Source organism: Notamacropus eugenii, chromosome 7 (genome assembly GCF_028372415.1).
Source record: "Notamacropus eugenii isolate mMacEug1 chromosome 7, mMacEug1.pri_v2, whole genome shotgun sequence".
NCBI lineage: Eukaryota > Metazoa > Chordata > Mammalia > Diprotodontia > Macropodidae > Notamacropus > Notamacropus eugenii.
Genome location: NC_092878.1, coordinates 5,891,658 through 5,963,746, shown reverse-complemented (window position 1 = coordinate 5,963,746; position 72,089 = coordinate 5,891,658). Strand labels below are relative to the sequence as shown.

At 38.8% G+C, this 72,089-nt stretch overlaps 1 long non-coding RNA gene across 1 annotated transcript; it reads right to left on the bottom strand.

Annotated features, from left to right (window-relative positions):
* Positions 1–20,087: 20,087 nt before the first annotated feature.
* Positions 20,088–61,676, bottom strand: LOC140513098 (uncharacterized). Its single transcript, XR_011970072.1, has 5 exons — positions 61,493–61,676; positions 48,653–48,818; positions 38,229–39,297; positions 22,270–22,731; positions 20,088–21,069 (listed from the first exon to the last, which is right to left on the bottom strand). It is a non-coding gene; the product is annotated as an uncharacterized lncRNA (long non-coding RNA).
* Between the last annotated feature and the right edge of the window lie 10,413 nt (positions 61,677–72,089).

Here is a 72,089-nt window from a genome sequence, read left to right as displayed (position 1 = left end):
TTGATGTTATTGTGGTTTACGGTATAAGATTTTGGTTCAAAATTAATTTCTGCTAGACCACTTTCCAATTTCCCCAGCAATTCTTGTCAAATAAAGAGTTCTTCCTTAGATAATTCATCATTGAAGGTAGATCCTACAATGGATTATTGAGTTCAGTTATTTCTGATATTTCCTTGTCTGTTCCACTGATCTATATTTCAGTCATTCCGCTTGATATTCTTTTGTTCTTCCAAATGAATTTTATTAGTTTATCATTTATTTTTATTTATCACTAGCTTACTATTTATCTAGCTCTATAAAGTATACACTTGGGAGTTTGACTTGTGTAGTACCAAATCTATAAACTAATTTTGGTAGTAACATCATTTATTATATTGGTATAATCTAACCACAAGTAATGACTATCTAATTACATGATAGGGTTTTTTAAAATTACTTCTTTAAGGATTATTTTGTAAGTCTTGAGTGAATCTTGGTAGCTTTACTCTTAGATGATTTATGCATTTTCTAGTTACTTTGAATGTGATTACTTTTCTAATATTTCTTATTTCCTGTAGGGAAATTCTGCTGATTTTTGTAGATTGATTTTGTATTTTGTTATTTTACTTGAAGCTATTACTTATATCAGTTTATTTCCTGATTCTCTGTGATTTCATAAGTAGGTCATGATATTATCAGAATATAAACAAAATCTTGTCTTCTTTTTCCTTAAGTTTAATTTCTTCCTCTCATTGGGCTTTCTAGAATTATGTCAAGTAACAATAGGAACTTGCTTTAGCTGTCATTTAATTGGGAAAGCTTCTGTTGTTTCCATATTTAAAAGTAATGCTTTTGTTGTTAGTTGGTCAACTGTGTTGGGCTCTTCACCATCCCATTTGAGATTTTCTTGGCAGAGATACTGGAGTTATTTGCCATTTTCTTCTCTCGCTCAATTTACAGATGAAGAAACCGAGGCAAAAAGGGTTACATAACTTGCCCAAGGCCACATAGCTAGTGTCTTCCTAATTCCAGGGGGGCATTCTATCCACTGTGCCACCTAGCTGCCCCAATAAACGATGCTTTGAGCTTTAGACATATACTTTTTCATATATTAAAAATGACCCATTTATGCCTAAGCTTGTGAATTATCAAAGACATTTTCCTTCACATAATCATTTATTTTAAAAAAGTGGCTTTAAAAAGTGGCTTTTCCTAAAATTGTCCTTTCATCCTTTAAGTTCAACTTGGACATAGTTAATAATTTTTTTTTTTGGATATGATGTAGTCTTTTTGTTAGGTTTCTATTTAAAATATTTGCATCAATGTTCACTAGAATTTTTTCTTTGCTTCTCCTTTCCTTAGTTTGCTTCATCCTTCCATGGTTTAATTAGCTTGGCACAGTGCTGGAATATCCTAAGAACTTAATGCTTTGTTGACTAAGTATTAGGACTCTATTAGTATCATAAAAGCAATCTGGGAAAGTGCTTTCTTTTTTATTTTTGAGAATAACTAGTTTAACATAGATATTAATTGCTTTTTAAGCATTTGATAAAACTCACCTGCAAATACATCTACACCAGAGCAGGCTTGTTTTTCCTCCTTTGTAGTTCACAGCTAGTTCAATTTTATTTTATGAAATGAAATTTTATGAGAAAAAGATCTTTTTCATGTACTATCAATTTTGATATTTTATATTTTTGTAAGTAACCTTTCTTTGCTTTGAAATTTTCACATAATTGTGTAAAGTAGGTTTGAATAAGTCATTTCTTCTTTATGATTTCACCTTGTTCATTTTTTTAACTCTGGTAATGTGATTTTCTTCCCTCATCTTTTTAATCAAATTAGCTAAAGATTTATCAGTTTTATCAGCCATTTCAAAGAACAGCTTTAATTTTGTCTCACAGTTCTTTAGTCTTTTTGCTTTCCATGTTACATTCTTCTCTTCTAACTTTCAAGTTTTCCTCTTTTTTGTTCTTTTTAGGTTTTCTACTTTTTAAAAAATTTAATTTAAAAAACTTAACCCTTTCTTTTTTGTTATATTCATGTATATTTTCAGAGATAAAATATTTCTCTGAGGATTGTTTTAGCTGCATTTCAGAAATGTTGGTTGGGATACTGTCTCATCATTATTATTCACTTTGGTTGTTTCTATTACTGATTTTTGACCCATTCATTATTTAGAGTGTCTTTATTAAGTCAGCATTGAGTCCTCCATCTTTTGTTTAAGTTCCCATCATTTAATTCTATTTTTAGAGATTTTGTCTATAAAAGATAGTTTTAATATTTCTGCTTTTTTGCATTTATTTATAATTTCTCTGTGACATAACACATGGTCTATTTCTGTGATGGCACTTTGTGAGGCTAAAAGACATAAATTTACTACATGATGAGTACTCTGTGCATCTTTGTGAATATAAATACAAAAGGAATATAGTCACTGAGCTAAAAACAGATGACATTCCAATAGAGGAGAAAAATACACATAAGAAGGATTAGATACATTACACGTAGCAAGGCCCAGAGATGTGGAGTTTTTGTTGTTGTTATAAAGAGGACCAATGACATCACGGGGTGATATCTTCACTTGTGCATTGATTGGATTTAAGTGAAGCATTGTTCTACAAAGTCATCAGACTCACTCTATTTTCCAGACTCATCCAGAGTCCAGTGGCAGGACAAAAGGCAAGATGATTGGTGATCCAGGATGCAGTGGATGGCCTTGGTGTCTCTGATGTCTGACCAACCTCTTAAGCATTCCACAGTGTCTTCAGGTGCCTTCATGGCCATTGGATCACATTACTCTCATGTGTCCATTCTGTTAGAAGAAATCTTCACATGTTCAGGGTAGACATCCCCCTAATTCATTGACCTGGTTGAGGCTTGCTGGTTACCTTCAACCTGGTTTAGCCCATCTGCCCAGATGGTCTTAACAGGGTGTGGTCACTGTGCATGCTACAGCTTCTTTGAGCCACAGGTGAGAGTTGGATGGAAGGCAGACAGCAAAGGTGGATGAGCAGCCCTGAAAAGGGCTCAGCAAGCCCTCATATTAGTCCTCACTGAACTCGTGCTACTCCTTCCTGAATACCCCATACACCCCTCAGGAGTATTCAGCAGTAGCATAAATGGCAAGGTCCAGCAATTTGCCATGATAGAAACTCCAGAAGGAAAATACAACAGCATATATGCTTTTTCTTTAATGTTCCTTGGGACCTAATATAGTACAGTAGAAGGAGTATTGCTCTGAAGTTATAGGATGCAAGTTCAAACCCTGCCTCTACCACATAATTCTTCTATTGACCTTCTTCAGCAAATCCCTTAACATCTTGGATTCTCTCTTTCCTCATTTATAATATGAAAAATTGAACTAGATGGCCTTTGAAGTCCCTTCCAGCATTGTCTGCTATCTTATCCTATTCTGAATATACTCACAAGTCTTTCAGCTTTAACTTCTCTAACATTTTGTTCAGTACTATATTTTCCTTTTTCTTGTACTTATACAGCCCTGAGAGGAACATTAAAGTCTCGATAATGACTTTTACTACGTTTTTTTTGCATTTCAGTTAATTTTTCCTTTATGAAAGTAGATGCTATGCCATTTGATGCATATGTATTTAGTAAAAATATTAGTTCTTTGCCTAGGCCTCTTTTGTGTATAGTGCAATTTCTCTAACTCTTCTGATACAGTCATTTTTATTTCATTTGATTGGATGACTGCAACTCCAGCTTTTGGGGTTCACTTGGTGGATAATATAATGTCTTCTATCCTTTCATTTTCCTTGTGTATAAATCTTCATTTTTCATATGTTTTTTGTATACAACCAACTATTGGTTTTTCTTTTCTTATCTATTCTATCAATCTTCTCCATTTTGCTGCATTCTTTAATTCATTCATTTATAAGCCATGAGTTTTGACTCGGGTTTTCTTTCATTTTTTTCTTTTATGTTAATTTTGATCCATTCCCTCTTTTAAGTCAGTACTCTGTCTCTGTTATGAGTTCTGCTTATACTATTTTGATGCTAATCTATTCCCAAAGGCTGACTACCCCTCTCCCACTTCAGTGAACATTTCTTAAATCACCTTATATATTTGAGCCACAAGGAACTAAGCTTGGGGTGACCTTTCCTAATTTTTATAGCATCTACTATTAGACAATCACAGGTCAATAATGTGGAGAAGAATCCTATAATTTCCATCTGGTCTCCATGGTGTAAAAAACCAAGATCATCTTAACATAAAACAGAATGAAAGCTTTTTACAGCTTAAGGCACAAGTCAAGACAAGAGGTCTGATTTAGTCACCAACATGGCCTATAGTTGGCCCTGAAGTCTTTTCAAAGAAGGATATATATTGGACCAAGAAAAATAGAGAGAGAGGAATTATCAAATAACACTCTTACCTTCCGTCCTCACCCCCTTCTCAGACAAGGATTGTGATCTTAGGACTTTTGTTAGAAGATTCAGGGTTTAGCCATAGAAGTATCATGGAGCATTGTTTAAGGACGTTTGATTACCTGTCAATTCCAGATCTGAGATCTCTCTCTTGAAAAAGGAAGGCATGGCTTTGTTTTGAGAAGAGACAGATATCTGATTTAGCCCTAATAAGAGGGAAGGCCAGCCTTACCAGAAAGGAAAGCAGCAAACAAGCAGTCATTAAGCATCCACTATGTGCAAAGCACTGTTATTAATGTTTTACAAATATTCTCTCATTTGATCTTTACAACAACCTTGGGAGATCAGTGCTATTATTACCCCCTTTTTACAACTGGGGAAACCACAGCAATTTCCTGAGGCCACTGGGGTTTGCGGCTGGAGTTGAATTCAGGTCTTCCAGTCCCCTATCCACTGCACCAGCTAGCTTCCTTTGTACTCAGTTTCCTGATACGACTTTCTTCTCTCCAAAAAGCATGTTTAAGTTTGTTCTCTGCTGCTTTCAAAGTTGCTCTTCCTGCTACTCCTCATGCTTGGCACTTCAATTCCCAATTCTAGGTATTTCCATTGGCTACATTCCCATGCCTGTAATTCTCTCCCTCCTCATCTCCATCTCTCAACTTCAAGTTCCAGCCAAAACCTCACCTTCCACAAGCCTTTCACTAGTGAATGCCTTCTGTTGATTATTTCTAGTTTCTCCTGTATATATCATTTGTACATACTTTGAATGTTGTATTACCATATGTAAGCAGGGACTGTTTTGTTTTTGGTCTCTCACTGTAACACTAGTCCTCAGCACAGTGCTTTGTATATAATAAGCACTTAAGAAATGCTTATTGACTGAGTGAAGAAATAAGAAGTTAGATGATAAAGGTTTGAATAAGAAAGGAGTGGAAGCAATGAGACTAAATAGCATTTTTTCAAGTATAGTGGAGAACGTGAATAAAGAATAAGATCAGTGCTGACTAAATACTAATAGATCCCTGCTCTTAAGACTCTAAAATGATCTTTTTTCAAAATTCCATGAGACTACCACCCTTTAGTTTTGTCAACATTATCTCCTAACTGACCGGTGTTGATTACATTTCTGGATTCTTATACTTTACCCACATCTTTCCAAAAACACATCTATCCACAATGTGTGCTCATCCTTCATTGCCAAAGAAGACCACGCCATCAGAGAAATGATGACATGACTTGCACTTGACTTTGTTTTGAGTAAGGGAGGGCTGTGCAGGTCACCAGCCTCACTTCTCCGCCAGAGCCATCTGAATCCAGTGACCAGATATTCACCAGGATGACTAGAGATGACCCAGGAGGAGGCAACTGGGGTTAAGTGACTTGCTCAAGATCACACAGCTAGTTGAGTGTCAAATGTCTGAGGTGAGATTTGAACTCAGGTCCTCCTGACTCCTGACTGGTGCTCTATCCACTGTATCACCTAGCTGCCCTTCTATCCACAAGAATACACCTCTGAAGGAGAGTTTATTGTTCAGATGACAGCATTAGACTGTAGCTTCCTGAACTTACTTGCTGCCAGTTTTGCCCTATTTCTAATCCTCTTCGGTTACATGATCTTGGTTGGTCACTACCAGCTTTTTCATTAAGAAGAAAAAAGAAAAAAACATGACATCAACCATCCCAATGAGTAAAAATGGCTACTCAGGCAGCTGAGTTGACCCTTCAAATAGATGATGCCCATCTCTTACTGCTTAACTGCCTTTCATTTTTTTTTCCTCCACGGGGCAGAAGTAGACTCTGTCTCTCCCTTTACAACAGGATCAGTCCTTCCAATAAGTCTCTTTGAGGCTGGGGAGAAACACTCACAAAGCTGTTAATGTCTCTGATGTCCAATCCTCCTGAACACAGAAGAGTCATTTTTGTTTGGTTCTGATTGTGTACCCCTGTACCTGGCAGAGATCTCTGCTCAGGGATGGCTAGATTGTTCACACATCTCTGAGGTCTCTCACCCTAAGCCTTGGCCCCATGGCCTCTTGGACCTTCCATTCTTCTGACATAAAGGCAAGCCTAGGAAGGTCTGACATCAGCTCTCTGGGTCTCTACATCAGGCCTGGGAGATCCCAGAGTTTCTACCCAGGAGAGTCTGGCCCTCAGACAAGGGCAAAGGATGGGAAGCACTTGAAGCTCTGGCAAGAAGTGCCCCAAGCAGCCTCAGGAGACCTGGGGATTCCTCAAGGAGTTATGGCTACAGTGGCATCTGCACATGGCTCTTGCAGAGGCAATGACCCACAGAGGAGGTATGTGTGTGTGTGTGTGTGTGTGTGTGTGTGTGTGTGTGTGTGTGCATCCATGAAAATTAAACTTACAAAATGTCATCCTGCATCCGGTGTGCTGTACCTAACTTACTCACTTTGTCCAGGTCCAAATGCAGCTTTCTAGACCTCTCCAGAATCTGGTTTCCCTGTATATTAATGTCCTAATTTAAATTTCCTCTCACCTTTCCCTTGACTCCATACTGTCCTAGTACATCCCAATGATAGCCCTTTATCAACATACTTAATTAGCTGTAAGAGGTCATTCCCCTATGTCTTGGGCTGGTTTGAGCTCTGGCTCTGCTGTTCCCTGGCTGGGTGAATTTGAGTCATTTCAACATTGTATTAGTTTCTCCATTTGTAAAATAAATAATGATATTTAAAGTATATACTGCACTGGACTGGTATGAGAATCAAACATGATGAGGCATGCGTGGACAGGACTTGACAAAGCCAAATGCACTGCAGAACTAGAGACCATTTTAATTTTGGTTCCTTCTTGTACTCCATTCCTGAGCCATCAGAAAAACAGTGACAAATTTATAACATATGTGCCTATTCAACCTTGTAACAGGCAAACCCTTGGTTTTCATCCTGAAAACTGATACAACTCCCACAGCTTTATCCTATTCTAAGCATTCTGAATCTTTTTGTGTTGTGGACCTCTTTGGCAGATTGGTTTTACCTATGAAATCCTTCTCAGAAAAATGTTTTTAAATGATTGAGAAGAAATTTTGACAAGAACATTAGAGCAGAAGACCTTGGGTTCTACCTGGGCTAAAAGCTAGCTGTGTGAGCTCGGGGAAGCTCCTTATTCACTATGAACTCAGCTTCCCCACTAACAAATCATGTAACCTTTGGAGTAAATAACCTCCAAGATCCTTTCCTGCTGATGATAAGAAGATTACTTGTCTACTGGCAGTACTGTGTAAGGGATGAGATCAAAGCTCTTTAGACTACTTGAAAATTTTTTTTCTCCTTCCAATCATAGGCCTGATCCAAGATTCTCATAGGCCATGGCCTTCCAGGGGAAACTCTGTCCCTCCCAGGGATTCCACTGTTGCTTCTTTCCCATAATCACCAGTTTTCTACTGGATATTCAACTGGATGTCCCAGAGATACATTAAACTCAATGTCTAGAACTGAACTCACAGGGATATCTTTTCCCCTAAACTCTCTCTCTGCTGTTCTTTCCTGTTTGTCAAAGGAACCACCACTCAACTGCTTACCTTCTCTCTCCTCCAGTACAGTCATTCTTTTGGTGAACTTGGTTTAGTCCAGAAGTCCATCTCTGTTTTCTTTAGTACCATTTTTACTATCTCATGAGTCAATCAAGAATGGAAATTGTTTTAGAGTCTGAATATGATAAACTCTGTCCATTCCTTCAGATATCACAGTTTTCATTATTATAGGTACAATCTTTTCCCAAAGACAGTTTACCAAATCATGCATACCTCTGAGACTACCTTGATGAGTTCCTATGACCAAAAAATAAAAATATAAAATTTAGTACCTGTACAATGAACTTCTGATAAGCTTCCATGAAAGTAATCAGGCTGGTGCTAAAATAAGAGGGGATATTGCAGAAGTGATGCTTATATTAGTACAATTTAGAAGATGTATCTCTGGAGGTCTCTTCCAACTCAGGGAATTATGTGTTTGATTAATTTACAAAAGCTTTGTATTGGAATGGGTATTTATATTTCTTTATACCATGGTTTTTGTTTCAAAAATGTCTCAGTGGTTAACTATTTACCATTGACCTTGAATATCTCAGTCCAGTGTGGTGTCTGCTGGTTATTATTACTGGCAAAAATGATGAGATCAAAAATAAAATATTCAAATGAAAAATATTCCTTCCAAACTAGGTCTATATAAAGGAAAAAAATATCTTTTCACATATCTATGTCCAGGGACTGCTATCAAGTTAGATTTTAGCTTTTACCTCTGACCTCATGTCTCCTATCAATTTTTTTTGCTATCTTTTTGTGAATTTTTGCATTAGGTAGAGAAGCTTACCTCTTTTTCTCTTAAGTTTTCTTTATTGGTTTTCCAGCAGGGATCCTTTTCTTTCTTATTTTTTTTTACAACTTATAAATAGGCCAATTGATCCTAATTATGCAGAAGGGTGGAAATCAACTGGTTATAAAATTTTGCTTAGCTCTAGAGGGCCAAAGTTATTAGAAATAAAAGATAAAATCTCAAGTCATCTTCAATCTTCAGCTTTGCTTTACTTGGCAGACTTTGCCATTGGTAAACCATCTCCTGTGCTGAGCATTGTAAGTGATTGAAGAGGAGTCATTTATGTTTTTACCTTTCTTCCATGTCCCAACTTCCCATTCAGGGAACTTCCAAAGAGCCTAAAACGCTTCCTGGGGTCAAAATATTCAACCTTCTTCCCCAAGTCCTTCACAGAAAACTGACTGAGCTGCAAATTTCGTCTAGTATGTCAAGGTACTCCTCACTAATCTATTCTCAAAGAACTGTCAAATTTTTCCATGCTCTTCCTTTTTACTCAACTACATTTCCACAGATGATCCTAGTGTTGCTTCAAAGCCTCAGACATATCAGAAATCAAAGCTTCCTTCCCCAGTGAAAGCAGATCCTGATGGTACGGTACCTTTTAGTTGAAATCTAATTCAAATCTTTTCCAGGACGTTAACAATACTCTTGCTTCTAGTAAGCCCATCTTTATCAGGAAATGTTTAGTTTTCACCAGATCACTGCTGGTGACTATAAAACTTATTTCACCTATGACCTCTAAATTTTAGAGTCATGATAACTTCAAACTCAATAATTCGCCTGTATATAATGCTTTCAATCCAATTCAATTCAACACACTGATTCAGTATTTACTGTATGTAAAGCACACTGTGCTAGTTACTAAAGATGTAAAGACAAAAATAAAATAGTCCCTATCTTCAATTCTTGTAGGCATAAGAAAATATAATGTTGTTTAGGAAGAAAGAGAGAATTAACAAATGAAGGGAAACAAAGAAGGCTTCCAAGTAAGATAGCATCTAAGTTGGACCTCAAGTGAGGATACACAAAAGAGATGAGGAAGAAGTAAACGCTTAGATAAAATGATAGCTGACAGAGGGGATCTGATTTGGCAGAGCAGAAAGAGTACTAGTCGTAAAATCAAAGGACCTAGGTCCAAATCCTGTGTCTGATGCTTATTACTTGTGTGACCTGGAGCAAGCTACTAAACATCTCTGGACCTCAGTTTCCTTATCTTTAAGATGAGGATGTGAACTAGACGGCATCTGCAGTCCCTTCCAATTCAAGATCTCCAGTCCTATTTCTGGACCTTGGGGAAAGTATATACAGTTGCTATTAAGGTAAGCTGCCATTAAGTCTCATTCCTCATTAAAAGTGGGGATTTGTCCACTCAGTACCTATTTCTTACATTCCCTCCACCTTCCTATCTCGGCAGAAGATGAAGCCACTTGCCATTTTTTGCCTCAGTTGGTTGGACCCACTATTAGGGTCCAGGGGAAAAATATGTGCCTGACTTTTGCCTGCATTACATGGGAATAAGAAGAAGGAGACATTGCTCAGTGAGGAGGACTGAGAAGTGTCAGCCTGGCCCTGACATCCTCCCTCTAATTCACACTTAGTAAGCAACAATATCCAGGTGAAATAAAGAAGGGCCCATTCATTATCTCTCTTCCCTTTTACAGTCAAACTCCAAGAAAAAACAACTAAACTTGTCTCCTTCATGCCTTGTCCTCCCATTCATGTCTTACAATCTGGCTACTCCACCAAAATACTCTTTTCAAGGTTAAACATGTTAATTTATATCATATGCATTTATATAATATCCATTATAACCTCTGTGAAGCTTTTAACATCTGACCAAGTTCTCTTTCTGGATTTGCTCTCCTTTTGCACCTTTCTTGACTCTGCTTTCTCCTGGTTCTCCTCCTATCTGTCTGACCATTCCTTCTCTGTTTCAAAAGACTATTTTAGGTCCTTTTGATTTTCTTTCTTAATAACAATATCTAACACTTACACAGTGATTTAAGGTTCTCAAAGCCCCTTAGGTTATGATCTTATTTGATCCTTCAGCAACTCTGAATGAACTAGACATTATTATTAACCCAGCTTTACAGAAGAGAAACAGAGGTTAAGAGGCGTTCAATGACTTGTCCAGGGTCACACAGTTGAGAGGTTCTCTAGTGGGATTTGAATTCACAACCTTCTGACTCCCAGTCCTGCACTCTACCCACTATACCACCTAGCTACTCCCATGGGAACAGTTATATCTTTGAAGATGAGTCCCAGGTTTAGAATTCAATCCTATTTTTCTCCTGAACTCATCTCACATTCCCACCAGTTAGATGATCTACAACTGGATATCCAGGGCTAATATGTATGCAATGGAGCTCACTGTCTTTCCCTTTCCATTATTTCCTCTACAACCCCTTTAATAGTGAAGGCAATGACCATTCTTCTTGTCACTTGACCGTACAAGTTCAGCATCATTCTTGAGTACTTGCAATATTCAATGAATCTTTAAATAAAAAGTGTCTATTTCAACATCTCTTGCTTTTGCTCTCTATACTCACGTCAGCCACCTTAGTTCATTAGGTCATGTTTGATTCCTTGCAACAGACACCTAACTGGACTCCTGGTTTCTTTCTTTTCTTTGGTTTCCCCAAGTAATTCTCCCTAGAGCTTGTCTAACCAACACAATGCTCAAGAACCATCCACATTACTCTCATGCCCTAGGTTAAAATTCATGTTTCTAAGACTATTCTACATTTCTAGTTCTCATGCACAAAATAAAAATTTATGTAAAAATATATATACATTTTAGATTCATATCTCAATTAAAGCAGCCTAACAGTTGTTTCCTAAGCTTGGCATTCCATGTCTTTCCTCTATTTTATTTGCTCAGGTTCTTTCCCATACCTAGGGTTCATGCCCTCCTCACCTGGAGCTCCTAAGAATCACTAGCTTCCTTCAAGCTGCAACTCCAACATCACCCACTAGTGAAAGCTTTTCCTGGGAGACTTAGTTCTTCCTGCAGTCTCTCCTATATACATATTAATATGTGTGTGTGTGTGTGGGGGGGTAAGTACGCAAAGCTCCTACACAGAAAAGTGTGGGTGTGGCTTTGCAAATGTGAATATTCTCCTTCCCTTCCCTGAGGGAGTGAGGGAACGCTACTAGGAGTGATGTGCAATTTCATACATTACCAGACTTCACTGGGGGATTGGCTGGTTTGCTTTATTGGTCTTTTCTTTGTTACAAGACATGATTCTCAGGCAGAAGTGAGAGAACGAAGACTGTGCACAAACGAAAAATAGCCATCGTCAGTGAACCGAGGGCCGACTTGGAAGCCAGGAAGCCCTGGGTTCAAGTCCCACTGATGACACATATTGTGGGTGTGATTCTGGGCAAGTCATTTGGGCTCTTGGGTCCCTAGCCCACTAAGACTATAATTTGCAGAAAAGCCAGTGACCTATATTGATAAAGTGTTTCCACAGCAGGGAGTTTCCTCTATGAATGAAATCACAGGCGCCATCATTTCTAGGCTACCGAGTAGTCCAAGCTACTCATTTTACATGAAAGAAATAGAGGAGAAACCAGAGGTCCTAAGAGGCTGAGACTTGTTCAGTGACACAAGAAGTAAGTGTCAAAGGCCAGGTTAGCCAGAACCCAGGACTTCTGACTCCAGAGGACCTCAGTGTGCTTAATCAGTGCACACATTCACATGCATATTCATGTTTATGCACATGTATGTATCTATATCTATATACATACACACACACGTGTGTGTATATATATACACATTCATAAAAGTTAAATGTGTACTTATGTACCTCCTATGTTGGAATATTGGAAGCTGCATTTTTAACTATTTCTAGTTCTGCCTGTTTCCACTCAGTCTTCTTCATATTCAAATGGAAATTCTGATGTCTCCAGAAGCAGCTCCCTCTGAAAATGCATCATCTGAATTGTTACTCCACTCTGCCCCCATGCAGTGCCTCAATGATGGAAATCATGAGCAGTCCAGATACTAAATTATAAAAGATTTCCTGTTTTAGGATGACTCAAAGAAATGAGAAACCTGCTTAAAATGTATATTCTTTAAATTTACTTAAAAGTGTTCATTTCGTTTTTTTACTTATTTAACTCTTTTGTCTCTTCTTTCCTATTACCCAGTTAAGTGGTTTAAAAACTTCCCTCTCCTCCATTCTGTCAGTAACTTTCTTTTATTGTGCCCTTTTCCAAAGAGTTTACTTTTCTTCATCTTCCTTATAATTCCCCCCTGCTATTATGTATTGTATTTTCTGACATGGCCAATTTATGGACAATATGCTGCATGGTTTTCAGACCTGGCTGTTCCACTCCTTGGCTATGTAATTTTGGCTATCACTTTCACTCTGGTGGTGTTCAATGCTATTTCAACTACCTACCTCATAAGGGTTTTATGAGAATCAAATAGGAAGACAAATGCATAGACAGCTTTTGGCAAACTGGAAGTGTATTACAGAAATGGAAGCTACTAGCTTCCCCATCTATAAAATGACAGGAATTGGATTACATGACTTCTGAGGTTGGATAGTTCTGGAGAGCTTGCACATCACCATTTGGAAAAGAAGTTTGGATGGAATGTCTTTCCAGGAACATTCCTTGCCTTTAGATTTCATTCTCTATCATCATTTGACTAGATTGCATTTGATTCGACTGAATTAAGAACATTCTGTCTGAAGGTTTATTTGGTCCATTTAAACAACCATGACTCAGAGAATAAGATTATAACATAAGTGGTGTTAAGGGAAAAGAGTCCCTAAATGGTCTCTTCTGGAATACCTCCAGTTTCTTTTGGACCACTACAATGAAGTCCTTTGTTCCTTTATTTTTTTCACTGCTCACAACAGAAGGGTCAGTCTTTTGGGTGCTGTGAAGGATGGTCCTGCCAACATGAGAAAAGAATATTGGAAACTGAACCTGGAGGGCACACATGGAGTGTAATATATGTCAGCAGAAGCAGTAGCCACAGCTCCTAAAAATCACCAAACCTTTGAACTATGGAAAAAGCATATGGACTAATACATATATAAAAGTATTTGAGTGGACACAAACTCATACACTGATAACCATACATGGTTTGGTATTTGTTAATCTCAGTCAACATTTTTTTATAATAATCAGGTCACAATGTTTTGCAGTTCTTTGATATTCTCAATTCTTCTGAATGACTTGAAAAATAATAATTCCATCAAAACCGAGTCACCTCTAGCATTGTTACAATTTTGGTATCCTTTGTCTAGGCCAACTACTGTTTCTATTTGCATTTTCTTTAGTGCCATTTCTTCTTCACACTGGATTAGAGAACAGTATGGCAGTTGTGAGTTATTTTGTTTTGCTGGTATATAAATGTGTAGAGTAGATTCTCAGAATTCTTTTAATTTCTTGTCTCTTATGACTTTTACCTTCATTATTTTTTATGTTAGTTGACTCTCTTCCTTCAGCCTTTTTATTAGGATAACTAGATTTTCTTAGCTTTTTCAAAGAACCAGCTTTTAGTTTTGTTTAGAAATTATGTAGCCTTTTTGTCTTCCTTTTTATATCTCCTTTCACTTTAAAAAATTCCCCATGCCTATTGTTTAAAAATTCCTTTCCTAATTTTAAAATTGTAGGTTCAGTCTATTATTTCCTTTTTTAAAAAAATTTTGGTCATGTATTTTTAGAGGTATTTTTTTTCCTCTGAGGACTTCAGATTCACTGCAGAAATTCTGATGTTGTCACAATTGTATTTTCCTATTTCATACAATTTTTGTTTCTAAGATCACTTCTTTGATCCATTTATTATTTTGGATATTCTTGTCTCCCCTTGGTTCTGCAACCTTACCTGGTTTTCCTGAGATTCAAGTACACTTTCACTGGGTAACAATCTGTGCGGGATTCATTTAGCTTTCCTATATTCAGTTTTAATTTCTCTGCGCACTAGCATAGGGTCTCTTTTTGTAAAGGTAACATTTGGGATGAAAAATACATGTATTCTTCAATATTCTTTGACAAGGAGCACAGTGCATCAGTTCTAGTCAGAGAACTTGGATTCGAGCACTACGGACGATCGCGTCATCTTTTGGGGACTGTTTTCTTACCTATAAAATGAGGAGTTTGGACTAGAATCCTCTGGGGAACCATCCAATTCGATACATTTATTTCCTTTCTATTTATTCTTATTCCCGTATTCTTTCAGGTCAGGAATGTGTCCCTGGGATGAGTTCTATTTATACTAATTTGATGCTAGTCTACTCCCAAAGGCTCACCCTACCTCTGCTGCTCCCTTTCACTGCCCTAGTCCAAATTCTTTAAATTGATTTAAATTGTTCATTTCATTCTTTTATTTATTTACCTTTCTCTCTCCCTTTTTTGGTTCCTTTTTACTACTACCTAGTGAGGCGAGTGGTTCAAAATCTTCCCTTTCCATCAGCCTGTTCCCATGAATCACTTTAATTATGCCCTTTTCTAAGTTTTACTTTCCTTAAGTCTTCTTTATGATTTTTCTTCCCTTTCTAATTTATGGCCAATACGCTTATTTCTTTTTTACTCTTTCTCCTTCATAGGAGCAAAGCTTCTAAAGTACTATGTTTGGGCTTCTTCTTCCATTCAGTTTCTTTACTGTTACCTTTGTAAATCTTTTTTCTCTGCTGTTTCTGGCTCTAAGAAATAAAATTTATAGGAGATACTGGATGGAAAGTGTTGTGTGGTAGGAGTCAGTCTGCTCCCCAGTTCTGGACTTCATTCCCTTACCTTACCTGTTCACTGCTGCTAAGCCATATTACCAAACCTCTGGCTCTACAAACTCATGGATACTCTGGGTCCTGGTTACCCAAAATAACTAAAACACCCCCATGTTCGGGTGGAATGTTTTTCAGGACAGCACATTTTCTAAGAGGTAGTCTCCTAATTTGCAATGGGTTCCCTAGATAGAACCCATGATAAAGTCTCTTCTTTTATTGCTGACATATAACTCTTCTCCCACAGAAATTATCTTTATCGGCATCTTTTCCTGTTCCATTTTGTGGAAAGGGCCTTTTCTACTCCCTCATGTCCCATTCTTTCTCATTTCTTTTACTCAATTTTCCCAGTCTCCTGATTCATCTTGTTACCTTCTTGATAAACTACAGGAATTATAATCCTTTGGGGCTTTGTATTTGGTAGGGAAATATTGCTTGCTCTTCTTAGTCACTTACCAATTCTGTCCCCAATTACACAACTTTCCATTTTTATTCTCCCTCTTTCCCCTCCCTACACAGATACTGATGTTCTAAAGGAGGTCAAAGGGTAGTTCATGGACATTAATGCTACTTTTCCCCCTAATTCTTTGAGTTTTCCCTTAAATCTTTAGCCTACATACCCTTTGATTCAACAACACCACTACTAGATATACATTCTGAAGAGTAAAGGATACAGATGTACAGAAAATATTTTTAGCATCTCCTTCTGTGGTGACAAAGAACTGGAGGCCGAGTGGGTGCCCATCAATTGAGGAATGGCTGAATGTGATAGAACATGACTATGCTTCATCATAGGAAGTGATGAAGTGGGAAGTTTCAGAGATGAACTGATCCATAATGAAATGAACAGAATCAATAGAATAATTCATATAACATGCTCAGAACTGTACTCAGAACCTGGAGAACAACTTACACAACATTGTAAGCACAAAGAGGTCAGAAGAGTGAGGACCTTTGGTCTACACAACTTCAGCCTACTCATGATAAAGCCTGCCGTCCACATCCAGACAGACAGGTGAGGACTCAAGGTGAAGAATGGAACACAGTTACTCTGAACACAGCTAATAAGAGGATTCGTTGGGCTTGACTACATGTCTGTAAGGGGTTTTGTCTTATTGTGCCTTCTCAATGATAAGTGGGGATCCTGGTCCTCATGGACTTACAGGGGAATTCTACCAAACTCTGAAAAGAGTTTGCATATTATTTTGCATAATTTGCATATTGTTACAAATGTACATATTACATATTGTTTTATTACATTAATTAGTATGATAATAATAATTGTTACATCATTACAAATTATTCTAAAAAACTTTTACAAGACAAATACTGTCCTAATACTTGTGTCAGAAAGATACAAAAAACAGAAAGAAAACTACAGGTGGATGGAATTTAATGAACACGGAATCAAAAGTTTTCAGCAAAACACTGTTAAACAGACACAGCGATTTATCCCGGAAATCACGCGGAGTGACCACACGGTATTTACACTGGGGACTCAGGGTGGGCCGAACATTAGGAAAATAACCAACATGGTCACATTAAAAACCCAAACGTCCCAAACGACATGGTTACCGCAACAGATGAAGCAAAGCCTTTGACAAAGAGCATTAATATTAAAGACCCTACAAAGCAGAGGCACAGGAGGACCTTTCCCTTACCATCACAAAGAATACCCAAAGCCAAAAGGAAACACTGTATGTACTGAGGGTACATAAGGATCATTCCCAAGAAATACAGGGGTAACTGAAGGATGCCTGTCCTCCCCACTACTGTGTAATATACTCTAAAAGAAAATCGAGGACTTCAAGACAGACAGAAAGAAAACTAGCTTTTTGAAAATCCCAGGGAATTAGCAAAGATACTGAGTAATAATTTCAGCCTACAGAATAAACTCTTAAAAATCAACAGCATTTCTTTATTAAATTATTATTTATTAATTGACATTATTATAATTAATTATTATGATGGTTATATATTATAGCATATAATATATAAATATTGTGTGCAATATATAAATAATCATAATTGATTAATTAAGATTATTATCAAAAAATCAGAGACAAAACAAAAGAGAAAACACTGAAAAAACCCAATAAATTTATTTCAGTACAGACCTAAAAAAGCACACAATACACACACATACACACACACACAATGACACACAAAAAAATAAGAAAAAAATTAATAGCTAGAGGCATATTGTGCTCATGACTGGACTGGAGCAATACAATAAAAGTGAAAAAACGACCAAAGTTATTTTACAGTTTTAATGCGAAACCAACAAAACTATCAAAGAGATACTTTAAAGAAATATGAGAAATAAAATTCACCTGGAGAAACAAACAAAAAAAAAAACCACAGTCTATTGAGGGAAAGAATTTAAAAGATAAGAATGAAAGGGGAATAACACTTCCAGATTTCAAATTATAAAGCAACAGCCATTCAAGCTACTTGAGAATTTTTTCTTTTCTTTTTTTTTAAGAGATCAATGGAACAGATCTGATATAAGGTAGAATCAGAAACAACAGAATTTAACAAGCCAGTGTTTGATAAATCTAAAAACAACTTACTTAGGAAAGAATTCCCTACTGATAAATACTACACAGAAAATGGGGAAAATGGATGGGCAGAAAGCCATTGACCCAAATGGGGTTAATGAAGAGTCAGACATAACTGAAAAATGAATGACTGAATTCAAGATATATACAACAAATATCTACCTCTCTCTTTTGCTGTTCAATTGTTTCAATCCTGCCCATTCTGGGGTTTTCTTGGCAAACATATTAGAGTCGTTTGCCATTTCTTTCAGCAACTCATTTTACTGATGGGGAAACTGAGGCAAACAAAGGTTAAGTGACTTGCCCAGGGTCACACAGCTATGTATCTGAGGCTAGATTTGAACTCATGAAGATGAGTCTTCTTAATTGGTAGTCCAGTGTCTATCTACTGTGCCACCTAGCTCTATCTTAATATAAACATAGATATGCATATATATTCACGTACACCTTTAAATATATGACCAAAAGCCATTGCCCAACAGATAAGAGGTCACAGGATATGAACAAAAAGTTCAAAGATCTGTAAAATATTATCAACTAAATGAAAGAATGCTCAGAAGTACAATAATGAGAGAAATTAAAATAAAATAACAACTCTCAGGTTTTACTTCCTATCCAACAAAATGGCAATAATGACAAAAGATAAGAATAGTCAGTATTAAAGAAGTTGTGGGAACACAGGCAAACTAATGCACTGTTGGTAGAACTGTTAATTAACACAATCATTTTGGAAATCAATTTGAAATTATGCAAATACCTATGCAAATAAGGTGACGAAAATGGCCACACTCTTTGATCCAAAGATGTCATTATTAGGCATGTACACCAACCAGATGACTGATAAGAAGAAACTGACCATGTATACTAAAATACAGAAGCAATTTTGTGATAGCAAAGAATTGGAAACAAAGTAGATGCCCACTAAATGGGAAATGCCAGCACAAATTATAGCACATGAATATATTTGAATATTATTTATGCTACCAGAGATGATGAATACGATTAATAGAAAAACACATACGATATCATGCATAATGAAGTAAGCAGAGCCAAGAAAACAACACATGCAATGACTATAATAATAAACAAATGGAAAGACCAACCACAAAATAATCGAAAGTAAATGTTACAAAATTACAAGAAATAAACATGACTCCAACGACGAGATAGGAGACAACACTTTCATTTCACTTTTTTTTGTGGTCCATGAGTTGGAACTTGGCATATGTTTTTGGACGTATTCAGTATGTTAATTGGCGTGGCTTTTTTTCTTCTTTTTCTTTCTCAAAAATATTCTTCTTATATGGGCCAGCTTTCTAGAAGAGTGATGGAATGAGAAGCTAGGATAAATGTTAGCCATGTAAAACAAAAATAACAGTAAAAGTTATTTTAAAAGATGTTTCTGTTACATTCCTTGTGTTTTGGATTGTACGTCTTCCTTCTGGGATATGTGGAAGCTCTTGATCAATATTTTGCTATACGTGTTCAGAAGTTTTGCAAAGCTATTTTTTTATTTCTTAGAGAGATTTCAGATCTTTCTGGGGTCATAGAATATCACTGCTCCAAGACTTTAAAGCCAACAGAGTTCAATGCATTTTCATTTATAAAATCTATTTAAATTTACATTTGAATGCCTAATATCTGGATCACACAAAATTGGAAGAGTTTAGAATCTTGAACGAATTAGGGGTAGTAGTGTAGAAAGAAATCATATGAAAAGCTGTGAATATTCTGGGAGCATACTCATATTACTGGAGCAGACAGAAATCTAGATTGAGGCAATAAGACAGAACCCATCTACATAAACTCAGGGAGATTGAAAGGGACTTAGGACATAGAGCTGCCAAGTCTCTATTATTTTTTGTGACTTGAACTATTAATAGTTCAATACTTTAAGTATTGTCACTATGGCTGAACCACACAAAGCACTCAAAGTTGTTACATATTCCAGAAAATATCTGAGAATCAATTTATTTTAGGCCCTTCCTTTCAAAGGTTCAGGAGCACAAATGTATTCTTCCATTTTTGGTTAATAAGGCTATATAGGAAAGTTATCCATATTAAGTAACATCTCAAGAGACCACTTAGTCAGAACATCAATTTATTATTTAACAAAGTGAGAAGACATAACAGAGAAGAGAACTAGTAGCAGTTGTCTAGACAGGAAAGAGTCTGAGTGAACATGTCCAACTAGACTTCTCTTTTTTCAGGACACCAAAGTTCAAACAAATACAAGCTTTTTTACTCAGAACAGAATTAGAAGAAAGGGTATAAGGCAGCTTTTCTGTGATATTTCCGTCAAACTAGGACATTTGTTGGGAAGATACATGATAACTATTTGAGCTAAAGCTATTTCGATTCAACAACTAGGGACCTGTCATTCAGCACTACTGATTGAATAATGGTTGACATCTGTTCTTTGGATCTCCTTTTTCAAAATTACATGCAGACTACCAACCTCCTATTTTGAAAATATTGCCATACATTTGATTCTTATAAATCATATTCTAGAGTTAAAGCCTTCTAGGCAATATCTTCTTGGGTAGTCAGAACATCTTTAGCTCTTTCATTAAAAAAAGGTCCCACTATCAATTACATTGATGCACAAAATGACTACTCAGGCAGCTGATTTAACTCCTGTAATAAATGATCCCAAATCTTTAGTTCTCCATGAGCTAGGATTTTATTTGCCTTTCATCCCTTTTCCAATTCAGGTTATATTCATCCAATTCAGGCTATTATCCCCTTTTCCAACAGGATCAGTCATTAGTCTCTCTGAGGGAGAAACACTCACAAAGCTTTCCATTTCTCTCCTGTCCATTCTCTGAGAAGCCTCCAGAAAGCACTAGAAAGAATGGAGTAGAAGGTGTAAGGTAGTTCCATCAGGAGGCCTCAACAACGGTCCTTGACTTCCATAAATACAGAATTGTGTTCAATTCAAGTTCTCCAGTTTAGGAAGCATTTAGAAACTAGCTGGAAAACATCCTGATAAGGATGTACTGAATGGTAAAGGGTCAGAAAGTAATGAAACATGGGTATCAATGGAGGTCGCTGGTGATATTTAGCCTAGAAGAGAGAAGGTTATTGAGTGACATGATCGTTGTAATTGACCATCTGAAAAGTTTTTAGGTGAAAAAGGGATTAGTCTTGCTATGCTTAGCCTTACAAGGCAGAAAAAGGGCTAAATATCAATGGCAAAAGACTAATATGTAAAATCGATGGGAAACTGATCAAAATCAATTAGATTAAAAGTTAATATGAAAATTTTCAAAGGATATGAAGTTTTCAAAAAAAGAAATGTAAATTATATCAATATTCTGGGAGAAGGATGAAAATTACTACTAATAAGCAAAATATAAGTGAAAGCATCCCCAATCATCACCTTCATTCACTCATCAGATCAGCAAAGTTTTTTCAAAACATAAGAAGTGACTGGGAAGAGTGGATAGAAAATTGTAATGTTAAAGAGATTTGTGTTAATATACGATGTTCCCTGCCCATTAATGAGCCTCAGATTAGGAGAGGTTTGTTTTGCAGGAAGGCCCACACCTTTTGTTAATTGCTAATGAGGCACTGGGTCAGGAGGGTCATGTCCTCTGGCTCTGAGGTGAGGTTTTGCTTTGGGGGCTTACTCTTTGGAAGAATGTTCCTGTCATATGAACAGTTGAAACTCTGGGTAGCCATGCCCTGTGTCCCCCCACCCCCTTTGAAAAACCAGATGGTGGTGCTTCTCTCTCTGGTAACTATGTCTGTATGTAATGGTCTGACAGTTGGATCTGTCTGTTGATCTGTGATGTATGTGTTGTTTATGGTCAGACAGTTAGAAGCCCTGTCTGTTGGTCTTTATTTCCTTGGCTTGTATTTTCTCTGCTGGTGAATGTAATTAAAGTAGATTATTGTTCCCTCCAAAATTGCTTTCTTTTTAGAAAAGCAGATCTAAGAACCTGTGCAGCAGGCCCTCCTGTGTATGCCAGGATGCCTCAGTACTAAGAATACCTAGATTCAAGTCCTGCCTTTGACACATATTGGCTGGATAACTGCAGGAAAGTCACTTAACTTTTCAGTATTCTAGGGAACTCTTTTAGACTATAAGTTACAGAAAAGCTGCAGATCATCATTGGTAGAAAAAAAATTTCCTCCCCTGGGAGTTCCCCATAATAATGAAATCACAAGTTTATTAGTCCCTATTCCTATCTTCTGTCTTTAAAAGATTAGAATATTCTCCATTAAATGGACTGTGGAAAGGCTGAGAAGCTATGATCTTACCTGTAACTTAACCTGACTCCTTGTCAGTATCTTGACACAGTCATGACGGTGATGCTGGATGCTGCAGAGATGGACCAGTCTAAATTATGTGATAGAAATATGCATCACACACAGTTTTTACAGTTGTGTGACTTCCTCTAGACAGTCAGTGACTTCTCCTCAAAGCGTTGCCTGAATATCCCAGGATTACTTTCAAAAACTTTCAAGTATCAGAATCTAGACTGAGACTTCAAATTAACTTTAATAAATTCACAATTCTGGTATAGGTGTAGTATGCACATCTGACCCATTTGTCCTCCTTTTAGTCAGTTCTGGAATTAGCAATAAGAGATGTTTTATTCCAAGTTCAGGAGGTAAGAAGACTGAAAAGAAGGGCCAGGATAAATCTGTTATTGGCATCTCTGGGTACTGATAATTCCTCTGGGCCAACTGGGTTGCAGTCTCCTTTTTAAGTTATGACTTCTGCAAAATGAATAAAAATTGCATTAGCTTATTTCCTCTTCTTCCTACTCCCTAATAATATTGGGGTCAAAGCTTAGTAGCTAAGGAAGCCCTACTATGGGAAAAATATTATATTCCCAATTTGAAACATCTGAGCAAGCCCAGACTTCTCATGTCTCCTTGCAAAAGGCAAGAAGTCTTTCAAAACTGAAGGGAATAGGGAAAGTTTTATGTTCTGCTACACATCTTATTTGAGAAGTATTCACTGAAGTAACTGAGGTAGTTGATGTTAGCTACTTATAAATAAAAACTAAAAGTAATTGCTAATAGAGAGTCTGGAGTGAAGCAAAGCATTTCTGGGAGCCTCTCCTGAAGTCCAGGCAGAGAAGATCTCAGAGAAGTTTTTCTAGGATGAGAAGGAGGCAGTTGATGAGGAAGGGGCAGCAGAGAAGGTAGAATGTGGAGATACCAGTTTGTCATTAATCTTAAATAAATACAAAATGCATGGAGAAAATATAAGGATCACTGACCTCCAAAGTACATGAGAAATTTTTAAATAATAATTTAAAAGTTTTAAAATTAAAAAAATATTAAAGAATATTAGAGAATATCAAAGAAGATTAAAGAAGATTGCATAGGACTTCTAAATACACAGAATATTTCTAATTTGAAGCAAAAAGTGGTTATAATGAACAATTCTAGTAACAACCAACAAATACAGCAGTAGAAAGATGAAAGACCTTTAAGTATAAAAAAAGAATATCCAAATAGCATAATATTATTCTATACCCACTAGAAAACACAGAAAAAACTGAAAGATTACAATCTAAAAACCAAAATGCTCAGGATTGTCCCTTTATAATCTGGACCCCATGGCCGGTGGTGAAGTCATTCAGGCACACGTATGTTCTTGCTGGAACCTGCAGGTATTGGTCCTCCCTCCCTCCCAATTCCACTCACTGCTGTTATGCCTTGGCAGACACCCTTGGTTCCTCGCCATTTTCTTCCTACGGCAGGGTCACACAATAGCAGCAGTAAGCTAAGGATGAGCACAGGGTGTGGGGCAGGGAAGTTCTCTGTTTCAAGATCCATCAATCCTGTATCCCCTCATCTTCCACGGTCCTAGGCAGCCTTGCTCGTCCTGGCCTCCTCAGACCCTGCCATCTCTTGGACCTTCCATCCTTCTGGAAGAAGGGTGAACCCTGGAAAGGGGCCATGAAGGCTGGAGAGCTGACATCAGCACCCCCTCTCCTCAAATCCCAGTCAAGGCCAGGAGGTCCCAGAGCCTCCACCTAGGATGGTCTAGCTCTCACACAAAGGCAAAAGATGAAAGCCAGCAAGTGCTGGGGAAAGCACCAACAAGAAGCACTGGAGGGCCTTCATACGGCCCCTGAACAGAAGAAGTATAGTTATGGCTTTGTCATTATGTTCATTCTCCTGCCAGAGAGACGACAGGCTCAGAGTAGGGACTGACACAAACACACACACACACACACACACACACACAAACACACAGTGGACATGGCCAATGCAAGGATTCATCTTACGTGACTATGCATATGTATTTTCCTTTTTTAATTAAATGTTTAAATTTAATTAAATGTTACCTGGGCTTGAGAAGTAAAATCCTAGCTCCTTTGTCAATCTTTTTTCTCCCCTCTCTTAGCTTCGGTAGCCAGAGTCAGAATGCAGCAGGAGTTTTAAATAAGGGAGAGAAGAACTTTAATTCAGGGGAGGTTAGGCTTGTGATGAGGGAGACATCTAGTGTGAACCTTGTCCCCCTCCTCCAAGTTTGGCCTCTTTTCACTTCTCTTTACTCCCTCCCTCTCAAATCCAGCCTTCCAGACTGAGAAAAACCCAGAAGCACCCAAGGGAGCAATTCAGTCAAGGCCAGGGACACACAGGCAAGCAGAAGTACCCTGAGGGAGGGCCAGGGCAGTGAGGGTAGGTGGTCTGTACCATCTCTGAATCAACTTCCACAAGTTCATTTGGGAAAGTGGCTGAGATATTGCCCCTTGAGGAAGAGCCAGAGATTCTGCCCAAAGGTCAACTTTGATAAGCTATGGTGTATGGTCAGCAAGTAGACAAAAGTTAATGGTGTCAAAAACAAGACAAGCAAAACTGAAAAGTCTTGGGTAGAGGGACAGACCCCCAAAAGTCCGTTATCTGAAGGTAAAGTTTTCAGCAGGAAAGCAGAAGGAAAAATTTTGGGTGTTGGGGGAAGCCTGTGTCCATGAGCCATAAAATCAAATGCTATTACAGAGAAATTCTTTAAAATGCAAACATTTATCAAAATTAAGGTAAAAGTCCCCTTCCCCTGTGCAGCTCCATAGACAGCTTTAAATTTTTTATGCACTCATGTATTCGCTCATGCTTTCTCTTAAAAACAAATGGTGATTCCTAGAATTCTCTAGAGTAATACTCTGTATGAGCATGCCATCATTTAAATTTCACCTACTATTCCCCTGACAGCATACTTTACTTGAGAATGAAGAACTGTTCCGAATCCATACACACTTCATTAACTGCAAAAGTTGAGTCCCCATGCTCTGGTAGGTCTTCCCAAGCAGACTGAAGGGCTTGCAACAGAATTCAGCTCTTCGCCCTGTAATTCCTTCCTAACACCAGGACAAATGAAAAGACAGGAGTCGTTTCTAGCTGGGACTTCAGTGTGGCCACTCTGTCCTCCCCCACAGTCTCTTCTGCTATTTATTTCTTTTTGGTTTGTCTGCTTACACTCATGATCTATAATGAAGTTTTCATCCTCCTTAGAGATTCAGGAATTTGGAGGGTTTTTTGAAGGTTTTTTCCTTATGTTCCCCTATCTTTCACTTTCTGTCTCTTTTCCCTTTGATAGCTGATACCTTAGGGTAGGAGCAGGGAACCTGTGGCCTCAAGGCCATATGTGACCCTCTAGGTCCTCACAAATCCCCTTAATAAGAGGATTTGTTCTGTAAAACTTGGGCTCAGTTAAAAGGTCAAACTCAAGGACCCAGAAGGTCACATGTGCCCTCAGGTTCCCAATCCCTGTCCTAGGGCTTGGGACTCTAAGGTATCCCAGCTTCTTTCCATACTAAGGAATCAACATTTTTGGGGGGGAAAGGGAGGGAAGAGACAGGCCATATTTAAGTCCCAGCTAGAACAGATTCCTGCCTCCCTCCAGTCTGTCCTCCCTTCTATTACCCACCCTTCTTCCATCTCCCTTCCCCTCTCTTTTCCTGTAGGAAAAAATAGATTTCTCTGCTCCACTGCCTGTATAGCTTAATTTCCAGTTGCAAGCTGAAATAATTTTTACCATTCATTATTAAAGCTTTGAGTTCCAACTACTCTCCCTTCCTCCCTCCCTTCTCACCCTCATTGAGGAAATAAGCAGTTCAACAAAGGTCACATATGTGTAATGATCCAAAGCACGTCCATAACAGTTATGTTGTAAAAGTAAAAATTGCAACAAAAAGTCAAGTGTTAGTTGTCTAAATTTCTGGCAATGAGCCTCAAGGAAGAATCTGGCTTGGTCCTAAAATGAAAAATAATCTTGTAAAAATGATTTTTACCTTAGTACTTAGGACTGCATGTCTTCTGAGGTCCCTTTCAACTCAGGATTTTGTTGACTGATTTTTTTTTAAAGAACCACTGACAGTTCCATAATAGATGAGGTTATACATACATTTCTCCATTTTGTGAAAGAAGAAGGCCAAAAAAAGGTAAGCAAAAAACATAAAAAGAATCCGACCACTGAAAGTTATTATGGTGACAGGGAAGATCAAGACACAAACTCACAAGAAGATAACAATGTCAAAGCACCTATGGGCAAACCAAGTGAGAAGTGGTCTCATGGAAGAGCTCAAAAGGGAGTTTAGAAATCGTATAAAAGAGGCAGAAGAAAAGTTGGGACTAGAAATGAGAGTGATAAAAGGAAACTATGAAAAAAGACTCAAAAGCTTGGAAAACTGTTTAAAAAGGAAAGTTGGCCAAATGGAAAAGAAAGTATAAAAGTTAACTGAGGAAAACAACATCTTAAAAAATCAGAATTGGGTAAACTGAAGAAAATGCAAAATATCTCATTGGAAAAACAACTGACCAGGAAAATATCCAGGAGAGACAATATCAGAATCATTGGACAACCTGAAAGCCATAATCAAAAGGAGGACCTGAACAGCATCTTTCAAGAAATCATCATGGAAAACTGCCCTGAAATCCTAGAACCAGAGGGCAAAATAGGTATTGAAAGAGTCCACTGATCACCTCAGAAAAGAGGTCCCAAAATAAATTGAAGAAATAGTAATTATTTATGCGTAAGCAAAGCCAACATAATAAAAATGGCAGTTTTACCTAATTAATCTATTTATTCAATGTTATCCCAAATAAATTACTAAAAAATTATTTTACTGAGTCAGAAAAAAACAAAATTCATTTGGAAGAACAGAGGATCAGAATTTAATGAAAAAAGTGTAAAGAAAGGAGGTTCAGCAGTACCAGACTTCAAATTACATTACAAGGCAGTAAATATCAAGCTATTTTATACTGGTTAGGAAATAGAAAGGTAAATCAATGGAATTGAATAGATATACAATACACAGCAGCAAAGGATTATGGTAACCCTGTGTTTGACAAATGCAAAGATTTGAGTTTTGGGAATAAGAATTCAATTATTTAAATTTGGTTTTATTTACATAAAGAGTATTTTATAATTATGTTCATATAATTCCTGTGTCTGTTTTGGAAGGCATACTCTCAGGCATTTTTATACTGTCTACAGTTATTTTAAATGGTTTAAAACAATACTGAATAATATTGGAGGCATGTAGCATAGTTTCCCTGTTTATCTTTTTTAATTAAATCTGTTTTGTCTTTAACTTTGTCTGAAGTCATGATCATTACCCCTGCTTTTTTTTTTTCATTAGCCAAAACAAAATAAAAATCCCAAGGAACATTATAATCAAATTTCAGAACTATCATGTCAAGGGAAAAAATGCTACGAGTGTCAGAAAGAAACAATTCAAATGTCAGGGAGTTACAATCAGGATCACACAGGACTTCACAGCTGTAATGTTAAAACACTGGAGGTTATGGAACATGATATTCTGAATGGCAAAAGAGCTGCAGCCAAGAATCACTTACCAGTAAAATTATGCATAATACATCAAGGGAAAAAATGATCATTCAACAAAATAGAAGGATTTCAAGACTTCATAAGTAAAAGACCAGAACTAAATCACAAACCTGACCGCCAATATCAAGACCCAAGAGAAGCACAAACAGGTAAAACGGGCAAAGAAAACATAAAGGATTCAGCAGAGCTAAACTATTTATAACCCTACCTGGGAAGAAGACACTTGTAATTCTTAAAAACTGTAACATTAATAGTACAGCTAGGGGTGGGGAACCTAATAGAAAGAATATACATAGAAGGTTCTGGTATAAGATGAACTTGAATGAATGACATAAAAAAATTAAGAGATGAGAAAGAGGAGGACAATGGTTGCAGACAGAAAGGAGACATAGAACAGGTAAATTATTTCACATGCAGAGGCATATTATGGTGGAGGAGGACTTTATCACTGAATGTCTTTTGTGTGCTTCAACAGATGATCCCTAGATATCTGATGAACGTTGTAGTGAGCCCCCATTCTGTGACTGTTTTAGTATTCAACCGCTATTGTGTTGGCTGTTTATCTTGGAGCCTGCAACTTAGCTGAAACCATTAATTTTATCAATTAATATCTTTGGTGATTTATTAGGATTTTCCAAGCAAATCAGCAGCAGCAAATAGGGAAGTTTTATCTCCTCCTTACCTATGTTTACAGTTTTAACTGCTTTATCTTGTCATATTACTACTGCCAGAATTTCCAGAACTATATAAAAAAAAAAAAACAGGAAGAGGGGCACCCAAGCTCTCTTCTTGTATTTAGTGAAGAAAGCTTTTAGTAGTGCCTAGGATACTTGTGTGTGAGGTTACATATTTTACATGATTTTTTTTTAAAAAGGTCTTTTTATGCCTGAATGTTACAGTCTGAGGTTTTCTGTTCTGTTTCACTTTTGCGTAAGCGCCGTGCTTTGTGAACAGCTTTTTTTCTGAATGTATCAAGACAATCATGTGGTTTGGGATTTTTCTTTGTTTATTTCTAATGTTATCACTTACATTGTTTTCCTAATGTTGAAGACTCCTTGCATCAACCCTGCTACAAATATCCAACTTGGTCATAACGAATGATTTCTTGGAATAATCTGTGTAGTCTGACAGGATTTCATTTAAAATTTTTAATCAATATTCATTAGTGATTTCAGTCTGTAGTGATCCTTCTATCCTTTATCTTTTCCTGACTTAGACATCAGGACAATATTTGTCTCATAAAAGGAATATACAAAGTGACTTCTTTCTCATTTTTTGAGAACGATTTACTATTATTGGTAATTGCAGCTCTTCAAAGATCAGACAGAATTCTCCCATCACTATGAAGTGTGTTTTTCTCTGATGGTTCCTTTATTTAGTTCTATACCTATTTAGCTCTAGTTTCGCTTCTTTTTCTTAGATTGCATTTTTAAAGATCTCTTTTTCATCTTCTGTTAGTCTGGATATTTTGTATTTTTAAAAGTATTCCTCTATTTCATGTTCTCACATTATATAACTACACTGTAGGTTTTGAAAATTCGTTTATTTTTTCTGGGTTTTTTGGGACTTCACTTTGTGCATTCCTCTTCTTTTAAATCAGATTGGCTAAAGGATTATTGATTTGACTAGTCTTTTTAAAGAACCACCTTTTATATTTATCATTTCTCTATTTTTTGGTTTCTAGTTTATCTGTATCTTATTTTTTAACTTATTTTTTGCTTAATTTGATAACTGCAATTTCTGTTCCCTTGGCATATTCTTTCAGGCTCCCGTTTTAATTCTATGTTTTTCTTTAGGTCACCTGGATACAAGAGATTTCTGAGTTTTGTTTTCTCCCCCATTCAAGTCACTTTCATTTTATTGTTCAATCCCTTCTCATCTGAAGCTCGAGTTCCAAGACAGTCCTTGTCTTCATTTATTCCTTTTGTATTTACATCTTTATCTTGTCTCCCTTTTAAGTCAGTACCTGGTCAGACACTAGTTTTGTTCAGTTAATTAGCACTGATGGCAGTGTATTTCCTCAGGTCTTTCCCACATTCCTATTTGTGCCCTAATCCAAAATCTTTTTATCTAAATTAATTTCCTTTCTTTGTATATGTAACATATGAGGTGGTTTTTAATTCAGATTTAAAGCTACCTTCTAAGATTTCTAGTCACTTGTTTTCAATTCTCTCTTTCCTTTTTTAGGACCATACCCCATTCCACCTTCAGAGGAAAGATAATTGCCAGTTTTCTTGGGTTAATCAATCAATCAGGTTAGGACCCAGGCCTGTGGAAACTCTAGGAAAAAAGGAGTGGCCACAGTTGAGTTTCCAATCTACTTTCCCTCTGTCAAGGAATCTTTTTCCTCTCCAATTTATTTTTCTGTCCTCCTGTTTTCTCTTCTCCACTCCTAGTAGTATGCCAAAGCAGTGCCTTTGGTTTTTACCAGGAGAATTAGAATCAAAGGTCTGTGAATTTATTTCCTTTCACAGGACGGAGATGGAAAAAGTTAAAGTGAGGTCTGCCTCAGCTAAACCTTGAAATATTTAGATTCGATTTTTTTTACATTTTATTTTCATTTCTATCTTTGTATCACAAACCTGGAATATTTAATAAATGTCTGTTGCCTGAACAATTATTTTACAATTATTTGAAAGAGCAATTATTTTGCATCTTGACAGTTATGTTGTGTCTCCTGCTTCTTTTCTGCCCCAGTCTGTCCCTGACACCCACAGCTACTCCACTCACAGCTCCAGATATTGTCTCCTCATGATAAAAGAAATGATAAAAGGTCAGTGAAATGAATTGAAATGAATCAGTAAAGAGACCCAAGAATACCACCTACCCAAGCAGAATTCTGTTTGGAGTCTATTAGACAGGTATTAACTCAGTGTTAACTCAGTGTTTCACTTTGTAGTAAAACAAATTTTCCAGCAAATAATTTTTCTAGCAGCAAACACCAATCCTCTGTCAGTGACTTAGTGTTTAGGTCAAAGTACTCTATGTGTGTTGCAAATACCATTCAATGGAATCACCATTTATTGAGCACCTATTTTGTTTAAGACTCCATCCTAATTTTCATGACTTCTCTCTTACTAAAGCAGAACAGTGACGTCTTGTGGCGGGGAATCCAGCTTCTAACTTACCTCAGTGCAGAAAAACAAGTCCCTCCACAACTGCCTTGTTTTTAACTACTTTAAAATTAATGAACCACTACGAAGTTCTGTTAGGCAAACGACTGAAACCCTCCCTTTCCCAATGCGCCCCAGTGCAGAATGTGGGGAGCCTGTCCTCTAATGGATGGGGGTGGGAAGGTGGCATTATTTTCTCACATTCAGTAAATTCTCACTCCAATACCTGAGGGACTCAGGTAGCTATAGTTTTCCTTAGACAGTGAAATAGATACAGGAACTCAATACAAAAAAATGAATCCAGAACGGGACAGCCATTTATCTCCTAAAAAAAAAAAAAAATTCTAAGACGCACATACAGTAGGCCTTGATAATATGACTGAAAAGTGGATTCAATACCTTGTAGATGCTGTTAGTCTCTCAGTAGGTTGGTACTTAGAAGTCATCAGAACATAGAGCAGTAAGTAGATCTACTAACCAGTGCGGAGAAAAGTATGTGTGATCAGTGTAACGACTATACTAATCACCTAGATTTGCTGGCGGTCCCTTACTTTCTAGGGAACCCCTCCTCGAAACCTAAGGTTGAGGCTTCACCCTTTGACATACTAATAATCTACCTTCTAATTGCCAGCTGACCCAAATCAGGTGCTCTGCTGCTGCACAAGAGTGGAAAGTCCTAGCCATGGTGACCCCAGTTCTGCACTTCACTGAAAAACCACAAAACTCAACAACTCTGTTTACCAATAACACCTACGGTTACTCAGTTCCCCACTCTTGCTGTAAACAGACACGGCCTCCTTCCTAGGGAGGGAGACTCTGCTTGAAGCCATTTCCCTCACTTTAGAAACTAAACTTGTTTGATTCCTGGCTCTCAGGTCTCTTGCCTGCTCTGTTTGACTCTGACTACCCACAGGTTAGAGACTGGCTCAGTTCAAGGAACACTAGACATTCCACTTTTCTTCTAAGCTTTGCCCTGTCCAAATCATTCCAAATACGTCTTCTGGCACAATGGGGCAGACCTACACCCATGATCGTGTCTTTCATGAGAGCAATGGAACAGATATCAGACACTCCTCACGTGAAAAGGACCCAAGACCCCCAAACCTCCTGAACTAACAAGGTCATGTGAATGGACATGTGCATCTCAGGACAGATTTTATTCAAGATCAGGGAAGAACAAAGGTGCAACCCCAAATCCAGGCTTACCTAGGGGTAAGGCACTTACATTTGCATTAGGTGCCTCATGACTCTAAGCAATCCAAAATAATTCTGGCATGATTTGTAGCGAGAAGGGAAGAACATTGAAGGTGGCGTCAATCCTTTTAAATATGCAAGAAAACAGTCCTTCCTGTTCAGTGGCCAAAAGACCATCTTGCTGTCTCAAAGCACCAAACCTCTCCAATCCTGAATCACATATACACAGTTGGCAGCAGGACAATTCTGCACATGCCTAGTAGTTTTGGCTAAACTGCCTTGCGCTTATCTGTATTTGTTTTCATAGATTCTTCAGTGTGTGCCTGCTTCTCAATTAGGGTACAGATCCCCAGGAGCAGGAGAGGGATTTTTATTATTCATATTTTTATTATTTTAATGTTTCATTATTTATATTCCAGGGCAGAGCCTACCACAGGTCCTATGTGTCTGCCAAAGAACAATTAACAAATTCTTGCTAATTGACTGGATTTAAAATAAAGGAGAGTGTCTGAACAAATTCTGATTTATCAGCGTAATACAATTTTGCTGTAAGAAATGACTGAAGATGGCTTCAGAGAAACCTGATAAGACTTGTATGGAGTGATGTAAAGTGAAAGAAGCAGAACCAAAATCACTTCTATTCTCACACCAACACTTCAAAAAATTTAAATATAAGAATTTTGATCCATGTTATGGTAGGAACAATATTCTAATCCCTTCCCCATCTAAACTGAACTAATTTTTCCTTAAAAGGTATTGAAACCATCCTTAAAATCTTAGGTGGTGCAGGGAACTAAAGGCTCAAGATACATCACGTCCTGGTCATGTGAATACAAAGGTGCACCAAGGGTTCTCTGATTCTTCTCTGGTGGATCACAAGGGAGAACTCAGGCAAGGGAGCTTCCTTCCATTGAATCAGCTGGAGGGTCTTCAATGTTTATCCTGTACTCAACTTCCTCTTGTTCTAGCTAAGTAAACCTATGTGTATTAATGCTGAATGACCTCTTATTTACTATAGTATTTCTCTTGTTTTACTACAGAACTAGAATAATCAGGGAACAACTGATCTGAGTCAAGCACAGCCCAGGACTAAGTTGGCAATCCATCATGATACCAGGGGATTGATGAACAATGTACTATCCACCTCAGGATGGAGACGTGACAGACTAATATACAGAATGAGACACATATTTTTGGCTACTGGCCCAGTGTAGGAATTTGTTTTGCTTGATTATACATGTTATAAGGCTCCTCTCCCATCCCTGAGGTAGGGAAGGTAGGAAGAAGAAAAAATACAGGCTTGATAACTGAAATTTAACAAAAAGAAATAAGGGCAAGTGGAGCCTGCATTCATATTATGGCATTTTCTAAAAGTAGGTATCATTCCTTCTTCACCAGATATCTAAGTGACCACTGTGAACCTATCTTTGGGTCTCTGTTCTACTTGGAAAGGAATGCGTATTGAACCAAGGGAATATTTAGATGCCCTACTACACAACAGATTCTTTGCTTATGAAATTCAGAGCTAGCTATACAAAAATAATTGATAATTAGTTCTTAATATTTGATTCTTTGGGAATTTCCAGGCTTATATTGTAGCATGGAACAGAACCTAGACAGGCTTGTTTCAAGATGACAGTCAACACATTTAGGTTTCAGGTCTAGGACTACCACTTGTCATAAGTAAGAAATTAATCACAGTTTTCTTAAGTAAAGTTGGGGCAAAGAGTAAGTACAGGAGGGATGAAGCATAGGGAGAGATTTAATGACAGGATTTTATCCTGTAGATTATCATCCAAAACCCATTTCTTATGCCAAGCATCCAATTCCTCATCTCCATCCCCCTCAACCCTCCTACCCCAAAGTTTCAAGCTAACTCCACCTAGCCCTTCCACTATGCTCTCTGGAGTAACTTCCTTTCATCTTAAATCTTTTCCTCTTTCACTCCTTCCATTTACGAACTCTTGCTGAGAGGTGGTTCCCTTTTGATGACATAGCTTTCCTAGCCACACTTCTCAGTATTAGCTGCATCTTTACTTCTCTTTAGATCACTGGCCAAGATGGAGGAATTAGAATATTCCTTGATCCCCATTGCTACTTTCAGGTTCTCCTCCTACTTCCATCCATCAGTAACCTCTCTCTCTGTGAGGTTTATGCTATTCTTATCTACTGCCCAATCAAAATCACAGTACTTCCTGTCTATAGACCCCCCAGGTCATTCCTCTTCCTTCTGCAATGAATTTGATACCTGGCTCACAATTTTCCTGTCCTCTCCAGACCCTGCTCTCATATTAGGGAACTTCAACATACATACTGATTCCATTTCCCTCAAATATTCTAACCACTTAGTTCTTCAACCTGTTCACTTCCCACGAGCTACCTTTTCAACTCTACCTCAGCCATTCATAAATATGATCATACCCTTGATCCTGCCATCACCACAAATGTACCATCTCTATGTTCAAGAATTCCAAAAATCTTTTTATCTGATCATAACATTAACTTTCACCTCTCCCTCTGTTTCCTTACAAAAAAAAAACAACACACTGTGGCCTCCAATCCCTTGACTCCTCAATTTTCTCCCATGTCATTTCTCCTATACTACCCATTCTCTCTTCTCATTTTTACCCCTTTGTGAACCTATTCAACTCTATACTGATATCATACCCTTCACATCCCATTGACTCTGAAGAGCTATAGAGCATCATCCCAATCCCATTCTACAGTCCTTACCATCTCATCCCTTATTCACAGCCCCTAAAACCTTACCCTCTTTCCCCTCCCTCTCTCCCCCAGCTCCTATCCCACCTGTATTGTAGAGGGTAACATCATCCTCCCAAACCCAGTAATACTATTTTGTGGTTTTCTAACTCAATATGTGGCCACAGGGATGTTTCTATTTGAGTATGACACCATTTTTCCAGTGACCAAAATTTGTTAGGTATAAAATTTTGATTGAGTAGACTTTAAAGGAGAAAGGGTTGCTGAGAGGATGAGTGAAGGGAAACTCTAGGAGTCACAGAAGGGAACTAGATGTATTCTGACTCTCTCTAGGACCAATTTGTCAGGGGATATAAGAGAAGGTATATTCACTGCTAGAAAGGAAGACTTAAAAGTACTATCAGTTAGATCTTAGTGAGGAACTACTATCAATTAAATCTTAGAGGGCTAACAGATAAAAGTAGTATCAAGGAAAGAGGATGAAGAGGTACAGGATGAAAGTGAGTTTTTTGCTATGGAATAAGAATTCCAGAAGGCACAGCTAAAAAGGTAGGGAGGGTTGAACTGGCAAATAAGTGGAGAGGGTTAAGAAGGATAGAAATGAAAGAACAGGAGAGAGGGGATGGAGATTTTCTCCAAAGTGGCCAGCGAGGGACGAGTACAAGAATGAGAAGAGAAATGGGAAAAAAACAAAGGGATGGTGACTAGCAAAGTGGAAATACTTGAAAAGATGTTTCAGAGGGAGATAGGCTCAGAGTGGGTCTGTTTCCTTGCTGAGGTAATTGGTGGAAGAGAGAGGAAAGAATGAAGAGATGAGTGTGGTTACTTCCCCTTTCTGAGCAGCAAAGACAGTGGTCACACAGGTCTGCATCTAAGTTTCTAAAGGAACAGTGGTAGCTGACTAGACAGGACATAGCCTTAGTGCAGGAAGGTTCACTCAGAAGATCAAATTAAAAAGAAAACCAAGCTTGTTTACTGAAAAGAGAATTAGGAGAAAGTCAGTAGGCCATTCTCAAAGAATATTTCTATTGAGCACCATGCCAATGATAAACTTCTGGTCCAATAATATTTCCATCCAAAGATTTCGAACTTGTCATGTAATAGCAATGCTGACTCAACAGTGAGAGATACCTGTTCTCTGCCTCTCCTTTATTAAAATTCCATGTAGATCGCCAACCTTCTGTCTCAACAACAAACTTTACAAATGGTTGATGTAAATTACATGTGTGGCTTCTTATATTTGATATTGCTTTTTTCTGGCGGAGTATCCGAAGTCACACTAATCTTCACAATAACACATGTATTCACACTATCACATCTATTAGGACAACTTGTTGTTTAGATGGCAGCATTAGGCTAGTTCCTTGGGTTTATTGGCTGCAAGCTGAGGCTGCTCCCTTAGGGAAGGCTTACTGCTTACTTAGGGAGAGACTTCTTAGGCAACATGCTCTTGGTTAATCAACACATCTTGAACTCTTCCATTTAAAAAGTCCCACTGTATCTTAATAAAAATTTACAAAATGGCTGCTCAGGCAGCTGTTTCGGCTCTTCTAATAGATGACCCCCAGTCCTTAATTGTAAGTGAATGGGTATTTAACTGCTCTTTCCTTCTTTTTTACCTTGGGGCACACAAGAAGGCTGTCATCCCTTTCCACAAGAAGATCTGTCCCTCCCAGTGAGTGTCTTTGAGATTTGGAAGAAACTCACAAAGCCTTCCATTTTACCTTCTGTCTCCATCCTGCCCCATTATGACTAGAGCACAGCCACACAGAGCTTGTCTACCCCTAACAAAAGCACCAGAAAGGCTGGAGAAGGACAGGCAAGCTGACCCCATCACTGGTATTTGTGGGAATTCCCCAAGGATCCTTGGCTTCCATACATGACAAATGGCATTTAGTTCAGGTGCCTCAGCTTAAGAAGGATCTAGAAATGAGCTGGAGCATATCCAAATCAAGATGAATTGTGTGGTATATGAACTGGTGCAATATGGGAGCCAATGGAAGCTACTAAGGATATTATGCTTTGAAGAAAGAAGTCTTATGAGGTACATTGCTGCAATATTTGATTATCTGAAAAAATGATAATACACAGAAGGTCTTGTTATGCTTGGCCTTATAAGAAAAAGCATTAAATATCAGTAATTTAAAAAAAAAAACTATCATTCAAAAACTACAGGAAAATGATACAAATCAGTGAGATTAAAATCTAATCCACATGATTTCAAAGCATACGAACAGCTTTCAAAAAAGGAACACAAACATAAACCAAAATGATAACTGTGTTAAATTGTTAAAAAAAAAAAAACTTTTGCTAATATACAGAAGCAAAATGTGAGAGAAATTATTATTTCTCTCTCATATTAGTAACCAATTAATGAATTAGGAATGAGGTTCCTCCTGCTCCTATTTCCTCATTCCCTGCAAGCTGTTCAATTAGCCTTTAAAGGACTGGGAAGATAAAGAGAGGGGCAGACACAGCCCACTGGGGAAACTCAGGTCTGTACAAAAGGTGAAGAAACTTTCCTTTAGGTGAACTGATGGATTCCAGCCCACTGTGTTTGAGTCAGATAGGTCTGGGTAAAAGTGGATTCCTCCTTTTGTCTAGATTATCCTAGACAGAGTGATATGGGTATAGAGAAGTCTCTTGATCTAAATGGAGTGATAGGAGTCATTTCCCCCAGCCCCTCATTAGAAGAAGCCCACCTTTCATTATAATATTCATTCTCTCATTAATTATTAACCAATCAGTTGATTTCCACCCTCAGGAATACCTACTCTTTCAAGGGTATGTAAGTATCAGGTGGGTTCCATGATGGATCTTTGGCATTTGAGAGCGCCACTGACCCCTTTTATTAATTAATTGTAGCATGATTAATAAAATGATTAATTACCTAGAAACTATGTCTCAAAATTTTTATGTCACAAATGACAACAGTCCTGAGTTACCACCTACACCTATCAAATTAGTGAAAAAATATTTTTTAAAGGGGGGAAAATTCATGTTCAAAGGATTGTACAAAGACGCACAAGAAATTTACTTCAAGGGGAACTGTTTTTGTTTAAAAAATTGCTTACTGGTTATAAATAACTAAGCTAGAACCAGCTTCTACTTGCCTCCGTTTTAGGCATAAGCTATGCAGTCAGAGGTATAGCATTCATATGAAAATTCTCCACTCCCATTGTGGCATCAAAGGCAGATGAAAATAGAAAATCTTGTCATATATGTGGACCCAAAGACTGTCATAATATTATTTTGTCTGAACTCTAACCTGAAGAGCCCCATGTACTGCATCTCTTCAAAGTGGGCAAGTGATATGAACATCATAGCCCATGTGAGAAAACAGAGCTATTTTTTCTAATAAAGAAGAACCAAAACCTCACCTTTGGGTTGCTGTGAGTTTAGGAGGACCCACAAGATGAAGACCCTTTAGGAAGAAGACATTATTGTTTCCTTCTCAAACATTTCTTCTTCATAAATGTGAGATGTCTTCTGGATTGACTCCAATTTGGCCTCAGATTGCTTCTTCTCTCTTCTGTTCTCTGTTGGTACTGTCCTGGGCCAACTGTACTAGGTTTTCTGATCCACTGAGATCCAGATGATATGAACGGAGAACTGGGGGGGTCCTATTAGTGTGAGTCCAGCACAGAGTTCTTGATATGCAAATCACAATGAAGTGACTGAGCCAGAGAAGTCTGATGAATGCACCACATTCCCTTTTCCCAAGGCACTCCCAGCTCAGTTCTTATTTTTGTGACTTTGAAGAATCATGGAAGGATTCCCAGTAAACAACAGGATTTGTCCTTGTTAATGTTCAGCTTCCTATCCTTGACCTCACACACAGGATGCTCTTTCTGGTGTCTGCTCTCACTTCATTCTGACCCCCAATTTAATTAGTTATTATAAAAAAATGCAGCCAAAGCCTTCTTTAACCAATTACAGAGAATGTTGCTAGAGGGCCTCTAGGGTGGTGAAATACCCAAGCAGGTCAAAACAATGACAATCACGGTTGTGAACATCTTACAGGGGAGCTTTAGGTCTTACTTTTTATTGAATCTCCTTAAAAATGTCAGTGTTTCCACTTGTCCCATTTTCCCAGAGTGCTCAGGGTAGTCTCAGTAAGCAGACCAATGGTAGATACACTTTGGGAAAGAGAATCTACTGCATATGGTGCTATCCACCTTGGACACAAACTGCATATCACAAATTATTTCTCTTCTGGACTGGCTCTGACCAAACTTCAATCTCTCAAGGAATGACCACTACTTTTAGAGTTTTCACCCCTGTATAACAGATGCTTCTGACTGGTCAGTTTTCCATGTTGGATAATAAAGAGGCATAAGAACAGGGAGAAAAGGAGATTGAAGAGAAGCAGCTTCATTTTCCTAATGGCTTTCATTAATGGTCTCCCAACTGGAGTCAAGTTGGACTGAATATTCTTTTTCACGGTCCCTAGAGAAGAGAATGAATAACATCTCAACTTTGCTTTTCACAGCAGATACACATGTATATGTGTGCATGTATAAATGTATATGTGTGTGTAAGTGTATACATACACATACCCTTAGTATTACCACCTTCGGTTCTAGGATCATAGATTTTAGAGTTGGAAGACGCCTTAAAAGGTTATCAAGCTCAAACTCCTTATTTACAGAAGAGGAAACGCAGGCACAGAGAGGTTAAATGATTTGCCTAGGATTATACTGCTATAAGAGTCTGAGGCAGGATTTCAATGTGAGCTCCAAATCCAGCGTCTTATTATTTCTACCATTCTGCCTCCACACGTGCTATGAATACCATCAGGAAGAAAGGGCAGCTTTGATCCTAACTTCTTCCTCAGCTTCCCATTCTGGGAGTTTTCTCCCACAGAGACTAGAAAACACATGTTTTAAACTTTTCACCCTCCCATCTCATTCCCCAGAGAAAACTGACACATATTCAAGTTTTCTTTTGTTGCCAGGGCAAGATATTCCATCTAGTGCTTTGAGGTTTCTTCCAATCTCCAACAATCCCATCCCAAAGATTTCTCAGCTATTCCCTTTGAATCATCCTTAATCTATAGAATTTCCTCTAAGATTATACTGGTGTTGATTCAAAGTCTTACACTTCTTTGAAATCAAAACCACCTTCTTAAAGAAATGGAAAAACTCGTAATACAGCGTACTTAGAATCTTTTCTATGTCACTGATCAGTTTCATGTTTCTTATGGAGTCTTATTTTTTCAGGAAACTTGGAGTTGCCAGATCATTAGTATTGATGGTATAAACAGATTCGCTCACTTGCTCTAAATAAGAGAATCACCATGTACACAGAGAAGTAATTCAGAGTACACAGCACACAGAGAGCTAATTCAAAAAGAAACAGAGCTGCAAGCACAAGATTCTCAGCAGCCAACCACTGTCTGATGGGAGCAGTAGGGGAATCTTACTGCCAGGCTCCCTTCAAGATCTCCCTCCCCATACCTGGTAGGGAGAAGGTAGGAAGGAAGTGAGCCAACTAAGGAAAGCATCTACTCTTTCTGGTCCCATGAGTTGATGATCTTCTGGTCACTCCTCACTGGCTTCTTTCCCTGCCACAGGGAAAGCCTGTCGCCACTCTCCACCCTGGTCACAGCTTTACCCAGCATCAGTAGGAAAAGTAAGGTGTGGACGCTTGGATTATACTTTGAAGAGGTAGCTAGTCAGGGAAGGAGAAAGGATACTGGTGAGTGGAAGTTATCGTACCATCTCTTCTCCCATCCTAAACAGATCAGGGATACCCTAATAGCTAGTTAGTAATAATACGTTAAAATAAGAAACTACCATTCTGTATCTCTACCCTTTCACAGCCAATATCTTTTAAAAAGCCATTCATATTTCTTGCCTCTACTTCTTACTCTATCTACCAATTCATTTCTCAGTCTCTTGAAAACTGGCTTTTGATCCCACTAATTCATTAAGATTGTTCTGTCCCTGGTTACCTACCTAGGATACTAAAATTGAAAAATCGAATGGTCTTTTGGCAGTGGTCATCCTTGACCTCTCCACATCTTTTTATTGTAAATCACCCCCTCCTTAAAAATAACCTTTCCTTCTTCAACTTTCTTGACACTTATCTTTTGCGTCTTCTCCTAGCCATCTGAGCATCCTTTCTTAGTCTCTGAAGTTGGACCAATATCTAAGTTTTCTTGCTAACCAGAGATTTTCTTCAACTCTGCCCTATACCTCAACCCTCTGCCTTGTTCATTTTTTCAGTTGCCATGGGATCGCTTATCTCTTTGAAAAGGATAAACAGGTCTATAAACACAGCCCTAATCCCTCAGTTCCACACAGCCAAAAGCCCACTGGACATTTCTAACTGGACAGCCTAAAGATCTTTGTATCTAACCACAAGCAAAAAGGAACACTTTCTCTTGTAGCCATTAATTGTTTCGCCACATTTCCATATTTTAAATGAACTACCTATCTTTCCAGACACTCAAGTTCACAACTTTAGTGATATCCTCCTTCTGACTAGAGGCATACAGCAGGGTAGACATCAGAGAGCTCCTACCAGATCCTCCACTATTTAAACAAAGAGCTCAAGGTATTCACTTCATAATTTCCCACCACAACCTCCAAAAACTCCACTCTGTGAGAGGATATCAGCTATACTATTCACATCTCCTTGACACACCCTACCCCTGGGGCTCCTCCATCTTTGGATGGAGAGGGTCTGGATAAATATCTGGTGGTTCTTCCCAGATCCTCCATTTAGGAAGGGCACCAAGAGTATCCACCTCATCATTTGCCACCTCGCTGCACTCCTGAACTTCATCATCTCCACAAATTCATCCTCCTGCAAGATAATATCAACTGTTTTTAGATCATTTCCCACCCTGGCTGCAGGACTTCATGAACCCAGAGTAAAGAAGCCTCAAAAATCTCTGAGGCACTCCGCACCTCCTGGCCCTATCCCAGCCTCTGCCACAATGGTGAAGATCAGCTTCCCTTTGGCTCTTCTAAGAACGTCTTCATCAAGAAAATGTCATGGAAATTATGAGGAGCCTCTAAATCAAGAAGGTGCATAGGAATGACTAGGAAGTTCCAGATCAGGGAGATCCCACAGAAAGCAGATGCTGGTTCATTGATTTTTATCTTAGATGCATTGCTTAGGGCCTTGAACATGGCAAATACTTTCAGATTGGCCATTGAAACAAATTGTGGAAGATCTGTGAGTCTGGGAAGATAGGTACTGTAGACCACTCCCCAAACCATTTTAAACCCTCCAAGACCTGAGAAAGGTCTAAAACCTAGACTGGGCAGTCAGGAGAGGCATTATGGCCCACTCTAAGCTTAATCTACCATGATGCTTTGCAATACTCTGACATAACAGACATGCCTTGTTCTCTGAGTGAACTCAAAATGCCCCTTCCTGTGTCAACACTATAAAGCCAGGTGAAGCTGACCACAGCATTCTTCTGTTAATGACTACCAAGGACAAGATGCCTTGAGCAGACATTACCCTGAATAATGGGACTTTTCTTACCTTAATATTTTATGGACAAATACTATGTTATATCATGTTAATGGTAAAGAAAACAGAGATATCCTGGGTGGTAATTTCAATCGACACTTTGTCAACTCTCCTATCTTAATGTATTTACAACCTATTCAATTAAGAAAATTTCTTTCTCATACTATAGTTACACATATATGGAGATCATAAATTTGAGTGAGACACACAACCTGAGTTGGGATTGTTCTAAAACACATTTAGGGCTTATTATTCTTTTATCAGACAGTCAAAATTTAAGTTTTGACTCCAAGTATGTACATGTAAGCTAGCTTCACCAGCTTTGAGGGAATAAACAATATGAATTTATATACCACCTAGCCTGTTTTGTCTTTAACCAAACTTTCAGGTTAACAACAGATAGACAGATAGACAGACAGACAGACAGACAGATAGATAGATATTCCTTTGAACACACTGATACCATTTTTCACATCATTTGAGAAGTCTCTGACGTACTGTTAAGAAATACTGGCAGGAAATGCATCTGTTTGGATTTGAAGGCTGGGGAGGACTTCTTTCCAAAAACATCCGTTGTATTCAGTTTTTTGGGTTTGTTAGTATTTTTTTCCTCTCCTCTTCTGATCAGTCTGCATTTCTCACTAAAAGGAATATCTTATTTTAGTTTTAACTTAAATGTGAACGTGTGAGCTGCCTAGCCTGGATTCAGAGTCTACTTGCTCTAATTGTAGGTTCATTTTTGTTGCACTGGCCCCCAAAGCAAGGGGTTTGGGGAAATTTCTGGTCATGGAAAAATAAAGAGTTCTCACATTTTCTCTCCTAAGAAATCTACAATTTTATGTTATGGGGAACATCACTGGAATCAAACCCTTGCACCACATATTTCCTAATACACCAGAGAGAGTTTTCAAATGATAGGAGAGATGACATCAGTGTGTTCAAAGGAACTGGGTGGTTTTTTGGTTGTGTGGGGTTTTGGAAGGGAGAAGAGGGACACAAACAAAACTGGAGCAGGCTAGCAACATGAGCTAAAGAAAGTCCTGTAATCACTACAGACTTCTTCACCTATAAAATGATGAGACGTTTGGATTCAATCAAGTTGTAGTAGCATATAATATTACTTCTCTCTTAGCAGAAATGCATACGGAATCAGATCAGATCTCTCTTAGATGCTTGAAAAAACTTCTTTTCTAATTACAAGGTACTACTGAGTACTGGATTACCTAGCTGTTTTCAAGCCTCAACTAAAATCCCACATTCTGCAAGATGTCATTCCCATTGCCCCCCACAACTAGTTCCTTCCCTCTCTTGAGATTTCCAATTTATCCCATACACAGCTTGTTTGTACGCAGTTGTATGCATGCTGTCTCCCCTCATCAGACTATGAGCTCCTTGAGTGCAGAGCCTGTTTTTGCCTTTCTTTGTATCACTAATGTTTCCACAATGCCTGACACATAAGGGCTTAATAAATAAATGCTTGTTGACTTGACTCAAGACGCTTCCAGGACAGGATCTTCCATGTGGAACTTTACTTCTGAAAGATATTTTGTAAAGATTCTATTGGTGCTGTGTTGAACCAGTTTAACGTTACTGATAAGGTCACAGATATACAATACTAGTGCTCTACAGTCATCCAATGGTCACAGTAAGCTAAAGCTGGCTGCAATGAATTACCAATAAAAAACCCGGATCATCAGTTTTGAGTTATAAAGGACTTTAGAGGTCATCCTATGCAAGTCCCACAGAAACACTGCTCACTTCCCTCCCAGTACACCCTCTGATCTACTTCAACACCCCCATCAGGTGCCTTCTCCCGTCTTCTTCCCCTCATCTAACTCTACCCTGAGGCTAACTTGATGACTGGTGAGTCTTTGCTTGGAATCTCCACACTGTGAGAAGTCCCTACCACCCTGATCACTTTCCACTATCCACTCACCCTGCAAGCAGCAATACTTACACACTAGTGACCTGGAACCCTGAGGACATTCCTCAATGGTGCAAATTCATGGCCCATCATTCTCCCCATCCTAGTGATTCTTAACCTCTGACACACCTTGTTCTTCATTCACAATGACCTCCATTTCCCATTCCAGCTATACCCAGCATTTCTACTGTGTTCTCTGGAATGCCTATTCCACAAGTTACTAACATTTCTCTTTAACTTTTTTCCTTTATCACTCTTTCTATCTTCTTGAACGCCTGGAGATGTGGAGATGTGGGTCCCTCTTAACTACAGGGCCCCCCTGGTCACTCTTTCAAGAACTGGCTGAACTTTCACTCATAACTTGGACTCTCTGGTTGTGATACAGGGGTACAAATATTCATTACTCATCATTACCACTTTCAAACTTTCCCTCCATCACCATCACTCTCTTTCCCTCCAGATTCAATGAATCCATATCTGTCACCCAATCAGGACACTAAGTGTAACTGTTATTAACTGACTTTCCAAGCACATTTCTCTCTTCAGTGAGTTCAGAACCTGGCTTACTGTCCTTCTCTCTTCCTTAACTCCTACCCTCAAAGTAGGGTACTTCATATGCATACTGAAGATCCTTTAAACACCCTAACTTCCCAGTTCCTCATTCTGCTCATTGCCCATGGCCTTCTCCACCACCCTTCAAAGACAAATAATGGTAATATACTTCACCTTGCCTTCATCTACTTCCATGTTTATGAACTCTGATATTCCTTTATCTGCTCACAGTCTTTTACTATCCCACCCTTCCCTATGCCTTAAAACCCCTAACCTCGTTCTACATTCACACCCTGGCCTGCAACCCCTCAACCCCACGCCCCCCCCCCCCCCCCCCCCCCGGCCATCACCCTTTTACCACTTTGCTCCTGTCCTCATGCTGCCTCCCTAAGGGAAAAGTTTAAATCTACGCAGCCTTCCACTCTTGAACCTTCCCCTCCTTATCCCATCACTGATCTTACCCTGCTAAGGCCTAGCCTTGGCTTGCTCTTCCTATCTGCTGCCTCTGGTTTTATTCATATGCTGATGAATGAAACTAGAGAAAAATCACAAAATCATGCTGACTTCACTAAAAATGTATGTTACATAATCCCAATTAGGCCCCTCCTAGGAACTTCATCTCATATTTCACTAAAAAAAAAAAAAATGGAGCAGACATTGAGAATTCCCTCTTCTCCCTTCTTCACATCCCTCAGATACCTTCTGCCACTGCCTCCTCCTTCACTCCTGGATTATATGAAGAGGTGGCTTTTTTACCTGCTGAGGCTTCTATAAGCACAGGTGATTCTACTCGCTCCTAGATTCTCCATTAGATTGCCCCTCTATCTTCCCCACTCTCTTAGTTCCTACAAACACATCTATTTTTTCCCTATCCTTAAAAAAAAATACCTTCATTTGATCCATTTATTCCACTAGCTCTCAGCTCTATCTTTTCTACCTCCTATGATTAACAACTCTTTAAGAAAGCTGTCTAAAATTGGGGCCTCCACTCCCTTTTTTCTCACTCTCCTCATTTCTCTACAGGCTGCCTTCTAACGTCATCACTCAGCTGAAACTGCTCTTTCCCAAGTTATCAATGGTGTCTTCAATGGGAATCTAATGACCTTTTTTTACTTCTCTTCAAGAGAATGACAATGTCAATCACACTCTTCTCCCGATACACTTTTTCTAGATTTTAGTAACACTCTTCTCTCCTTGATATCCTTCCTACCTGCATGACTAGTTCCATCACTCTCTTTTACTGTCTGCATCCAGTGTATTCCCAAGGGGTCCCCTACAGCTCCATTGTGAACCTTCTTCTCTTCTTCCTCCACAGTGTATTTAATAAATGTCAAATTATTTTTAAAGAAGGAAATCCTTGTGAACTCAAGTCTTTTTTTGGCCCCAGAGATCCTTCTGTTCTTTATTCCTTCCTTTCTCCTTATCTAAAAACCTCTAAGTGGCCTTGAGCATAATGTGAAAGAAAATGAAAACCTCTAGTCTCATAAAGCTTGGTCTTTGTGGTCTACCATTTACATTCTCATTGTAAGTAATCAGTGAAAACTTCTAGGATGAGCAACACAAAACAGCAATCTCGGCAGAAGCAATTACTGGTTAACTTGAACATAGGTAAGGATTTGTCACCTTTACATTCTTTTGTTATTCCTTCATAGAAAGCCTTCCCTGTGTGTGGGGGGGGGGGGGGGGGGCTCAGAGAAAAACACAACAAGTTCCAATCTCTCCATTTTCTACTGGCTTGTCACATTATTAATTCTTCATATCTCTGAGTTCAAAAAGCAATGGAGGGCCATACCAATCAAACTACCAGATAATTATTTTCTGGTGCCAGAGAAAATAATATCAAAATTCATCTGGAAGAATAAAACATCCAGAATATTAAGGGAACTAATGAAAAGAAATGCTAGGGAAGGTGGCCTAGCTCTACCAGATGTAAAATTGTATTATAAAGCATCAATCATCAAAACCACTTGGTACTGGCTAAGAAACAGAGGGGTACACCAGTGGAATAGCCTAGGTACCCAAGACACAGTAGTCAATGAATATAACAAACTACTGTTTGACAAACCCAAGGACCCAACCTTCTGGGATAAGAACCCACTGTTTGAAAAAAACTGCAGGGAAAACTGGATAACAGTGTAGCAGAAGCTGGGCATAGACCAATGCCTGACACCATATACAAGAATAAAGTCCAAATGAGTACATGATCTAGGTATAAAGGCTGATACTATAAACAAATTAGGGGAGCAAGAAATGGTATATTTGTCAGATTTACGAAGAATGGAGGAATTTTGACCAAACAAAATATAGAGAACGTTATAAAATGCAAAATGGATAATTTTGATTACATTAAATTGAAAAGTTTTTGCACAAACAAACTCAATGCAACCAAGATTAGGAGGGAAGCAGAAAACTGGGAAAGAAGTTTTGCAACTAGTGTCTGTGATAAAGGCCTCATTTCTAAAATATATAGAGAACTGAATTAAAGTACAAGAATACAAGCCATTCCTCAACTGATAAATGGTCAAAGGATATGAACAGGCAGTTTTCAGAGGAAGAAATTAAAGCTATCTATAGTCCTATGAAAAAATGCTCTAAGTCACTACTGATTAGAGAGATGCAAATCAAAACAACTCTGAGGTGCCACATCACACCTATCAGATGGGCTAATGTGACAAAACAGGAAGATGACAAATGCTGAAGAAGATGTGGGAGAGTTGAACATGAATTCATTGCTTGTGGAGCTGTGGGTTGATCCAACCATTCTAGAGAGCAATTTGGAATTATGCCCAAAGGGCTACAAAAATCTGCACACCCTTTGACCCAGCAATATCGCTTCTGGGACTCTATCCCAAAGAGATCATAGAAATGGGAAAGGGTCCCACATGCACAAACATATTTATAGCAGCTCTCTTTGTGGTGGCCAAGAACTGGAAATCAAGGGGATGCCCATCAACTGGGGAATGGCTGAACAAATTGTGGTATATGAATGTAATGGAATACTATTGTGTTATAAGAAATGATGAACAGGAAGACTTCAGAGAGGCCTGGAAGGACTTATATGAACTGATGCTGAGTGAAAGGAGCAGAACCAGGAGAACTTTGTACACAGCAACAACCAGAGTGTGAGAGGAGTTTTTTTCTGGTAGATTTAGTACTTCACTGCAGTGCAAGCACTTAAAAAACTCCCAGTGGACTCTTGAGGCAAAATGCCTTCCACATCTAGAAAAAGAGCTATGGACTTGGAATGGAAACAGACCATTTTCTTGTGTATCATATTTTGTTTTGTTTTGTTTTATGGTTTCTCCCATTCATTTTAATTCTTTTATGCAACATGACTCAGGTAGAAATGTATTTAATAGGAATGTATGTGTAGAACCTATATAAGACTATATGCTGTCTCAGGGAGGGACTGTGGAGGGACAGGGGAAAGAGGGGAAGGGAGTAGAAAAAAAATTAAGATATATTGAAGTGGTTGTATAACACTGAAAACATAAAATAATTTAATTAAAAAAAACAAAAAACAAAATAAAATATACCCCAAAAAAAAGCAATAGAGGGATATGATCTCTGTAGAAGGAAAGATTTAAGCTGGATAATGGCTCTTTCTGGCAAGACCTGGGGATTAATCTCATTTTAGTTCCTCACTAGACCCACAGCTCTTTGATGGATTCTTTATTAGGGCAATGGAATACAGTTTGGGCAGGGTTTTTCTTCTTCAAAGCTGAAGGATCAAAGATTACTTCAAAATGGATTAGCACCTAGACTAAGACTCCAAATTAACCTATAAAAATTCATTATTCTGAAATGGGTAGAATACTTAATACTTAATCCACTCACCTTAGCTATTCTTTGGTTTGGAAGAGATTTGAAGATTTTAGTTACAGTTTAAATTACTTGAAGAGGCTAAGGACAGAAACAGAAGCAAATCTGTTACTAGGGTCTCTGGATATTGATGGTTCCTCTGAGGAGACTGTAGTGAAATCTTCATTTCAATCAATGGTTTCTGAAAAAAGAAAAAAAAATTCTATTACCAGACTTCTTTCTTCTTCCTGTCTCTGTGCAGCTCTGGGAGACCCACCTCAGAAACAAATATCCTAGTTCTAGAGTGTAAGGTCTGAAAGAACTCAGTCTCTACCACTATTATTCTACTGGATTAATAGGGGACAAGAAATGGTTATTTGCCCTACAGAGAAGGCAAAAATGAAGGTGTTAACCATGCCTCAGGCCATCCCTGGTTCAAGTGCTTCTGTATTTCCTGCTTTGGGTTAGTCTGAGATAGTTTACTGTAAAACCTGTAAGTAGAATTTAATGACCAATTAAGAACCTTAAAAAACTTGAATGAGTTCTCCTTGACCTTCTTGGGCCACAACACAAACATTAGCAAGTTAGTTATTTTCTTTAAATATAACAGTCTAAAACCAACAGTTGGTCACTGATTGATGAAATCACATGAATAAATCATTTGTTACAATGATATCCCACTGGGACATGGAGAAGGCTTTATGAGATTAAAACCTTCAAATATGGATTTTTTTTTGTATTTGTGAAAATGGGATTTTCTAAAAAATTTATTAATGAAGACTTCTGGGAGCCAAGATGGTGGAGTAAGCAGGAAATTGTCTTAATTCTCCCATATTCACCTCCAAACAACTACAACATAGCACCCCAAAACTAATCCTGGAAAAAGAGAGTCAGCAAAAAGACAGAGTGAAATCATCTTTTAGCCTAAGAAACTTGAAAGGTAAACAGAAAGGTCTGTCTCATTCGGGTAAAAGATGAGCACAGTTAAGCATCCTGGCTAACCTTCTGTTAATGTATTTCTCCTTAATTTGAAGATCTTTCCCACCCACTAATAGGTTCATGTGACCTGCTTAAATCACATGGCAGCCTAAGTCACAGGTGGTGTAAAGAACTTGCTGAAGTGTAGAACAGGACAGGTGGAGCAGAGCAGGAAACAAGTAGGTCAGAGAGAGGACACAGGCAGGCACAGTTAGTGTTGTGAGTGTTTACTTGTGGGAAGGCCCCAGCATGGGGGGAAGGCTTCGGAATGGCATTGCCATCTGCAGTGCTAATGTGCACTGACTTCTTGGTTACTATGGTGGATTTGGCTTTCTGGTGTCTGAATAAATGTTATTCTTCTGCCTTCTATATGGAGAGTCTGTTATACTTTGCTATTCAGAACTACGCCAGCATATTCAGTCACCATTGGTGCTGTGAATATTGCCTTGGCGATACAGCTAGCCAGTAGCAAACCTCTCCTCAGAAAGCCAGTGGGAGGTCCTGAGCCCTAGCGTGGCAGAGCAGGAAAATACTAATACCAAGATGCTCTATGTGCCTTAGTACAGCCAGGCAAACTGGCGGACACCAGCACTAAAACCCATCATGTGCTTCAGCATAGCCCTGGGCAAACAGGTAAAAACCAGCACTGGACCTTGTATGTGCCTAAGCAAATATAGAGGCATCAGCCATACCCCACTCCACTCCCTCAGTGTAGCTGAGAAATGACGGTTTCCCATGGACTTCAGGGCAACACCAGTGCAGCACCAGGTAAATAGCTAGGTCCTACAGTCCTGGGCACAAGAAATTTGAAACAGTGCTCCCTGCACCCCAGGAATAGAGCTTCAAATGAAAAGTAAGGAAAATGACCAGAAAAGATGAGCAAAAAGCAACAAGGACAAAAAAAGAATCTGACCACAGAAAGCCATTATGATGACAAGGAAGACCAAGACACAAACTCAGAAAAGGACAACATTGTCAAAACACGATGGGCAAAGCCCCCAAAGAAAAATGGGAATTGGTCTCAAGCCCAGAAAGAACTCACTGAAAAGCTCAAAAAGGAGTTTAAAATTCAAATAAAATTAATAAATTAATAAAATTTAAGTTCAAATAAGAGAGGGAGAAGAAAAAGTGGTGAAAGAAATGAGAGTGATTCAAGAGAATCAAGAGAAAAAGAATCAACACCTTGGAAAAAAAAACTCCTTGAAAAGTAGAATTGGTCAAATGGAAAAAGATAAAAAGCTAACTATGGATAATAATTTCTTAAAAATTAGCACTGGGCAAGTAGAAGCTAATGATTCTATGAGACATCATGAATCAATCAAAATCAAAAGAATGAAAAAATTGAAGAAACTATAAAATACCTCATTGGAAAAACAACTGACAAGGGAAGATGATACTTGTAATTCTTAAGAACTGTGTCACTAATAGTATAGTTAGAAGGAGTATACATAGAGAGTACAGGAATAAGCTGAATTTGAGGGAATGATAAAAAATTAAGGGATGAGAAAGGACTACACTAGATGCAGAAGGAAGGGAGAGATAGAGCGATTAATTATTTCACATGAAGAGCATGTATAGTGGAGGGCAAGATGGGAGAAAAACTTAGAAGTCAGCATTTTGAAAAAGTGAATGCCAAAAATTGCCTTTACATATAATTGGAAGAAATACTATTTACAAATGGAAAAAAAATTAATGGAAATAAGGAAATGTTAGGCTACTTAATATAAAAACATTGGCTCTTTCCTAATGAACAAATCATTGCAAAAATGGAACAAAATAAAATAACAAAAATCAACATATTAGAAAAAAGAAGAATATTTGAACAGGAACACAGAACCAATGAGGGAAACTCACAATCAACAAAACGAGATTTATTAAAAAGCAAATAAACCGGAAGAAAACAGGAGAACTATACCGGTAGAAATTCTGTTACTAGAGAGTCAAGTTCAAAGAGATAATATAAATGATTGTATTGCCTATAGAATGCAAAGATATTAAGATCCTAACCACCTCTTTTCAAGACACAGTAGATTTTCTAGAAATACTGAAATTTAGGGATACTCATCATTGAGAGAATTCACCAAAAATCAAGAGAAATGTTTTTTTTTCTTTCCTATTTTTAGAGACTAGGTCTTATCTCCTCTAAGTTTCAAATGCATTGACCACTCATGGGCTTAAGTTCACTACTAACCAACAGGATGACCTGCTCCATTTCTAACCGGGTTTTATTTGTTGTTTTTTTACCTATCCTGGTGGTCCTTAAGGACTCCCCCTAAATTGGCTCTGGATATAGTGAGGACATTATATATTGGCTTCGTCCTACTGCACCTCAAATCTCCTGCGCTCATGCTGCTCATCAGTCTGTCTCTCGCATTACAGGTATGTCTACCAATACTCCTGAGGGAGATATACCTGTTTCGACTCATCCAGATACAATGCTGTCTGACAGTACTTCATACTCTATCTAGTGATGCACTGACTCCCTGGCCACAACCATACAGACGTTTCCTCTCTCTCTAAGGATATGAATCCTGTGAATGGGGGGCCTCTCACTTTTTATTTGCATACCAAGTTCCTGGTACATTTCCTGGCACATTTGTTATTGGTCAGTCATTTTTAGGCATGTCCAACTCTTTGTGACCCCATTTGGGGTTTTCTTGGTAAAAATGCTGGAGTGTTTCGCCATTTCCTTCCTCAGCTCATTTTACAGATAAGGAAACTGAGACAAAAAGGGTTAAGTGACTTGTTTAATATGACACATTTAATAATTGCCTGACATCACATTTCAACTCAAGAATGTAAATCTTCCTGATTCCAGGCCTGGCACTCTATGCACTGTGCCACCTAGCTATCCCTGGCACATAAGAAGCACTTAATAAATGCTTTTATCAGCATTTATTTTCAAACTCCAGATCATCACTGATGAAGACGGGGTTTTGCAAGTAGTTAAGAAAAATACATCAATAATCAAAGAATTCTGATTCAAATTGCGAAGTACTTATTATTCAACCCGTATGAGAAAAAACAAAAAAAATCTGAGACATGATTTACTCTAAGTCCAAAATTATCTTAGAATCTTCTACCAGGTAAACCAAAATTATAACTTCAAGGTAGAAATTATATAGTGGATTTGCCAGATTATTTCCATTTATATAGGAAAAGCGAAGTATTGCTGAGGCTTTGACAAGTATATTATTCCCAAAACAACATTCTAGATCATTTCTAGGTAGAACAAGCTAGGATGGGCCAATTTACAGTTCCACCAATAGTGTACTTGTTTTCCTGCAGTGTTCAAATACCAGCATTTTTCATTTTCTTCTTTTGTCATCTTTGCCAATCTAATGGACGTGAGGTGAAAATTCAGAGTTTTAATTTGCATTTCTATAATTAATAATGATTTGTAGCATTTTAACATGGTTGTTGATAGGTTTAGATTTCTTTCTTTGAAAGCTGTTCATATCCTTTCACCATTTATTAATTAGAGAATGCTTCTTATTTTTACAAATGTGAAATGCTTTCTTACATATTTTGGATATGAAACCTTTATCAGAGAAACTTGCTGCCAGGATGTCTTCATGAGTTACCTATTTTCCTTCTAATTTTTACTATACTAGATATGTTTGTGCAAACACTTTAATTTTACATAATCAAAATTGTCTATTTTATCTTATGTAATCATCCCCATTGAGTGTTCACATATAAACTTTTCCTCATCTGTAGATCTGAAAAGTAATTCCTTCCCCTTCTAATTTATTTATAAATGTAATATTTTTATACCTATTTCATTTGGAGCCAGTCAGTTATTGATAAATATCAAGAACTTAGTATGCATCAGATGCTACTAAGCACTGGACAAATAAAGAAAGGTCAAAAAAGCTTCTTAAGGAGCTTACAGTCTAATGGAATAGACAACATGCAAATTGTATGCAAACACACATAGACAGATGTTGGGAAAAGCACATCAACTCTTTTAAAAAGGAGAATTATTCTACAATGTTTATGTCCACAGAATTTCTTATGGTGCTATGGGGCTATTCTGAATTAAAGGTGAGGCACAGAGCTAGCCTGCCAAAGAGGAATGATGAAAATACACCATCTTGTTACTACAGCTGTTAAAAAAAGACAAAAAAAACTAAAGGACTTGGTAGGTTAGGATTGCAACTGTTTATTGTTTTTTGGGAGGAATGAATGGGGAGCATTTCCTGGGGGAACAAAGGTATAACTGCACCATTTAAAGTGGCTACTTTAACATTTTAGTATTAATATTCAGCACTAGTATTAATATTAGCAGTTTACATTATTTTACTGCTAAGACCCCTACTCTGAGAATTTTTTTTTTTTTTAAAGATGAACAAGAGGTTCTAACCTGAGGTTTTTGCAGGGTGAGGTAAGTGGGGCAATGCCCCAGTGGAGCCAAATTAAAAGGGCACCTAACTGGTCAGGCACAGAATTAGATATTTCAATGAAGGATCATGATCTGGAGGGGATAAGGCATAAAATATTCTGGGGTCCTCTGCATAAGCTATTTATTCACCATCACTGCTCAACCAGGTCCTATGGAATTCTGAGTCATAAATTTCCTCTGGCAGAAAGGTGGCACAGTGGATAAAGTGTTAGGTCTGGATTCGTAAAAACCTGAGTTTGAGAAGTGCTAAACTGGCTCTGGAACGTACATACAGACAAAACATCAATGACTAACAACAGCTTACCTTTATACAAGGCTTTAAAATTTGAAAGTGATTTACAAACATCTCATTTTATCTTCCTAACCTGGAGGTAGGTCCTTCTATGACCTCCATTATACAGATGAGAAATCTGAGGTACAGAAAGGTTAAGTATTTGAACTCAAGCCTGTTAACCCCAAGACCAATGCTCTCCTGACTGTGCTACTTCATTCCCTAATTTAACTACCTTAAAAAAAATCCTGTCCCTCCTCTATTTCACAGTCAAACCCTTAGAAAAGGAAGTCTAACTTCTTTCCTCTCAGTATTTCCTGCACATCTGACAGGATTAGTCATCCCTTGACATTCCTGGGTTTCACACTCACGGTTGTGGTTGTTAAAAGGTTGTCCACTGATAATTAAATAGAAATTCTGAGAGATTTGCAGCATGCTATACAAAAGTGCAGACAACATGCATATGCAAAGAAAACTAAAACAAGTTATTAAGTCATAAATGCATGGTGTATATTATTAGTCTGATTTATAATGCACTCCCAGAAACATCCATAAATTTATTATGCAGAGTTAAGTGTTATTAAAAGTTCAGTCGTGGGGCGCCAACGCTCTTCAGAGCGCTTCCTCTGTCTCTCTAGCATTCAGACTCAGCTACTCTTCAGAGGAGACCCTGCAGGCGCTGCTGCATCTACACAGGCTGCAGAGTGTGCACAATGCTGGTGTCTCCTGTAGAAAGGGAAGCTTTTTTATGGGTGCAGTGTGTTGTTTAACTTGTTTTGTTTGCTAAATAAATAAGATCGGAGATTTGGTGCAGGGTCTAGACTTGTTCGTGGTTTTTTCACATGTGTGGGGGTGCCGCACCCCAACCCCAATAAATGTCAGTGAGCAGCTGTGTCTCACAATTCTAGGCTTTGGAATTCCCATTCCATCTCCTCCCACACTCCCTCTTCACCCCCACCTCCTAGCCTACGTAGCATGGTTCCAAGGCCCACCTCTTGTGCCACGTGCTATGGGATGTCTCTCCACATGCCCACAGGTCAACTAGAACCATAGGGAAAGGCCTCCCCCGGCTGGAGCCACATTGGGTGGGGCTGGAGGCACCACCTACTGCAGGAAGCCTGGGTCGTGGGAATTATGTATGTGTATCCACACTTATGTCTACACACACACTGCTTTATAACACTAGATATAATTAACGTTTTACACATTATATTCTATCAGTAGAATGTAAATTCCCCAAGAATAAGGAACCTTGGGTGGGGCTTTTGGTCATTTTAGCCACAGTCCCATCAAGTTTAGATTAGTGGGGATTAGAATCTACCAGATAATGCTGGTCTGCAGCCTCCCTCCCCCATCTCACTCTCCCCTCCAGGCCCTGCCATCACCTCCTCTCATCACCTCCCACCCCACCCCTCCCCCCTCCCAGGTCAGCCTGGCTCCCTCCCGCCCCCTCCCACCTCTCACCCTCAGCCTGGGCCCCTCCGGACCATAGGATCCCAGGTAAGGGGCCTCCAACGCCCTGAGGCTGCCATCTGCTCTCGGGGAGGCCTGGGAGGCCCCGGGGCCTCTCACTGAACACACTCTGGCATGGTGCCCCCTGGGGTGCCCTGAGGAGCTGCAGCTGCAGTGGCTCCCACATATGGCTTTGTAAATAGGCGCACCCACCTTTCTGGGGGGCAGCCATGAGGTACTATGCATGTGGCACACTGCATATGCTCTCACATTCAGTTGGTATGTTAGCTAATCTTTCTGTACTACCTTTTTCCCTTTTTATTATTTTGCTACAAAGGATGCCTACAAAAAGGAGGATGGAGCTTGGCAATAAGAGATAAGGAGAGGCAGAATGGCAAAGTGAACTGACCTGGGCTTGAAGCTGGGCAGGCCTGGGTTCAAGCTGTACCTCTGGCATGCATTACTAGTAAGGCTCTGCTGACCTGCACTGACAAGAGGTTCTTTCCACAGAGGGGTTTCCTCCATGAAAGCACAGATCCCATCCCCAGAGGATATCTAGTCCCAGCAACTCCTTTTACAGACAAGAAAACTGAGGTCTTAAGAGATTGATTTGTTCCGTTAAAATGTACTAAGTCAGAAGTTCTGGTAATCTGATGCCAGAAAATGTCCACATATATACATATTAAATATATTTAAAGACAGACATAGACATACATATAAACATTCATGTTGATTTACATGCATATATATCTTTCTACATATATACATATAAATCACACGCACATTCATGAAAGTTAAAGGTAAAATATGCACTCGTGTCTCCTCTTTGCTGGGACATAGGCAACTGCATTTTAAACTCCCTCTAATCCTCTCTGTTTCTCCTCAGTCTCTCTCTGTACACGGATCCTTTCTTTTGAGTTTTCACTCATCTCTCCTCTTTGCAGTGCACCCTGCTGAGGATCATGATCCGTCTGGACACTTAATCAGCTGTAAAAGGAGAATGCCTGTTTTAAGCTAACTTAAAGAAATGAAAACCCAGCTTAAAATAAGGTCCACAGGTCTGACTTGTTTCTCTCCTGCTTATTGGCTGTGTGACTTTGGCTATGATTTGACTCTTATGGTCTCCGTTCTCCCATTTGTTCGCTGTGACACTTGCACTACTTACCTCATAGGGGTTTTATGAGAATCAAATGAGATAATGATATGCCCTAGAAATTCTCTACAGAAATGTAAGCTGGATGCAGGTCATGAGATCAACAAAAAAGAACACTAGACATTCTCACAATCACCCAAATTTCTCTAAAATTGGAATTATATACAACATATAAAACAACATGAGCTATCTCCACTGTCTGTGCCACCAAAAACCTTACGAGAACAATTCAATGAACTGATTCCAGATGGCCCATCACAAACCTTACCTTGCTCACTAAGCATCTTCCTCCCAAGCCTCCCACCAAGTAGGGACGGTTGCTCCAGGAAATCCAGCAGCTTGAATTTCTACCACTCACTTCTCCAATTGAATAGAAAAAAACAGAAAACACAATAGTTTGAAGTCTGTTTGGTCTGAGACAGCAGTGTGACAGCACCCTGTGCAGCAATTAAGTGCTCTCGGAGAACAGAAAAAATCAGGGTGTATTAGTGCAAGCATGCATGCCATGCGTGTACACGTGAGTAGGCAGTGCTCCACAAAGCCTGAGGGAAAGAGCCCAGAATCTCGCTGGGGCCAATTCTGTTCTCCCAGAAGTCACTTAGGGCACAGACTGAGGCTGATAAAACATGATTCACCCAAAGTAGGGGGAGACTGTGACTACATTAAAGGTCCAGTCACCAGGGAAACTACAATCCACAGGGAGGAAGTCAGAATGTGAAGAATGGGAGCAGGGGAGAGAGAGACTAAAATTAAAATCTCAGGAAGAAGAAAACTCAGTTAAAGGCTTTGAACACAAGCTGATAAATCAACAGGGAAGGTATCAATAACAAAAGGAAATACAGCCTGCAAATCATCTGAAAGAGTTCAAGCATCTAGAACACTGCAAAACAAAGGAAAATTAATTAACATCTGATAAAGAAGACAAACCAGTGGATCCCAAGAGAACATGGAACCAGTAGGATATTCCCAAGTGGTTTAAAAGAAAGACTTGCAAAAGCCGAATTTATGTCCTGCACAACAAAAAAAAAAAATCAAAAGAATAGAAAAACTTGAGTCTATGGTGGCAAGTCTCACTAAAGAAACAAAAGAAGATAGCTGGGAATGCAAATATTCAGAACTAAAGACCAATACATAAGAGAAACACAAAACAGTAACATAAAACATGATAGCCAAGTAAGTAAAATGCACTGATCCTAAGATGGGCTGGATAGAGACAACTTAAGGACAAGGTCTCTCAGAAGAATACGGAAAGTCAAAAAACTTATCTACTATAGCGCTACAAATAATGTGGAGAAAATTGCCCATCATCTACAAGCACAGAAAACACAGTGCCAAATGAAAGAATTCATAGATCACTGCCAGAAAAACAAAACCCCTAAGCTGCAAACTCTAAGACACACAGAGGTTAAATTTAATAATTCTAATGACAAACAATAAATTCCTCAACTCAGAAGACCTTCAAATGTAAAAGAAAGAAAATTAAAATAATACCAGACTATTCTGCACCCACAAGAAACAGTAGAAAAGAATATAATAATGCATTTCAAAGAGCAAAGAAGCTCAAGAAGCAACTGGAGGTGCCATACCCTCCAAATCTCAGCCTAACCACTGATGAAAAATGATGGATATTCAATCAAAAGTGGGCATCAAAAGAAAATGTAATCAGCAAAAGAAGCTCCAACTACCCCATTGGAAAAGTTGCATACGACCTGTGGCCACCCTGGCTCTAGGCTTTCTTTCTTCTGTTTATATATAATATCTGCCCTGGACTGCGGTTGGTGCAGGGATCCATGATGCTGCTTTGTCCTGCTACCACCCAGGATGACTGGCCTCTTGGGAATAAACTCCCCCAATTAACCTAATAAAACCTATTAGGTAACCGAGCTGGTATGAGCCCCTCTTTCTTTGGTATCTCAGTATTCTCTTGGAGGGTATGCCATCCTACAATTGGCATAATTAGGGTAGAACCCATCTGGCCCCTTACAAGAGTCTCTGAAGAGACTTCTTTCTAAAACTACACAAGGCGGCAAAAAGAAGAAATGGCAGACCAGCAGGACTGAAACTTCATGGATCAACCCTCACAACTAGGCAGTAGGTGAATCAATGTTTCTGCAGGACTAAATTAAGGAAAAGAAGGGCAATGAAAGAAAAGAGGGGAGGAGGAAGACAAAGATATGTGAAACACTCTAAACAACTCAAGGGTTAACAATGAGAGGTACATGTAAAAAGGAGTAAAAGAAGCTCCTATCGTCCCTCGGGAAGAAACTGATAGAGAGTAGATGAAGAGGATATGGATACGTATTTTTTTTTAAAAAGAGGATATGGAAAAAGACAATGGATTAAAGAAGGAACTGAAATAAAACGAAAGAAAGGAAGATACTTTGTTTCAATGGTGGGAGAGGAAATCACTGAAGAAAGCTCCCAAGGGCTAAAAGATGTTCTATAAAGGAGACAGGGACCTCACAAAGGGTACAATCTGCAAGATCTAGTGCTCAGAGACCACTCCTCCTATGCCTCAGGAATAGGGGCATCAGAGCTTCTGGGGGCAAATGCTATCCAGGTGAGTTAGGAGGGCATCCACAGCCAGAAAAGGACCCACACAGAACCGACAGAAGAGCAAATGGTGGGAGGAGGAGCCCCAAATGACCATGGGAAAGTTAAAGGTTAATAATGAACTTTATAATCAGGGGAATGGGAAAATTCCTACAATGGGGAATATCCTCTCTATCACATGCAGGACAAAAGGAAAGGGGATTAGATCCACAGGACATTAAGAGAGAAACTACAGTCAGTGCTCAGCATTGTAAGCTTAACTTTCCTGACTTGAAGCATTCACATGATTTGATAAGTAACCTCATTTTCACTTTCATGTTGGCAACCACATTTGAGGCTATGCACAGCAGAGACAAAAATGGGAGGTGAGATGTGCTCGAGCTTGTGGAGGGGTGGTGTCCTTCCAGGCGCCTCACTGGGCTTGTTCATTCTTTCGTTATAAAGAGCGCCCTGTGCATTCATTACGTATTTTCATCATTTGCTTTTAAAATTCAATGAGTTGCAATTATACCCCCAAAGCCTAGTGTAAGACTCTGGGGTCTAAGACCAAGTGCGCAAAGCCAGTCATGCAGCTTAGTGAGGAAATAAAAATGTCAGATAAACTTCATGCTGGAATGTCCGTAACTGCTGTCAGCATCAAGTTTGGTGTTAGCAAATTAACTATTCCTTACATCCACAAAAAGGAGGAAAATTTTCATAAAAGTGTTTGTGAATCCGAGCTAGAAAGTGCAAAAGGAACCTCTCATGGTTAACAGCAAAGTTTGTGGGTCATCCCGCCTGGTATGGAGTGTCAACAAGAATGAACAAAAATGGTGAAAAGATTGGGAACAGTACAATATGAGTATCAACTGAATGCACTTAGCCTGAATACTTAGGGATAACTTAGTCTGAAAAAGAAAAGACTTACAAAGAACATAATAGCTGTATTTGAATACACAAAAAGCGGCTAAACTGATGAGGAATTAGTTATGCAATACTTAGCCTTAGTGAGAAGAAAAGAGTAAAGTGATAAAATACTAACAATCAAAATCTATAGAAACTTGAAAAACCAAATGGATTAAAAACTAAAACACAAACTTTTAAAGCATATGCACAGTTTTCAAAAGATACACAAACTAGAATGACCCCAAGAAAATTTGTTCATAATTACTACTATGCAAAATATAAATGAAAAAAACTTTCAGTTATCACCTCACACCCAGCAAATCAGCAAAAACAAAGTTTTTGTTTTTAAATATGAGCAGAGGCATGGAGTAGTCGATAGAAAGTTGGCCTCAGCCCCAAAAGACGGGTTCAAGTCACGACTTTGACAGTTTTGGTTGTATGACCCTGGCCTATCATTTTCATTTCTCCATTCCCAAGGCAACTCTTTAAGAATAGATGCTAGAGAGAAGGCAAATTAATACATGCACTGTTAGGGAGAATTTCCTCAACTAGGAATTCCTCATACCAATAAAGTCACAGGTGCAATACGTAAAGATAGGTCCTATCCCCTATCTTTAGAAAATTAGAAACTTCTCTGTTAAATGGGTTATGGATAGACAAACCGCTATCATACCTATGACATGGCCTGATTCCTTGTCACTAACTTAACACAGTCTGAGAACTGATGCTGCAGTTATAATCAACATCTTGTTGCAGCGATGGATCAATCTACATTATGTGACATAAACTGGTATCAAACAAAATCTATACAAATTAGTATCAAACATAATGTATTCAAATGAAAGATTTCCTGTCAGAGGTTCCCATCACTGGTCTACCATTCCCTTTCCAAAAAAAAAAAAAATTACTCAGTGTCCCCCTGGAAATCTACTTTCTTTAACCCTTAACTTCTTTGTTAATTAGCATCATTTCACACTACTCTCAGCCCCCTGGATCATTCCAGCGCCCCCCCAGAGGGAGGCATTACCTACTTTGGGAACCTATGCAAAGTCGTGCCTTCTCAAAGCTCTGCCTCAGGGATCCAAGTTTGTTTTTAAATACTTCCAAATATCAGAATCCTGATGGAGATGCCAAATAACCTTTATAAATTTGCAGCTCTGGTCTACATAGTATGCATACCTGCTCCATTGGTCCTCCTTTTAGCCAGTTCTGGAATTGGCAGAAACTCAGGGATATTTTTGTAGTTTCAAGAAGTTGAGAAGACTGAAAAGTAGGGCAAGGACAAATCTGTTATTGGCATCTCTGGGTCCCAGTGGTTCCTCTGGGAAGACTGGGATGAAGTCTCCACTTTATGTGATGGATTCTACAAAATCAATAAAAATATCATTATTTATTTTTCTTAATCCCACTGTCTAATAATATCAAGGTCAAAGTCGCTGCAGGTGCCAAACACTGAGCTAACATCCATCTTTCCTCAACTGAACTTGAAAAGGAGCAAGGAACCTTCCAAAAGTGAAGGGGAAAAAGAAGATGGTAGCCATCCCCCAGCCCCTTCCTGTTTCATGTTATGTTATATTTCTGGAGCGGGTGGGGGTGGAGAGAGGAGAGTTACCAAAGTGTTTACGGTCTCTATAAGATAAAACATATTAAAACAAAGTCAATATTGGAAAAAAAAAGAAAATGTAAAGCATCTGATATAAAAAAGAAATGACCTGGAAAAAAGAACAAAGGAAAGATAATGTAAGAATCACTGGATGACCAATCATGACCAAAAAACAGAGCATGGATATCGTACTTCAAGAAATCAGTAAACAAAACTGTGCAGATATATCAGAACACGAGGGCAACGTAAATAGAGAAAAAATTCAATAGTCAGGTTCTGAAACCCAAAATCGAGGGCTTCCAGGTTAAAGAAAACATACTGAAGCTGCTGGAAATGAAGTATTTCAAATACTAAGAAACCACGTTCCAGATCACTAAGATCTTGTAACTTCCAACATAAAGGAGCAGAGCATGGAATGCGATATTCCAAAAGGAAAATAAGACAAAGAGCAGGCGATACAAAGGCAAAGGACAGTCCCCAGCCCTTGGGAAGTTCACAATCTGGTAGAGGAAACAACATGCACAGAAAGATGGACCAACAAGGTGTGTACATTATAGTAAGGCAGTACCTCCCCATTACTAATCCACTATTCTACTTACCACAGCAGCTTTTCCAAACTTTTCCAGATAGTTCTCCCAACTCTCACCCTCTCAACTGAGAACTTTGCCTCAAATTTTACTGAAAAATTCTGAGTCCAATTGCTGAGAGCTCCCTCCTTTCCTCTTTCTCATGTCACAACACTCAGGTGCCTTCTGCCACTATCTCCTCCTCCACCCATGTTTCACCTTTTCCTTACCAAGGTAAACTCTCTACCTGCAACAATGGATCCCATTGCATCCTGTCTTCTTCAACAGACAGGACCAAAGACCCAAGAACTTTAAAAACAGGAGGGCTAAGGGAATTAAGTTAGGGCCTTGAGATATGTGTATATACATAGAAAAAGATGTCAAAGTATCTTGAGATCCAAATATATATATATACATAGATATGTATGTATGTGTGTGTGTGTACATATGTATTGAGATCCTCCACAGTCAAAAGACCTGAGTTCAAATCCCACTTCCAAAATTTAATATTTAATATTTGTCTGACCTTTAGCCAGTAACTTAGCATCTTTGGGACTCAGTTTCCTCTTCTGAAGAATGCTCTTTTTCCCATCTCCCCTTCATATACAGACATGCAGGTGTATGAATAAATGTATATTTATACATATATTTATACACAATGCATAGGCACACATGAACCTGTCTGCTGTATCTATGTGTGCGTATATATATATATATATATATATATATATATATGCGTGTGTATGTGTAATGTATATACACATATGCACTCATTAAAGTCAAAATATGCACTCATGTGCCTCATGTGCATTGGGACTTCTAATCCTCTCTCGGTTTCCTCTCAGTCTCTCTTATGTATCTGCAGAGTATCAGCCCCCTCTGTATAGGTATCTTTTCTTTTAAATTTTCACTCAGCTTTCCCTTTCACAGTGTGCCACTGATGAGGATCATCCTCAGCCTGGATACTGAATCAGCAGCAAAAGGAGAATGCCTATTCTAGGCTAACTGCCTTGCTAGTGCCTAGAGATCCAAAATCCAAACTATAAATTTGCTGAGGCAGCACTGTGTATTTCAACAGAGCTCTAGAGAGGGAATGGAGTAAGACAGGTATCGAGGCTTGAAAAAGAGCTCAACCCCAATCCCCCAATCCCTGCTTACCCTCCCCCTCATCCCTCAATGCAGTGAAGAAGCAAACTTTAAACACAGGAGCCTGCTTAGTCTGCAATGCTCTCCACAGCAGGGCTGGGGGTGGGGTGGGGGTGTGAACAACTCTGTGGGCAAGAACCCCGAATCCAGCTGTGGCCAGTTCATAAACCTAGGCTGGTGAACCATGGGAGGAAGTTGAGATGCTTTGAGATCCAGTTCCTAGGGAAACCAAAGAAAGAAATCAGGAAGTGAGCAACAGGGGGAAAAAAGACTGAAATTACCAAAGATCTCAGGAGAAAAAAATTCAAAGACTTCAACCATAAGCAGATAAGCCACTAACAGCCAAAAGAAAGATGAACACTAGTTCTAGTAGATGAGATCAAATATCTATGAATAAATGCTAAAGCAAAGGAAAATATGCAACACCTGACAAGGCAGAGGACCCTGTGAATTTTAAGGAGAGGATGGAGCCATAACATACTGTTCCTGAGTGAGCCAAAAGGGAAATGAGAATTATGAGAGCAGAACACATGGCCTCTATAACAGAAACAATTGACAGTACAGAAAAACTGGAACCCTTGGTGCAGGTCTCACCAAAGAAACAAGAGACCGAACGCAAATGGCCACAATGTAAAAAAGGAGAAGCAAAAAGCAGTAAGATTAAAATAAAACACGCTCTCTATTCAAGTGGATCACATTGCTCTTGAAGACAGGATGCACAGAGAAAACCAAAGATTAGAGGCTGAAGAACACGAGTCAAAAAACCTGAATAATATAACAAGAAACAACACAAGAAAATCACCCAAACTTGGGGACAGAAAATTAAAGATCAATTGAAGGAATCCATAGATCAGCTCCAGGAAACAAACAAACAAATAAATAAGACTTTAAAATCCAAGACTTAAGGAGTTAAAATGAACAATTCAATTCATAAACAAATTGTGCAGTGACCAGGAGAAAAACCTTGGGCATTCTTGTCACCAGAACAGATCTTTATACTGGGATCAGTTTTTGTTGTCTACACATTATTCCAGCTTTTACTTCCTGACTCTGGACTGGCCAGAGTAGGTGTCAATCACACAGGTGCTGCGTTCTTCTGTAGTAACTCTTAGTACACAGACTAGGCCATGGGGTCTCTAACCATTGCCTTCCCTAGACTACGACCCCTAAACACAGATCCCATCCTCTATCCCCATGGCATCTATAACCTAGCACTGGAAAGCAAGCAGCAAAGTTGCCAGTTGGCCCTTGTTCCTGTTCCCTGATCATCTATGCCAGCTCTCCCCCTCTTACAGCTGTGGGCAGGCCCTTATTCAGTAACTGCGCTGAAGGCCCCACACGGTTTTTCTGGGCTAGAACTCCTCACACCCACACCCACCCCCTATCTTTGTCTATCTTATCTAAGCTTGAAATATGGTTCACTTGGATTTTTTTTCTTTGATTTGACCATCAGAACTGAGTCTGAAATGTTTTCTAAATCTTTGTTCAAGAGTGATATTGAAAAATTCCAGGGTATGCTTACCCACTACTCTGCCATGAGCTAAGAGCTCATCTCCCCAAAAATTATTTTCTGAGGATGAAAGATAGAGTGTGGAGGAATGGTTAGAAAGATGGCCTCCACACTAAAGGTCTGACTTATACTTATCGACTATTTAACCCTGGGCAAGTCATTTCATTTCTTAGTTCTCTAGGCAAGTCTCTAAGAATAGAAGTTTGGAAGAAGATGAATATCTGCATTGGTAGAGGGAATTTCCTCATCTGGAAGTTCCCATACCAATAAAATCATAGATTTCATCCCTATTCCAATTCTCTTTAAAAGACTGAAAATTCTATTCAATGGGGTATGGATAATAAGCTACTATCTTACCTGTGACTGAGCCCGACTCCTTGTCAGTATCTTGACAGGCATGACAGGCATGCTGGAGCTAGAATTAATTGCTGCAGCAAGGGACCAGTCTAGATAGATCACATGACAGAAAAATGCATCAAGCGCAGTCTTTGCAGTTGTGTGACTTCCTCCAGACAGTTAATGCCTTCTCCTCAAAGCGTTGCCTGAAGGTTTCAAGATTACTTTCAAAAACTTCCAAGTATTAAGAATTTAGACTGCAATTCCAAATAAAGCTTAATTAATTCACAGTTCTGATATGAGTGTAGAATGCACATCTGACCCATATGTTCTCCTTTTAGTCAGTTCTGGAATTGGCAGTTGCAGGGATTTTCTGTTTAAGTTCAAAAGGCAAGAAGACTGGAAGGAAGGGCCAGGACAAATCTGTTATTGGAATCTCTGGGTGCTGATGGTATGTCTGGGTCACCTGGGGTGAAGTCTCCTTTTTAAGTTATGACTTCTGAAAAATGAATAAGAATTTCATCAGGTCAGCCTTTTCTTCTTCCTATTGCCTATTAATAGCAAAGTCAAAGATTGGTAGGCATGACACCAACGTTGCCATGGGGAACCTCCCATGTGATTCTGAACCCCTGGTGGCAATAATAAAAGTCTCATTTCCATGTCCCACTGCCCAACCTTTATTCCCATCCTTCTCCACTCCCACCTCTCCACGTTCCACCACAATGCACCCCCCAAAAGCTACTCACTTCTTGCATTATGCTCTACAGAATATGTATTCCACTGGCAATAAACTTCCTTTCATCTCAAATCTTTTCCTTCCCATTCTTTCTTTCTCCCACTTCCTATTTCCAGTCTGGAAGATCTAAGAGAACCAACCCCACCTCACCTCTCCTCAACTGAACAGCAAGGCACAAAAAATCTTCCAAAATTAATAGGAAAGAAGTATATTAACCATCCCTCAATCCTTTCCCGGTACATATTCTGGTATTATTTTCTTTCAGAGGATTATTTACTAGTGCAACTGAGGTGATAGATGATACTTATAAATAAAAATTAAAGGTAACTAGTATGAGAAAATCATGAATGAAAGTGAAGCACTGCTGAGACCCCTCAAGAAATAGTTGCCCCAGTTCATCTCTCATGAGAAGAGAACCTTGGAAGTCAGGTTTCAAAACAGTAGAAAGGCAACAGGAGGCAGGGAAATATCAAGGAGAGTCCAGTCATTAATTTCTAATTCTGCAGGATGCAGAAAGACAACTTGATCAGGTTTCCAGAAGAACATCAAAAAAATATAAAAACCTGAATATTATCATTATTGCATTATTATTATATTTTTATAATTTCTATCATTATTATAACATAAAAATACATTAAAAATTGTCCAGAACTTCTGAATGCAAAACTACATTAAAGATCCACTGATAGCTTTTAGTAAAAATAAACAAATTTAGGAAAATAAAATAAACCTTCATACATTTCAAATTCCAAACACAAAATGGTTAAAATGAACAATTTCAGTAACGTTTCAGTAACAAATTCTACAAGGGGAAAACATAAAGGTATGCCCATGTGAATGCATACAATACTTTTATACAACCACTAGAAACCACAAAAAGGACTGAAATCTGAATGAAAACAAGAAAACTAAATTAGTTCAGGAATGAATCTCTCTTTATACTATGGCCCCAAAGAGTGCTATAAAGCTAAATTTTAGGTTGGATCTGAGTCATGAGTCCTATGTGATAAACAGCTTGGAGAGGAAACTGATGAGCATTACATTACATGCTGCAACAGACAGAGTGTCGAATGGAGAGTCCAGAAAACCTAAACTCATCCCGTCTTAACTGGCAGCTCTCTCTCTTGTAACCTACAACTGAATCATAGATCCAGTGTAGAATCAGGAAGGGACCTGCAATCAGAGGTGGTGGTGCAGGACGGGGAGTAATAGTGCCTAAAGTTGTATTCTGCCCAAGGACAGAACCTGTGTGGCTCTGCAGCTCCGTCTCTAAACAGATCTCTAGACTGGGGGCCAGTATAATCCAGGAGCTCCAACAGGGCGAACAACCCACAGTGGTGTTGTTCAGGTCCCAAACCAGATATGGAACCTATAAAGCTCAGACCAGGAAGGCAAATGACTTCAGACAAGTTATCTGACCTCTTTCTGCCTCAATTTCCTCACGTATAAAATGGTATAATAATACTCCAAAGGGGAAGAAATATACATAGGCAAGTAAAGCAAATTCCAATATTGACTATTTCTGTTAGTCTGTCACTTTTTGTTCCTCTGGAATCCGGTGACTGCACTGGTTAGAATTTTTAAGTATTTCCAAGTTGTTTTTTTTAAAATGTTACTCTTTTATAAACTGTTTTCCTGGTTTGAGCAGGTGTAGATTTTTACTTCCTTTTGACCACATTATTTAACATGTTCAGTGAGAGCAACCAAAGCCCAGAATACCCTAAAGCATTATAAGGGAGTTTTCTAAGTTTATGAGGACCTGGCTTTTATTGAGTTTCCCTTGGAAGTCTCCGTATTACCACTTCTTCCATTTTCTCAGTCTTTTTTCCGAGGGGTCTCAGGCACCATACCAATAAGCGTCTTGCTTTAGGGAAGAAAATTTCATTTTGGGGAGAGAATCTATCCTATCTTCCTTAGTCACGAGTACAAGTCTTCTGTCTCCAATCTGGTCCTAATCTCCCACTCAAAGACCACTGCTTTAGCTTTCATTTGCATGTAACACATGTCTCTGACTGGCAGCTTCAGTGCTGGATAGTGAGGAAGCATTAAAATAAAAGAGAAGAATGAACAGTAGACTACATTTTAAAATCACCCTTTTTACTGGTTTTCAGCCATGGTCTCTGGGATCCAGAATGGACTAGATAAACTCATGCTAGGACCAAGACTATCACATGTTTCTCACTGCTCCACCTCCTAATGACTCTTGTATATTCCCCCTCCCCCTCCCCATAACTCCACAGCATTTCCTCTGGAAGGATCCAAACAACAGACAATCCATTGATCTGAGGTAAGACCAGTCAAAATGTCCGAGCAGAAGGAAGCAGTATAACCCAACTTTGCTGCCATTTCTTAACTCCTCCCTCCCACTCTCCACAAACTGGGGCTGTGTACACTGTCTACGGGCCAAACCCTGGGTTTGACCAAACCCAAATGTGGAGCCAACACACTATGAAACCAGGCATGGGAATGAAGGATTAGACTCCCATTTCTGCAAGCAAATGTGAATGTATTATGACATGTTTATGCCAACAAAGTCCTTATGAGACAGAGAATCAGAACAGGTACATTGTAGGATTTGACAGAGACTGGCAAACTCTCTCTTAAGAGTCCGGAACTGGAAAACTTTCAGGCCTGGAAGAATAAAAATTTTACTAATATTAAAATAAAAGAAAAGAAATAGTTAAACACCAGAATCAGTACTGATTAGAAAATCGTAGGTAAAATAATAGTGAGCCATTTTCTGGTCAGCATAGAGAGACAGAGGTCTTTGGACACGAAGTGCAAGTTCTATCAAGAGAGTGTAGGGATCCTCCTTCCAGTGTGGTGGGTTGAACTGGGGCCTGAGGTTGTTAATTATGGCAAACGAGGTCTTGGGATACAGGAAATATAGGTCTGCCATTATACAGAAAGCAGGAACAACTGGCAACTCTCTCTCTTGTAACCTATAACTGAATCACAGATGCAGTTAGAATTAGGAAGGGACCTGCCACTATAGGTGGTGGTCCAGGACAGGGAGTAATAGTGCCTAAAGTTGTATTCTGGTCAAGGAACAGGTAGAAAAATAGAACCTGTGTGCCCTTGCAGTTCTGTCTCTACACAGATCTCTAGTTTGGGGGCCAGTATGATCCAGGAGTTCCAACAGGGGGAACAACCCACAATGGTGTTGTTCGGGCCCCAAAGTGGATACGGAACCTATAAAGACCAGGAAGGCAAATATCAAACTTTGACTGGGACAAAAGGGTTTTTAGATCCTTAGCTGGAGTTGTCCCTGAGATCACTGAAGAGCACATCATTTGATACTTAAAGCAACAAGACCCAAGAAAATAAAAAATAGGAACAAGAAAAGCCCAAAGTTTCCCTTCAGAAGTTCAATCCGACCCTGTCACCAAAACCCAGTTTAAGGAAATAACACTGAAGTAATATGTAAATAAAACAAAAACAGCACCAAAAGAACCTGACAATGAAGAGCTATTAAGGCTACACAAGAGTCAAAGACAAATGAAGAAGAAAACGTTTCCAAATATCCACTGAACTTCAAGTATACGTATACACGTCATAAAGCAAGAAGAGAATCTAAGATCCCTCCCAGTTTTAGGTAAGAATAAACAGAAAGAAACACAAAAGGGAAAATTTAGAAATGATCAGATTTCTGGAGAAACAAGAGCTAAAAGCTTTATAGTGTCTTCTAAACGGTACTGACAAAGAAGATGCATATTTCTTATGACCGCTTGGAATCTTTGCAGAAACTGACCACACATTAGGGCTCAAAGATAAGACAAAAAGTGTAAAAAGGCAGGAAGGTAAAATAAACGCATTCTTTAATGGAGCATAGCACAATAAAAATAGTAATCAAGGCAGGCAGCACAAACAAAAACGTACAGAATCAAACAGACTTCACAATGAAACTAAGCAATGAATGGGCCAGAAAGAAAAATTCTATAAGAGAAAATTGCAGCAATGAAACAACATCTCCAAATTTCTGGGTCGCTGCTAAAGCTGTCCTCATGGGAAGAATCATTTCCCTATAAACATACTTTAACAAAATAGAAAAAAGAGAAGACTATGAATTAAATAAGAGAAAGTCAACAAATAAACTTGAAATAAGCACAAAAGGGAAATATTAAAAATGAGAGAAGAAATAGATAGATAGGAAGCAAATCATAGGAATGGCTCTTTGAAAATAGTAACAAAGCTCGTAAACTTTTAGCCGATCTGATTTTTTTAAAGGCAGAAAATTAAATCAACAAAACAGCAAACGGACAAAGTGAAGTCACAACAAAAGCAGAAGAAAAAGAACCTACAAGCCTGACTATAGCTACCGAAGAAAGACAAACAAAAGAAATAGAGGAACGCCTTCCAGGACATGAACTAGCCAGACTACCAGGAGACCAAAGAGCCCCCCCAGCCACTGTCAGAAGGAGAAGGCAGGATGCCCAAGTCTGACCGGGGTCAGGGGTGTAGGGAGAAGGCCTGGAGAAGCCATGCGCCTCCTAACCAGCACCTCATCTGTTGAAATAAGAAGCTACCTCATCCTTGATTTCTGTTTTTCAAAGCCAGACTTTTACAAGAGTCATTTACACTTCCTGCCAGCCCACTTTGGAATGTCTTGGAATCTGGCTTTTTACATCACCACTCACTGAACTACCTGGAGGTTCCCAGTCTTAAAAAACAAAGGTCAGTGCTTAAGAATTAACATGTACATCTCCTGCAAAGAGAAGAGTCCTCATGGCTAGTCATCTCCTGTCCCACTCCTCTCACTCTGCCTTTACCACTCTAGGCCTGGGTATGGCTTCAGCAATAAGAGGGAGGAATGAGTACCTGGGTCACATCTGCGACAAAAGGGAATATACAGGAGTGGGGAAATTAGGGGAGCCACACCAAGTAAGACGTCTATCGAATGAAGAAGTATTAGACTTCCCTCATCCTAAACAAACAACCAGGAATGCAATGATAAGCACCTCGCTATTAACAATAATTAGTTAAAATAAGAAACTTTATTTCTTCTCCACGTCGAGGCTAAGCTCTGAGCTAAAGCAGCATATCCTCCCTTTTCCTGTTCTCCCACTCACTGCTATATCCCTTGCAGTCTGGCACTGGGCCCAACAACTCTAACAGAACTGCTTTCCCCAAGATTAAGAACATCTTAACTGCAAAGTTTGCTGGACTTTGTTCAATACTGGTACTTCTTGACCTCTGATTTTTTTTTAATTATTGACTACATTCTCCTCAAAAATCTCCCTACTTCCTCACTTTTTTCAGTATTGCACTCTTCCTTGTTTCCTTGGCTAGATCAACTTCTAAGTCTTGACCACTAACCACAGATTCTCCCAAAGACTATAAACCCTCTTCATCCTCTCACCTATTCATTTCTTTAGCTCGCAGGACATCACTTATCTCTCTGAAAATTACTCCTAGATCTATAAATCCAGTCCTAATCCTTTTCCTTGACTCTAGTCCCACATCACCAGCAGACATCTCCAAACGGAAAACCTGAAGGCATCAGAAACTGTGTAAAATGGAAATTGTCTTTCTCACAACCCATTCATTCCTCCACCAAACTGATATATTCTGGAATTGTTGTTGTTCAGTCATTTCATCGGTATCCAATTATTTTGTGACCTCATTTGGTGGTTTTCTGGGCAAAGATTCTGGAAGGATTTGTCATTTCCTTCTCTAGCTTATTTTACAGATGAAGAAAGCAAAGCAACCAGGGTTCAATGGCTTGCCCAGGGTCACACAACTAATGAGTGTTTGAGGCTAGATTTGAACTCAGGTCTTCCTGTCTCCAGGTTCAGTGCTCTATCCACTGCACCACCTACCTAACCCATTCTGGAATGCTTCTTAACAAATAACAATGCTAACATTTGTAATGATAATGT